Below are 71,740 nucleotides of genomic sequence, written 5' to 3'. Positions count from 1 at the left end.
CACTTCTGATGGTATATGTTGTAAGAATGAGTCTGTATCTGTCAGTGCCAAATTAAGATGGAATAAGAATAAAGCTGATGCTCAGAGAAGGGGGAATGAGTTAGAGGTAGTATTGACTATTGAAAATCCGTCCTGAGATCAGACCCACAAATGCATTTTGTTATTTTATTTCCATACTGATAAAACCTTCTTTTTATGGTTATAGTTCAAATTAGTTTTTTTCAATTTCAATTGAAATAACAGGTGTAAAAAAACACAAAAGTACCCCATTTCCCCTTGCAAATGTATTGTTCTGAAGCTAGAATGATGTTGAAATACTGGAGGTCAACCTAAAATGATACTATTTTACTGATGCCTTCATTTTTAGTATATTTTCCTTAGATTTTACAAGAGGTAAAATCATCTACTATAGATGTGTAACCTTTTGAGGTTGCTTGTAGTCTTCATGTCTGGTGTGTGGCTGGGACAGTGGAACACAATGGAAAGACTGAAAATGATACAATTCCAAAAATCTGTTTTTACAGTGTGAAGCCTAGCCTCCGAATAAAATCCCAATACTATCACGCAAAAAATTACTAGGTTTGCACCAAGTATGAATAGGTTGGAAAACTAAAAAGGCCTATGAGGCCCTATAAGAACCACCTTATTAGTGTTTAATAAAGGTAAAGGTAAAGTACGACAGAAATAAAATGCAGGAAATCATTGAAAGTCTGTCTTTCAGGAACAGAGCCTTTCTCCCTAAAGATCCTTTCTCAGTCTCACGGACACATTTTATCTGTATATTATGAACCTTCAAGATTTGAGCTTACTATAATAATTTAAAGGAAGTGCAGAAAAGTCTTTATAGCCGGCTCCCTCATACACTGTTGGTCATATACTTAAGCCAAGTTGTGTAAACCATCAAACTAAACATTCTCAATGATGTAGACCAGTTGGCACTAAACTTAAAGCACATATTATGAATCACTAACTAGCACATGCCATTTTCATCTTGCTCACGGGTCGGTGTTATGCTTCCAATGCATCTCTAGATATAAATATCAAGCTGTTCCAGTCCAACTGTAAGAGAGCCCTCCCTTATGTCGCCATACATTAAAATATATGAGAATATAAGATGTGTTGAGGAAAAAGTATCAAAGGATTGAGAAACCCACATAAATTTTAAAAAGAATTAAGAGAAGACCAGGCTATATTTAATATCATCAAAGATAATTCTAGTTCATTTTCATTATTTTTTCACGTGGCTTTTCTTTCTTTTCCCCTTGACTGATTCTCTCCTAACTAGTTTTAATCAATTTTATAGAATAATCTGCGTATAAGGCACACATTTTAGTCCAGTTCAGTTTTACAAATTTATAAAGCTAGATAACCACCTACACAATCAAATATGGAATATTCCCTTCACCTACACATTTATTGCACGACCTTTGCCAATGGATTCCCCACTTCAACCCCAGAAAGGTTTAATGCATTCTGTCTTTATATAATTTCAAATTTTATTTACATGAAAGCATACAATATTTATTTAGTATCTGCCATCTTTACTCTAGTATATGACAAAAATTCACGTTTTTTTTTTTTGTACAAAGGAATGACAATCCTTCAATTGTAAAAACTAAAGAACATGCCACCCAACTAATCACATGCCTTAGGGTATATTTCTGAAAAATAAGATACATATTTTAAAAGCAACTTTATTAAAACTCAGGGCTATTAAAGTATATATACAAATACAACACTAAAAAACAAAGTTACGTTTCCAAGCTGGGCTCAGTGGCTCATGCCTGTAATCCCAGCACTTTTTGAGGCCGAGGCGGGCGGATCACGAGTTCAGGAGATTGAGACCATCCTGGCTAACACGGTGAAACCCCACCTCTACTAAAAATACAAAAAATTAGCCGGGCTTGTAGCCTGCGCCTGCAGTCCCAGCTACTCGGGAGGCTGAGGCAGGATAATGGCGTGAACCCGGGAGTCGGAGCTTGCAGTGAGCTGAGACCATGCCACTGCATTCCAGCCTGGGCAACAGAGCGAGACTCGGTCTCAAAAAAAAAAAAGCTTCTGCAAAGCAGAGGAAGCAATCAGTAGAATGAAAAAACAGGCCGGGCGCGGTGGCTCATGCCTGTACACCCAGCACTTTGGGAGGCTGAGGCGCGCCTATCATGAGGCCAGGAGATCAAGACCATCCTGGCTAACATGGTGAAACCCCGTCTCTACTAAAAATACAAAAAAAGTGTCCGGGCGTGGTGGCAGGCACCTGTAGTCCCAGCCACTCGGGAGGCCGAGGCAGGAAAATGGCGTGAACCCGGGAGGCAAAGCTTGCAGTGAGAGGAGATCATGCCACTGCACTCCAACCTGGGTGACACACCGAGACTCTGTCTAAAAAAAATTAAATTAAATTAAAATTTAATAAAAATGAAACAACCCGGATAATGGAAGCAAGTATTTACAAACCATGCATCAGGCAAGGGGTTCATACACAAAACATATAAAGAACACAACTACTCAAAAGCAAGCATACAACTGATCTTTTTAAAAAAATCTACCCCAAACCTTTGTCCCCCACCATTATTCCCCTACCTTCTTTTCCCGACGGCCTTTGGCCCCCTCCCTCCTCTCACCACCCTTTTTCTTACACCATCTGCCCCCAAACTTCTTCACCATTTTTTGCCCACCCTCATTTCAAAGAGCCACTTCTACTCTCCTGCTCAACACCGTTTTCCCCATGCATCTACCCAAACCCTTTCCCCAGTTTCTTCCCACCGTCTTTTCCCCTTATCCCTGGCCAGCCTCTTTTTCCCCGTCCCGCTCTCATCACCCTTTTTTGCTTCTTTATCTAAGCAAAAACATTTTCCCCCTGTCTTCCCAAAACCTTCTCTCCACTCCTGCTGCTCACTACCCTCTTTCCCCGCTTCATCCAACCAAAAACTGTTTTCTTCATCGTCTTTCCCCCCATTCCTCCTTGCCATTCTCTTTCCCTTCTCCATCTACCCAAAAACATTTCCCCCGTCTTTTCACAAGCCTTCTCCCCGTGCCTATTCACCTCTTTCCCCCTCCATCTAAACACCCAAACTTTCCCCACCACCTTTTCAAAGTCTCCCCCCTTTACCACTAGTGCTCTTTTTTTCCCTATCCTGCTTGCCACCGTCTTTTTTCCCCTCCATCTACCCCAAACTATTTTTCTGTTGTTTTCCCAGCCCCCATCCCTGCTACCTCTCACCACCCTCTTTCCTCCTCCTCGTCACCCTCTTTCCCCCCTCCATCTATCGAAACACTTTTCACCCACTGTCTTTTCTTTGTTCACCATCTTTCTTTTCTGCCACTGTCTTTTCACAAAACCTTGTCTTCCTCCTGCTGGCTACCCTCTTTTTCCTTCTCCCACTTGCTACCCTCTTTTGCTCAACCCAAAAACTTTTCTCCCCCACTGCATTTTCTCCCCACTGTCTTTTCACAAAACCTTCTCTCCCTAATGCTCCCCCCGTTTTCCCCCATCGCCTCCCTCTTTCCTCCGCTCACTTGCCACCCTCTTTTCCCCATCCATGTACCCTTAAACTTTTTACCCACCGTCTTTCTGCAAAACCTTCCTTCCCTCCCACTCCCCACCATGTTATTACACCTTCATCTACCCAAAAACTTTTTTCCCCACCATCTTTTCCCCACCATCTTTTTGCAACTCCTTCTCTGGCTAAGCTATCCTTTTTTCCCTTCGGCCCTAACTACCCTCTTTACTCCCCTCTACCTATCCCAAAAGTGTTTTCCTTCTCCTACCGCTTCAGCCGCGCTGCTATCTCTCCATCACTGCCAACAACCGCAGTGAGGCGAGCCGCGCTCCCACGGCTACAGCCTCCAGCATATGGCCACCGAATCCTGATTCCTAGTCCTCTCCGTTGGGCAGCGAGCAACTCGACACGAAGATACGGAAACCTGAAAAAACGTGATCGCACTTCAGCATCATTTATATACTGCGGTAATGCCCACGGAGGTTCCTGGACTGCATGCCTTGATTGGATGAGAAAAAAACCTCCAGGCTTACTCTGATTGGACTTTATGATCATGTTCTGATTGGATGAGAGCAAGTCTTAACACAACCAATCACAGCATGAAAATAAAGTCCAATCAGAGTAGGCCTAGAGGTTTTTTTCTCGTCCAATCAGAACATGTAGTCCAGGAACTGCATTTGCATAACCTCATATATAAAGCATGGTGAGGTGGCGTCAGGTCATTTCAGGCTCTTCTGTGTTGAGCGGAGGAGCTGCTCTGTGCCCAGCTTAGAGGACTGGAAGAGGCCGCAACCTTCCGCCTGCTGGATGGAGGGTGGAGGATGGATGGAGCCTGGAGCCTGGGTCACTACCTCCGTGCGGTTGGTGGTGGCGACAGAGCAGCAGGAGAGCGGTCGGCAGCAGGAGCTTCTCCTGCCAGGCTGGAGGACTAGAAGGAAGAGGCACTGCCACATGCTGGAGACTGGAACCTGTGCCACCATGGCTCGCCTCGCTGTGGTTGGTGGTGAGGTCAGAGACTGCAGCTCAGCCACAGTGGTAGAAAAGTGATGGGGTAGGTGAGTTTTTCGGGCCTGCCTTGTGTGCCTCTGGGGGCAAGGGTTGGGTGTCCTATTGGGGTTCACTGCTGGAGACTACCATGCCTGTGGCAGTGGGTCTGGTTGGGGACACTCTCCAGGGTTGCATTGCTGGTGGTGGGGCAGGTTGCCTGGCTATCTGGGGCTATACTGCCTGTGGTGGCAGGGCTGGTGGGGGGAGGCAGATTGTGTACACTAGCTTGTATTGCTGGTGGCTGGGGAAGGATTAGGGGTGCTATTTTCTGCTGCGCTGCCCGCAGCAGGGAGTGGGTTGGGTGGAGTTATCCGGGGCTACAATGCTGGCGGGGAGGGGTGGTTTAGGGGCGTTGTTGGGTGCTACACTGTCTGTGACTGGAGGGGTGCACCATTAGGAGCTGAACTGCCTGTGGCTGGGTCAGATTTTGGACACTATTGGGTGGTATGCTCCCTGAGGTGTGGGGGGAGTGCTTTTGTGGGGGGGTATTGGGGTTACATTGCCTGAAACTGTAGGGTGTGTTGGATGTGTTATCCGGGGGCTACACTGCTAGTGGCAGGGGGCAGATTAGGGGTGCCATGGGGGCTACACTGCCAGTGGCATTGGCGAACTGATGAGGTGGCAGCGGCAGTGACAGCAGTGGCCTCCTTCTTCTCGTAGCTTCCAAGTAAGGTATCGTTTTCCTCTTCTCGGACTCCAGATTCTAGAAGGCGATTTTCTCCCGCTCGAGCTGGATTGCATGGTAGGGCCTCCACACCCACTGTGGTTTCCCAGCCTGCCCTCATGCTTTGTGTTGTGAAGACCACCTGGGACTACAGGGCAGGGAGTAGTAGGCACCATGGCGGAAGTGGGAGACAGGGCACTGTGGGTGGAGGTGTCAGGAATGGGGACCAGCCCTTTGGTGGGGAGGGCTGGCTGGGTCTGAGTTTCTCCTACGCAGGCTCCCAGAGGAGGGCAGCCTTGGTGGGCCCAGCAATTCCTGGCCAGCTGGACTTGGCCAGGGGCCGGTTTCGGTGAAGGCACTCACTCCCACCCCAGGCCCCAGTTCCTGGCCAGCTTTTGCCAGAAGGAGAGGTTGGACTTTGGAAGGTGGGTGTGAGTGCCTTCAATGAAACTGATCCCTGACACCCAGTCACCAGCATAATGAGGTGAGGCTCTAATGGTTCCAATCCCTGAGTCCCGTTTTGGGCTTTTCTGGCTTTGCTTGCCCAGCTGCTCCAAGCCACTCTGAAGGAGGAGAAGGAGTCGCCGCCTGTGGTACGGTCGAGCAGATGACGTGGCTCTGCAGTTTGCCTCATGCAGTTAGTGGTGGAGATGGAGACCACAGCTCGAATGGAGCAGTAGGAGGGCACCCACGGGGGCCTGCTGGTAGCAGCCTGGTAGGGTGGGCTGGTATGATGAGGGGGACTGGTTGTATTGGCATTGGCGCTAGTGGTGGTAGCAGTAGGAAGTCTGGGGGCCGGGAAGGGGGAGTAGGAGCACTGCAGGGCCCATCCCGTTCTGGGGTGGGGAGGAACCTGTGGGTGCTGTAACGAAGGTCGCGGTGGCAGTGGTGGTGGTACACCTAGGGCGAAAAGGAGTCCTCCCCCTTCTCCTGCAATCTCTGGAGTGTGCCCTCCTCCTGCTGGTGCCTGAGCTAGGCATGAGTGGCAGCATTATCTCATTCTTAACAAAATTTAGTGACTATTTGTGTATCCTTTTGCTTGTTTTTTGTTGTGATACTCTTGCAGTTACTCAAATTTTATGAATCGAGGAGGGGATAAAAAGTATTATATGATAGGCCTTCTAATTCCCACACGTGTTCTTCTTCCTTTCTTCCATTGTGTATTTTCTGCTCATTTTCTTCTTCCTCTTCATTTTCTTTTGCTACTGCTTCTATTTCATGTTTGTATTCTTGTTTCTCCTCCTGCTTTTGTATTCTTATGCCAAGCAATGGCCTTAACCAGCCAAAACTGAGTTAAAAATAAAATACTTGTCACTGTTGTGTTTTTTAAATAACTGATCCCTTACTATGTTTTAGAGATGAGGAAAAAAAATCAGTTGTATAATTAGTTACTTGAATAGCTATGCTTTCATAATTGTGTTAACCCATTTATGCCTAGTGTTCCATGCTAAGCATGTGGAATTACTTATATCCTACTGTTAAATGTCATCGAAAAGGTCTGATTTTTCACTTATGCAAAAATTCAAAAAATTGCAACCTCTGGCATAAATGGACTAATGCGTTGTGTTATTCAAGGAATCAAAAAATGAAGCATCACATAAAATATTGGTAACAGCCATTTCATCTCTCTCACATTTTTTTCTGGAGCTATGCAAGAGTCACAGGCGTAATAAGTTCTAATTTATGAGATGATTAAGTGAACCATATTCCCTTCATTTTTTTTTCTGCCACCATTTTCAAGAGTATTGTCATCTGCATGAGCAAAGGGTTCATCACCACATCTTTGCAAGAGGAAAAAGAAGAGGGGAGAATCATGTGTATAATGTTGTAAGGCAAACATTCACAACCAAAAACAAGGTTTTATTAACTTTCACCTTTAAAGACCTGCAGTGTTTAGCCCTCTTTGATTCCTAGTATTATTACCTTTGGTATGAACTCTTTCATTAAACTGATCACTCTAGAAGTTTATGCATTTTGTATGATTTTTCAAGCCAACAGAAATATGTAATGCCTATAATTCTGACACTTTAGTTATTTTTAAGGCTATGAGCATGTAAGATACTGTTGGTATATGGAAGAATATGTATAAATACCACTAGGTAGCTTATTTTGAAGAGATAGTATCTAAGTTTTTGTCCAGAGTAGATTGGTTGCAGTTTCTTAGGTGTGTTTCTTAATATGTTGCCTCAATGTTATAAAGCATGTAGAAATTTGAATACAGTTTAACTTCATATAGTCCTTTGTTTATAGATTTAATATTTCTAAAGACTAAAGACATCACAGCTCCCTTTAAAATTCATTAATATTAATAACATTTTAGAAATATAGGGTTAGAATCCAACAAATTCAGAGGAAAATTGTTAAATTATATACCTGTAGAGCAGGAATGAAACCCAGGTTCTAAGCTCTAAGGGGGCCATGAGGTACCATACAGGTTCTTCAGTGACTGGGCATAGATTCAGCAAAATTACAGGATGGTTAAGAGAGTGAGCTGTGGAGCCCACCTCTATGTAACATGAATTTTTAAACTGCATGGTGCCTCACTTTATCCATCTTTACAGTGGGTACTGCAGTAAGTTTTTCTGCTCAGTTGTCTGTCATGTTCCCACTGTTCCCTAGTCTGTCTTGTTGCCACTCAGTGCCCACATGACAGGACCTAAGGTAATTTCTGACAGCATGGGACTCCTTGAAGAAAAACAGAAGGTCTACAAAACCCATTTTAGGAGAAACCTCTGTTGTCCTCATGGAACCCCAAGAACTTCAGGCAGACAGGTCTCTCTCAAAATCTAAGGCTCTCCTCTGTTTTGCTTTGTGTTATCTGACCTTTTAGGCTTGGGTGGGCACCAGAAATCAGTCAGGGAGAGAGATCTAAAGAAAGTTGTGGATATGAAGATGTATTTATAGTAAGAAAAGTTATGAAGGAAAGAAATGTTATATGAGAGAGGATCTTGTATGGCAAATTTTTGTCCTAAAGTAGAATGACTAATTATGAAAGAGGGAAATACAGGAAAAGGCAGAAAGTTCATGTCATAGATGGTCTGTGGAAGTTGTGTTAGGGTTCATAAAATGAGAAAGAAAAACTTATACAACTGCTAGATCTTTTCCTGTCTAGAAGTGTTGTGTATGTGATGTATATATAAAGGAGCCCTAATTACTTGGCTTAGAAGAAAAGGAAGGCTCTTAAATATTTTGTCAGAAAAATAGAATCTCTATTGCCTTTTATTTCACATGAATTTAGTAATCTTTGGGAAATAAAGACAGTGTTAAAATAATTTTGTAGTAGAGACAGCATTTCTCCGTATTGGTCAGGCTGGTCTTGAACTCCCGACCTCAGGTGATCCACCCGCCTCGGCCTCCCAAAGTGGTGGGATTACAGGCATGAGCCACCGCACCCGGCCTCCAAATAGGTTAAATTATTTTATAAATTAGCTGTTGTTTGTTTTGCCTACTTTCAGACTTGTGTATTTTTTTTAAGTATAAAGATTTTCAATTGTTATATTAATATAAAAGCTTAGAAAAATAGCCCAAATATGAATTTTTTTTTGACAGTCTCTCTCTGTTGCCCAGGCTGGAGTGCAGTGGCACAATCTCAGCTCACTGCAACCTCCACTTCCCAGGTTCAAGCAATTCTCGTGCTCAGCCTCCCAAGTGGCTGGGATTACAGGCATATGCCACCATGCCTGGCTAATTTTTGTATTTTTAGTAGAGACGGAGTTTCATCATATGGGCCAGGCTGATCTCAAACTCCTGGCCTCAAGTGATCTGCCCTCCTTGGCCTCCCAAGGTGTTGGGATTACAGGCATGAGCCATCACACTTGGCCGACTGTATTCTTTATGAATTTTTTTACATCAAAAAGCTCATTTGTAGTATCCATTTTCTGTATGTATTCATGCTACAACATTTATTTTGTTTTATTTTAACTTTTTAAAAATAGAGATGGGGTCTGATTTTTTTGCCCAGCCTGGTCTTGAATTCTGGGCTCAAGTAATCCTCCCACCATGGCCTCCCAAAGTGCTGGGATTACAGGCATGAGCCACCATGCCCGGCCTATAAAATGTATTGTAAAGGAAAAGGCATATTTTTATTAAGCTGATAATCTTTACATAAATACTGAAGCATGGCATATTTCTTTATTGTACTTGGGCTATTTTGTGTTGCATTAAGAATTTTTTGTTTGTTTTTTCTTCTTACTATGCTTGTTTCTGGAATATTCCTTTCCTCTCTTATCTTCCAAACTCTACTACATCTAACTTTATCCTATTTTTCAAGGGTTTGATCACATATTACATCATCCAGGAAGTGTCTCTCCTATTCCCTCTTCTCCAAAATGTATATTTTTTTTTTCTGGAAACTCTTGATCCTTTGCCTCTAGACCACAAGCCCTTTGTAGGCATGTCTGTATCTGAGTTTTTAAATTTTGTTTTTCTCTTTTCTCACTCCCAGAATAACACCCTGTGCCAAGGAGTAGTAGACACTTGTTGAATGCATAAAAGAGCTTAGCAGCTAGAGTTAGTGTGGATGCTGTAGAAGGTGTCTGATACACATATGGCAGTTTGATGCTGAATAGTTTTTGGAAATTAAAAAACAGGTAGAAATTTCACCAATGTCAGTGACTAACATAGCTGTAATTAGTAAATTATCAAAATATTTCTTTTTTTTTTCTTTTTTACAGACAGAGTCTCTCTCTGTTGCCCAGGCTGGAGTGTGGTGGTGTGATCATAGTTCAATGCAGCGTCTGAGTCCTGGGCTCACACGGTCCTCCTGAGTAGCTGGGACTACAGGTGTGTGCCACCACACCTGGTCAATTTCTTTTATTTTGTAGAAACAGGGTCTCATTATGTTACCCAGGCTGACCTCAAATTGCTGGGCTCAAGTGATCCTCCCACCTTGGCCTCCTGAAGTGCTGGGATTATAGGTGTGGGCCACTGAGCCCAGTTAAAAGCATTTCTTTAAAAAAGAAAAAAAAAATTCTGTTTGTTGCGATTTGGGGGATGAAGAGAAAGTAAATATGGGATTGGTTCATCCTAGACAGCACTCATGGATCTAGATAATATTAGAATGAAATAATGTTTTAATTTACATATGCAGGGAATTTTGGAGTAGTTTCAATCCTAGGAAAAAACTGGGACTTAGAAATATGGGAAGGTTGGCTGGCACAGTGGCTCATGCCTGTAATCCCAGCACTTAGGGAGGCCAAGGCAGGCGGATCACGAGGTCAAGAGATCGAGACCATTCTGGCCAACATGGTGAAACCCCGTCTCTACTAAAAATACAAAAAAAAAAAAAAAAAGCTAGCTGTGCATGGTGGCACGAGCCTATAGTCCCAGCTACTGGGGAGGATGAGGCAGAAGAATCGCTTAAACCCGGGAGGTAGAGGTTGCAGTGAACAGAGATTGTGCCACTGCATTCCAGCCTGGTGACAGAGCGAGACTGTATCTCAAAAAAAAAAAAAAAAAAGAAATATGGAACAGTTGGTTGATTATAATAGAATTTAGGACTCCCTTTGAAAGAATAGTAACAACTAGTTTTATGTAAAAAAATTAAATTCTTAAGTAGATTGGTCAGGAGTAAAGGAAAAGTCAAGATTCCCAACTTATTTGGATTTCTTTCCCCCATTACAGTGTATTCGAGGAACAAAATTTGGGCTGTTTGGCTGTTTTTATTCTTTGTTATACACAAATAAACTGATATCAAAACCAAATATATTGAGGTTACATTTTTCTTTTCTTTCTTTCTTTTTTTTTGAGACGGAATCTCGCTCTCACCCAGGCTGGAGTGCAGTGGCATGGTCTTGGCTCACTGCAAGCACCACCTCCCAGGTTCACGCCATTCTCCTGCCTCATCCTCCAGAGTAGCTGGGACTACAGGTGCCCGCAACCATGCCCGGCTATTTTTTTATATTTTTAGTAGAGACAGGGTTTCACCGTGTTAGCCAGGATGGTCTCGATCTGCTGATCTCGTGATCTGCCTGCCTCGGCCTCCCAGAGTGCTGGGATTACAGGAGTGAGCCACCGCACCCGGTGAAGCTTCCATTTTTCTAGGAAAATTTGACTCAGATTTATGAGAGTCGCCTTTATGCTCATAGATTGCCCCTTTACCCCATACTTGGTTGAACTGACAGACATTCTTCTTGCCATTATCACTGTCATACACTGTTCACATTCAGAGTAATTTGTTTTGGCAATTCATTTCACTTGGCAATAACATGGAGATTTATGTAATTTTGAAAATGTTTAAGTAGTCATCATCATGACTTTGAGTTTCTGTTCAAAGATGTTTAACTTTGCGTTACTTTTAATATTTTTAAATTCATTTTTGATTACAATAACTTTTATGTATTTGGAGGTATTTGGAATGAAATCAAAACTTGTGCTATCTAGGAGTTATAACCTAAAATATGCAGAACGTATATATACCTGATGTAGGAGTATATACATTCTGTTGGGGGAGAAAGAAGTTACTTTATATTCACACAAAATCATTTTAATGCATGAAGGAGGATATGCTTTTTTAAAATCTTGTCTTTCACTAATTATAAGTAATACATTATTTTTTATATATACTGAAATTGAAAGAACCACTTCCTGGACATAATCTACTGAGTTTGTTGCATATTCTTCCAGTTTTTTTTCTGTGTTTGTATAATTTTCTATATTATGGGATCATAACATACTATTATTTTCTATACTACTTTTGCAAGTTTGTCTATTTCAGAGTTACCTCTATCAATCATTAACAGCAACTTAATATCCCATTTCTAGTAGATGAAAATACCATAATTTGCCAGGCACGGTGACTCACACCTGTTGTCCCAGTACTTTGGGAGGCCGAGGTGGCTGGGTCACCGGAGGTCAGGAAGGAATTGAAGACCAGCCTGGCCAACATGGTACAACCCCATCTCTACTAAAAATACAAAAATTAGCCAGGCATGGTGGCATGTGCCTGTAATCCCAGCTACTTGGGAGGCTGAGGCAGGAGAATCACTTGAAACTGGGAGATGGAGGTTGCAGTGTGCCATGCCACTGGACTCCAGCCTGGGTGACAGAGTGAGACTCTGTTTCAAACAAAAAAGAGAAAATACCATAATTTGCTTAATCAACTTATGGTCACTGGATTTTTTTTTTTGCCAGAAAAACAAAGCTGTAAACAACTGTGTGTGTGTGTGTGTGTATGAATATTTATGCACATGTACATATGTACATGTATTTTGTGTACTTGTACAAGCAGCTTTGTAGGATAGATTCCTAGAAGTGGAGTTGCTGAAATCAAAAGATGTGAATAATGTAGATATGGATAGATATTTGTACATTTTCCTTCCAAAAGGTTGTTGTACCAATTTGTAAAGCTACCAATAGTATTCACGTATGCCCCATACCCTGGCCAATACTAAATATTACAGTTTAAAACATTTTGACAATTTAGGAACTGAAAAAATGTGATTCTGATTGGTCTTTTATCAATCACTATTGAGGCTGAACATTTTTTAATATGGAGAGAGTTGTATTCCTTTCTTTCTTTCTTTCTTTCTTTTTTTTTTTTTTTTTGAGACAGAGTATTGGTCTTGTTGCCCAGGCTAGAGTACATGGAGTGCAATGGCTTGATCTCAGCTCACCGCAACTTCTGCGTCCTGGGTTCAAGCAATTCTCCTGCCTCATCCTCCCTAGTAGCTGGGACTGTAGTCATGCACCACCACTCCCGGCTAATTTTATATTTTTAGTAGAGATGGGCTTTCTCCATGTTGGCCAGGCTGGTCTTGAACTCTCGACCTCAGGTGATCTGCCTGCGTTGGCCTCCGAAAGTGTTGGGATTACAGACATGAGCCACCACACCTGGCCTTTTTTTTGTTTTTTTTTTTTTTTAGACAGAGACTTGCTTTTGTTGCCCAGGCTGGAGTGCAATGGCACGATCTCGGCTCACTGCAACCTCCCCCTCCCATGTTCAAGCAATTCTCCTGCCTCAGCCTCCCAAGTAGCTGGGATTACAGGAATCTGCCACCACGCCCAGCTAATTCATGTATTTAGTAGAGACGGGATTTCACCATGTTAGTCAGGCTGGTCTTGTACTCCTGACCTCAGTTGATCCACCCACCTCAGCCTCCCGAAGTGCTGGGATTACAGGTGTGCGTCACTGCGCCTGGCCATATGTCTTTTATAAATTGCCTACTTTTGTTCTTTGTTTATTTTCTGGTGGGGTTACTGGTCTTTAACAGGTTAAAAGTTCACTACATATTCACTTTTTTCTTTCTTTCTTTTTTTTTTTTTTTTTTTTGAGACACAGTTTTGCTCTTGTTGCCCAGGCTGGAGTGCAATGGTGTGATTTCAGCTCACCTCAACCTCCGCCTCCTGGGTTCAAGTGATTCTCCTGTCTCAGCCTCCTGAGCAGCTGGGATTACAGACCTGAGCCACCATGCCTGGCTAATTTTGTATTTTTATGAGACATGGGGTTTCTCCATTTTGGTCAGGCTGGTCTGAAACTCCCGACTTCAGGTGATCCGCCCGCCTGGGCCTCCCAAAGTGTTGGGATTACAGGCGTGAGCCAACGCGACTGGCCTTATTCACTTTTTTCGTATGTGTGCACATATCCCCCTAGCTATTCTTTTTTAATGTTATGTAGTCAGATAAATCCAAACCCAGCACTGTGCTGCTGTAGGACCTTGGGCACATTATTTAACCTCCGTACACCTTAATTTCCTTATTTGTACAATGGAGATAATGTAAATAGCATTAGGCATAGTGGCTGGCAGAAAGTAAGTAAATAATGAATGTTAGCTGTGACTCTTCTTAATTTATTGATGTGACTTTTGTGTTTTGTGCTCTACTTAAGACTTTCCTTGCTCCAAAATGTAAAATATTCACCTAGCTACTAAACTAGAAAAACAAAGTGAGGAACATTATATGCCTCTATGTGTCTTTGCTTTAAAGATGAAAAACAATGTATACATTTTTGCTTGTATATCACAGGATATATGATACTTGGAAACATTGGTTGTCATAGTAAGAAGAATGAGTGAGAGGAAGACTTTTTAACTGCATGCCTTTTTGTATTTTTAAAACAAAGAAGTCCCCAGATTGTATTTAATACTTCGATGGTTTCTTTTTTGTCTTTTCCTTCTCTTTTTAAAACTTCTAATTCTGTGATCCATCTGGAATTTATTTCTGGTATAAGAAGTGAGACATATTTTGGGGAATAAAATTGTGTGTGAATTCTACCTCAACTAGCTAGTTGTGTCAGCACCATTTAGTGAATAATCTGTTTTTTTGCCCCACTATTAGAATTGCAGCTTTTGTCATTTACTAAATGTGTTTGGGACTATTTCTGATTGGTCTTGTTATTTTGGTCTCTTGTGTATTACCATACACTTTAAATTATTATCATTTTATAATTTTAATACAGATGGGATTAGTTACCTGTTCGTTACTCTTTTTTTTCAGACTTTGACAATTCTGGTCTATGTGTTCTTCTAGATGAACTTTAGAATCATTCTGTGACATTCAAAAAGAAATCATAGAGATTTTTATTGAATACTGAATATTGATTGGGAATACTGAAATTGTAGGTGAAGTTTGGGGAAATTGACATCTTTATGTACTTTCTGTCCTGTGTTCTAATAGATTTTTATGTGTCTCAGTAGATTTTCAAACTTTGCTTCAAATAAGTCCTGTACAAATAAGTCTTGTGTATTTCTTGTTTATTTATTTTAAAAAACATTAGACCCATGAATGGGAGTTTGTTTGTTTATTTTATTCAACAAATATTATAGAGAATCAAACAGGTAGTTTTTATTCTAGTGAGAGAAGACAGAATGTACTCAAATAAAATGAAGTACGTAATCCATATCAGATTATGATAAACCTATAAAGGAACCAAAAGGGTGATGCCATTGAGAGTAACTAATGGGAGCTTACCTTATATGTAGGGTGGTTGGAAAGACTCTTCTGAGATGACATTTGAACTGAGATCTTAAGTTTGAGGAGGAGCTAGCCACCTGAATGAGCCAGGAGCAGCGTTCCTGGCAGAGAGTAAAGAAGGACAAAGGCCAAGCTAGGAAGGACCTGACAGAGAAGGGCTCCTGAAGAAACTGAAAGGAAACTCATGTTGCTGGGGCCTAGTGAGCAATCTGGAAAGTAAGCAGGCCAAATCAAGTAGGGCCTTGGGTCATCGTAAGTAGTTTAGAATTTATATGCAGTGCGTAGGAAATCCTTGGGGAATCTGAAGCAGGAGAGTGACGTGTTCTGATTTAAGGTTTAAAAAGAATACTTGGCTTTTTGAGTTGAGAAAGTATTGAAGTGGGAAGCCCAGTTAGGAGTTTTTGCAGCAAGAGGTAAGGAAGGTGGTAGTTAGATGGAGAGGCCAGGGAAGCTTCAGAGTCTGTGTGTGTGTGTGTGTGTGTGTGTGTGTGTGTGTGTGTGTGTGTGTGTGTGTGTGTGTGTGTGTGTGTGCGTGTGTAAGGAACAGCTAAACAACTTGCTGTTGGAGTGGGCGCTACTGAGAGCTAAGTCCTGCTAGCTGCTGCAGAGGCCGTGTACAGCAGAACAGAGCTGATCTTTGCCTTCACAGGCGTTTGATAGTTCTGTTTGTTTCTAAGGTGTGTACCAACATAAAGTAGGCTAAGAGCATTTGACTTTAACATTAATGGAGCTCGGGGGTGTTGAGGGGGATGCAGCAAAAAACAGAGTCTGTTAATAACCCTTGTTTTATATTGCTTAATATCCTGTAGTCTCTGTTAGTGGGTCAAAGGGGAGGAAGCAGCAGATGATCTTTAAGGTATCTGTCTTTGAGTTAGAAAAACATAGCTTGAGGAAGTTATGTAGCTTCCCTATAGCCTTAGAGCTAATAGTGGAACCAGACTTTTAGGTGAGCTCATGCACACAGTAAGTCTTAGCACACTGCCTTATCTAGAGCTCAATAAATGGTAACTCTTTTAGTAATATCCACTTAGATATTGTTATATCTATTAATTCAGGCCAAATATCTACATTAAAATTTTTCTTATCTCAATTTCTTTGTTCTTCTTTTGTGTTAATCAAGGAGGGAATTGGCATGTAGTCATCCATTTTGCTTGTGAAATATATTTGTTCTTTTTTTGTTTGTTTGTGTGTTTTGAGATGAAATCTTGCTCTGTCATCCAGCCTGTAGAGCAGGGGTGCATTTTCGGCTCTCTGCAACCTCTGCCTCCCAGGTTCACATGATTCTTGTGCTTCAGCTTCCTGAGTAGCTGGGATTACAGGTGTGCACCACCACGCCTGGCTAATTTTTTGTATTTTTTTTTGTTTTTTGAGATGGAGTCTCACCCTGCCACCCAGGCTGGAATGCAGTGGTGTGATCTCTGCTCACTGCAACCTGGGTCCAAGCGAATCTCCTGCCTCAGCCTCCCAAATAGCTGGGATTACAGGTGCACACCACTATGACTGGCTAATTTTTGTATTTTTAGTAGAGATGGGGTTTCACATGTTGGTCAAGCTGGTCTTGAACTCTTGACCTCGTGATCCTCCCGCCTCAGCCTCCCAAAGTGCTGGGATGATAGGTGTGAGCCACCATGCCCAGCCATATTTTTTGTATTTTTAATAGAGACAAGGTTTCACCAGGTTGGCCAGACTGGTCTTGAACTCCTGACCACAAGTGATCCACCTTCTTCTGCTTCCCAAAGTGCTGGGATTAGAGACGTGAGTCACCGCACTTGGCTGGTTTTGAAATATATTTTTCTTAGAAGTTGAGTGAGTGTTGTTCAGTTCAGAGAACTAGTTCAATGTAGTGCCAACATACCACAGAGTTCTCAGTTGAATATTGTTACATTGTACTGCTGTCTTGGGACAGCACTTTATGTAGAGGTAAAGTAGCATCATTCTTCTTTCATTTAAGAATTATGTATTTATTATTATTTTTTGAGATAGAGTCTTGTTCTGTTGCTCAGGCTGGAGTGCAGCGGCACGATCTTGTCTCACTGCAACCTCTACCTCCTGAGTTCCAGTGATTCTCATGCTCAGCCTCCTGAGTGGCTGGGATTACAGACATGTGCCACCACGCCCAGTTAGTTTTTGTATTTTTAGCGTAGACGGGGTTTCGTCTTTTTGTCCAAGCTGGTCTCAAACTCCTGGCTTCTAGTGATCCACTTGCCTCGGCCTCCCAAAGTGCTGGGATTGCAGGCATGAGCCACTGTGCCTGGCCAGAATTACTTACTGAATATGTGTACCCATAGATTTATCAAATAATTATATCCTTATTAAAATTTTTCTTTCAATATCATATTTTATAAGAGGTAGGATAGGTTAACTAAAAAGCTTTTTCTTTAGCATTCATTTGTTTCTCTCTCTTTAAGTAAGATGTCATGATGTCAAAAGAGGCTGCAAATAAAATACCTTGTCAGTGACATTCCCCCAGATTAGATCTTAAACAAAAGGCTGAGAAGCAGTAGCTCTTTTTCCCCCCAAAGGGAAGAATGCTTTAGTTTATTTTACAGAAGAAAATTCATTGCAGTATAGCACCACTCTGGTCTTGTACAAATTACAGAATTCACTTAGATAATTTCTAGTCTTTCCTCTCCTGGATGGTGGACTCTGTAATACGTTTAGGAGGTCGGCTTTCTTTAAATTATCCCCAGGTTGGAGGATTTTAGGTGTCAGGATGCCCAGGGTGGTGGTCCTTCTTAGCCTTGTCTTAACTAACATACTTTTAGAATTGGTCTAGAGCTGGACAGCTTTGTGGGAACTGGAGTGACCTAATTTGCTTCAGTTTAATAACTAATATTTTAGCATTTAAATGTCATAGAGGCATTGCCCTATCCCATACTTTTGCATCAGGAGGTTTTATTATTTTATCAGTTAAAAATTGCATATTTTGTAGGATCCTTTTTCTGCTTTGGTGAAATGTAGGCTTCACCTCTATTGTGACGCTTGGTGGATTCATTCTTCCTCATCTGAAGTGGCATCTGCGGTCCTGTCACAGTGAAGTATATTTTTAGCATTTTTTTTTCTTTGAGATGGAGTCTCACTCTGTTGTCAAGCTGGAGTGCAGTGGCATGACGCCAGCTCACTACAACCTCCGCTTCCCAGATTCAAGCGATTCCCCTGCCTCAGCCTCCTGAGTATCTGCGACTACAGGTGTGTGCCACCATGTTGGCCTAATTTTTTTTTTTTTTTTGTATTTTAGTAGAGATAGAATTTCACCATGTTGGCCAGGATGGTCTTGATTTCATGACCTTGTGATCCATCAGCCTTGGCCTCCCAAAGTGCTGGGATAACAGGCGTGAGCCACTGTGCCCGGCCTTTTTTAGCTTTTTTTCCAAGGTAGCCTAGGCCACCTTGAACACCGTTGCGTAACACATTTTGGTTATGCAAAGGTTGTGGGCCAAAAGCCAGGAGTTCCTGCTGAGAGGAAAAATTGCTTGTTTTTTGGCAGGATAGTATTTGAAATTTTGTTGTTGCAAGATTTTCCTGTTGAGTAAATACGTGTGTGTTTATTTAACATGAGAAGATTTAAAAAGGAACTTAAATAGATCAATTTCATTTTGCAATATTGTATTACCTGTTGGCAATATGTAAGAGGCTAGTTCTGGGTTTATCTGTATAATTCAGTTAGAAGTGCTATTGTCTTTTATGACAGTGATGTATAATTATTACTATATTATTCTCATCCTAAGACATTATATGTCGATATGTAAGAGATGAGGAAGTTGCTCATAAAATCTTGATCGGATTTCTTAAACAATTCATAGAATTTTTTTAGTTCATGAGTCAACCATGTAACTACCCTGAGTTAATGAGTTTTGGTGCTAAGAACTGAAATTATAATTTGATACTGCCACTTAAGGTGCTCCCTTCCCCTTCAGTCTGAACTTTAGATTCCTTCATTTCAGTGGGTTTCAAATGTAAAGTATTCTGCCGAGGTATCTTAGTGAGCCAGGACTGGAGAAGGGTGGAGGGAGGGATGGGGAAAGGCAGGGGGAGCCTGAAAAGATGAATCCTAGGTCTCCCATTCTCACTAGATCAGAATGTTTCTCCATTGTAGCTTTTGTACATTTAGCTTTCATTTAAGACTTCTGAGGAAAACATTCTGGTTAAAAAACAAGATCTGAGCACTGTTGCCGTGTATCTCGTGGATAAGTTTTGAGGAAGGAAGTTGTAGTGGTCTCCAGGCTGCAGTTCATGTGAGGACAGGCAGGGCTTGCTTTGACCTGTAAATTTGTATGCCGGTAGGGGCTAATTTCCTGATTTTGCTAGGATTTTTTTTTTTTTTCCTTCTGTATTGGGCGAATAGTACTTTTAAATAAAACTGACTTTTTTGTTTTTTTTTTGAGATAATAAAGTTAAACTTCATTAAAGTCATACCACAAAACTAGGACAACAGGAAGGATTACTGAGATGAGGGAAAAAATGGAGAAGTCACTTAACTTGTGACTTTGAGTGACATTGTTTGTAATTGTTGAACTCAGGATTCACCACAGCTGAAAGTTAAACAATGTGCATTAAAAAATTGTACCTCATGGGTTTCTAATCATTTAGGCCACTGTTAGAAAAAAATGGGATGACCCTGAGTTAAAATCTTTTTTTATTTGCCTCTGCATTCCATTTATAGCTTTATTTATTTGGGATGTCTAAGTTGGGAGGAGAGAGCAGAGATAGATCACTTAAAGCATGTTTTAGGACAGCAGATCAGAATTAGTTGGAAAACTTTTACAAAATGCATGAACGTTCATATAGTGAAATACTCTTGTTTTTGGACAGAGTTTCATTCATGTTGCCCAGGCTGGACTGCAATGGCATGATCTCAGCTCACCGCAACCTCTGCCTCCCGGGTTCAAGCGATTCTCCTTCCTCAGCCTCTCGAGTAACTGGGATTGCAGGCATGTGCCACCATGCATGGCTAATTTTTGTATTTTTAGTAGAGACGGGGTTTCAGCATATTGGTCAGGCTGGTCTCGAACTCTCGACCTCAGGTGATCCACCTGCCTCAGCCTCCCAAGTAGCTGGGACTACAGGCACATGCCACCATGCCCCGCTAATTTGTGTAATTTTAGTAGAGACAGAGTTTCACCATATTGGTCAGGCTGGTCTCGAACTCCTGATCTCGGGTGCCTCCCAAAGTGCTGGGATGACAGGCATGAGCCACCATCCCCGGCCCCAAATACATATTTCACAATATCACAGAGACAGTGGTATAGTGCGTGGACTTTAGAACCAGACTGGTTTGTGACCTCTGGCAAATTGATCTCTCTCCATTTCTTCATCTACAAAAACAGTGATAATAATAGTTTCTTCTTGTTGTACAGTTGTGAGGATTAAGTGAATTAAAAGAAAGGTGCCTGGCACACATTATTGTTAATATCAGATATTACCTCCTAGGAGGCCCACAGGTTAGGTGACTGACCCATCTGGAGGCCCTGGGCTTATGAGGGTGGTATTAGGATGTCAACATTTGAATCCAGGTCTTTTAACCTTTTTGGTCATTCTTTGTACCATGTCATAGCTGCCTCTGGTCACTTCTTGTGGGACTGTCTTTAGTTACCTTTATAGCAGCCACAACATGGGTGCAATGCTGGCCTAAAATAATTATTTGTTGAATGAATAAGTGTTATTTTTTATTAGGAAGTCTCCAAAGGGCATGTTTGCTTAAGTTGTAGGGACAGAGGTTTTCACCTATTTTTCTTTCCTGCCACCTGTATCCCCTCAAGATTTGTTGCTCTGTGCCTTCGCCTAAGTGTTTTCTGATCCTTAGAGAAGCCCTTGGGGTGCGGAGGCTCACGCCAGTAATCCTAACACTTTGGGAGGCTGAGGTGGGTGGATCACCTGTGGTCGGGAGTTCAAGACCAGCCTGGGCAACATGGTGAAACCTGTCTCTACTAAAAATACAAAAATTAGCCAGGCATAGTGGCAGCTGCCTGTGATCCCAGCTACTGGGGAGGCTGAGGCAGGAGAATCGCTTGAACCTGCTGGAGGTTATGGTGAGGCTGGAGGTTATGGTGAGGCTGGAGGTTGTGGTGAGCCAAGATCACACCACTGCACTCCAGCCTGGGTGACAGAGACTGTGTCTCAAAAAAAAAAAAAAGAAAGAAAGAAAGAAAGAGAAGCCCTTGGTGGGCTGGGCACGGTGGCTCACGCCTGTAATCCCAGCACTTTTGGAGGCTGAGGCAGGTGGATCACTTGAGGTCAGGAGTTTGAGACCAGTCTGGCCAACATTGTGAAACCCCGTATCTATTACAAATACAAAAATTAGCTGGGCATGGTGGTGCGTGCCTGTAATCGCAGCTACTCAGGAGGCTGAGCCGGAGAATCACTTGAACCTGGGAGGCAGAGGATGCAGTGGGCCAAGATCATGCCAGTGTACTCCAGCATGGGCTACAGAGTGAGACTCTGTCTCAAAAAAAAAAAAAAAAAAAGAAGCCCTTGGAGGCCTTGGTTGATTTAATTTTTTGCCTCCTGAGCCCTGGGAGGGGCTTCCCTTGACTGTAATTTCTTCTTGTCCATAACTATAACTTCTTGTCAGCCTGCTTCCATTGACTGTAATTTCTTCTTGTCAATAACTGTAAATAGTTTGAGATTTGATAAATTAGACTGCTACATGTGTATGGATGAGATTATTGGGGTCATAGATGAATGATGGTTTATTACTCATAGCAACAGCAGTAGCCAGAATATCAGCATTTTTTCCTTTTACCTTTTTTTTTTTTTGAGACAGAGTTTCACTTTGTCAACCCAGGCTGGAGTGCAATGTTGAGATCTCAGCTCACTGCAACTTTCACCTTCCAGGTTCCAGCAATTCTCCTCCCTCAGCCTCCCAAGTAGCTAGTATTACAGGCGCCTGCCACCACACCTGGCTACTTTTTGTAGTTTTAGTAAAGGCGGAGTTTTACCATGTTGGCCAGGCTGGTCTTGAACTCCTGACTTCAGGTGATCCAACTGCCTCGGCCTCCCAAAGTGCTGGGATTACAGGTGTGAGCCATCATGCCCGGCTGGAGACATTATTTTTATTATACTGGATGGTAAGCATGTATTCACTTTGCTATGAATGTAGATACTATCTGCCTTCCAAACTTCATTATACCAATATCTTCAAGGAGGTGCCCTGAACAGGTTAGTGCCTTGTCCCCATGACATGTGTAACTCTGAGAGATCCATGCAGAATTGTCCTTTTACTGTTCTCTGCTGCTCTTCTCTACTCTTAGGCTGGCTTGTGTTTGGCAGATAAGTGAACAAGGCACTGAAGATAAGGGAGATACATTGGGCAGTTCCTACCTTCTAGTGTAGGAGAGACAGTCTGGTAGAGGACACAGACATACCACAAATATTTGTAACACAGCAAGTCCTGAGTAGTAAGACATGTGAACCCCTCTAGTACTGCTCTCACCATGAACACTGTTTCTTTTTCTTTCTTTTTTTTTTTTTTATGTGAGACAGAGTCTCACTCTGTTGCCCAAGTTGGAGTGCAGTGGCACAATCTCAGCTCACTGCAACCTCCACCTCTCGGGTTCAAGCAGACCTCCTGCCTCAGCCTCCTGAGTAGCTGGCATTACAGGCATGAGCCACCAAGCCCGGCTAATTTTTGTACTTTTATTAGAGACAGGGTTTCACCATGTTGGCCAGGCTGGTCTTGAACTCTTGGCCTCAAGTGATCCACCCATCTCAGCTTCCCAAAGTGCTGGGATTACAGGTGTGAGCCTCCACACCCCACCCAATTTCTTCTTACTAGATGTCTCAGGCTTTGATACTGTTGACTGATCCTTCTTTTTTGAAACTTTTAACCTTCCTTGTCACTGTGACCCATTTCTTCCAGGTTTTCCTCTAATCTCTGCCTACTTTTTGGCTTCTTTCCTTATTTGCTTTTTTATTTTTATTTTTTCCTGAGACAGAGTCTTGCTCTGTCACCAGGCTAGAGTGCAGTGGCATGATCTCAGCTCACTGCAACCTCTGCCTCCCGGGTTCAAGTGATTCTCCTGCCTCAGCCTCCTGAGTAGCTGGGACTACAGGCGTGTGCCACCATGCCCAGCTAATTTTTGTACTTTTTAGTAGAGACGAGGTTTCACCATGTTGGCCAGGCAGGTCTCGATCTCCCGACCTTGTGATTCACCCGCCTTGGCCTCTCAAAGTGCTGGGATTACAGGCGTGAGCCACTGCGCCCGGCCCCTGGATAATTTTTGTGTTTTTATAGTAGAGATGGGGTTTCTCCACATTGGCCAGGCTGGTCTCAAACTCCTGACCTCAAGTGATCTGCCCGGCCTCCCAAAGTGCTGGGATTACAGCTGTGAGCCACCATTTCCAGCCCTAGCTTGCCTCAAGATGGTAGTGGGCCTCGGGGTTCCAGCTTTAACCCTCTGCTGTTTGGGTAGTATGTTTGACTTACTTTCCCCTATGGCTTACAATTGGCCATTGTTAATGTCCTTTATCTTTTGCAGTTCTGTTCACTGGACATCTTTACTTGGATTTATTCATTATTAGGTGCTTGGGATATTGTGGGTACACAAAGCCATTCATATAGTCTGAAACTTAAAGTCTCATGCAGGTGGCAGGCATTAATCAAATGATCACATAGAAGAGGTGTTTGATCTGCTAAAGGAGGTCAGGGAAATATTTCCTGAGACAATGACATTTGGACCAATGTCTGAATGATGATGTTAAGTTGGGATTAGAGGTTGAGAGGAGAATCCCTGTCAGGGAGAACAGCCTGTCCAAAGGCCCTGTGGCAGAAAGGAGCATGGCGAGTATGAGGAACTGTAAGGCCAGAGTGTGGCTGGAGTGAGGGAGAATGAGACTTGAGAGATGGACTTGAGAGACGGACTCGAGAGAGGGGCCAGACCATACAGGGCCTTTTAAGTGTGAGAAATACACTTACCTTTCCAAACCCAAAGAGTGGGCTTAGAGGCACGAAGAACAGCGAAAGTAGACTTTTAATAGGGGTCTTACAAGATTGGGTGTCTGATATAATTTGTCTCCTAGCATCCAAGTCCCTCCTCCAGTTCCTCATTGGTCGAGTACTATGAGGTTACAATCTTTCCAGATGTCGCCTAAGTTTCATTACCCCCCTTATAAGGTTATATACCCTGTCCCCTTCCCTGCTTTAATTTTCGATTCCCAATAAAGAAACTTTCTTCCCTTTTATGGGCTGACCCCTCCTCTACATTCTGTTCGTTTATCGTGACCTTCTAGGTGCGTGAGCTGTGCGGTTACGTTTGCAGGCCGGCTGCCAGTACTTAGATTTATTATGTCTTGAAAATGGACCATTTGAAGTATTTTCTCACATAAGTATGTAGAGTTTTGTCTGTACCTTAACAAATGGGAAACTACTGAAGCTTAAACCAGGGGAATGTGTTGTCCTACTTGTTTAAACACAACAATGGCCGGGTGTGATGGCTCACTCCTGTAATCCCAGCATTTCGGAAGGCTGAGGTGGAAAGATCTCTTGAGCCCAGGAGTTCAAGGCCACCCTGGGCAACAGTGCGAAAACCAGAAAAAAATAAACATAGCAATGCCATGTAGAATAAAAACTCCCTGGTTTTTGGGGAAGAAATCCAAAATATTTAAGTGTGTGGAATTTTGATCACAGTATAAAATATAATAGGGCACGCTATGCAAATATCACAATCTGTGGCTTTGAATTATCGCTTTCCCTTCACTCTTTGGTTATTCTCGAAGGGCCTCCCTGCTTCCTATCATCGGTCCAAACCGGGCAGTTTCCCTGAAGGTTTCTGGCGCTCCGGCGCACTTTATAGTCGTCAGCGTTACGTGTTGAGGAAAATGGGGCGGGGTTAGAAAGGAGCTCCGAGTGATTGCATGTTTTGCTACCATATGTTAATTACCGTGATTGCCTAAAGTATCTTCGAAATTTTGAGGTTACTTTAAATGCTTTTTTCAAACTTTGGTAGTGGAAAGATCGTTTTTGGAAAAAACACATAGTAATATTTTCCAGAAGAAAATGTGCTCACGAAATACTCACCATCAGCAAAATATGTGTGAGTTTCTTTCGCATCTGGAAGGCACATAAACAGCCCTTAAGACTATACTTTCAGGGATCGTTTTTATAGTATATTATTGTAGAAGTTTTTTTGAGCATGTGAAGCGTTGGTCAAACCGCGAAGAGGTAGATGTTGTGTCGTTTTCCAAAAAATCACTATCTGGTGGCGTTTTATTGTAGTTGTTATTTGCTATTGATGGTCGTTCTTCTCTCCGTTTGGGGAAGGTGAGAGGGAAAGAACGTGGTGTGAGTGGTTCTGGTGTTTTTTTCAGGTATTAGTAGCAGATGATTGGCTAATGATTGACTGTAAGGTTATGCCAGATGTGTTTTTTCGGTGTTTTGAGAAATGTGTATGTTTTAACTTAAGATTGTGCGAAGTGCTTTTTTTGTATTTTGAGAGATGCGGGATTGAGAGATGTGAGATATGTGAATTTTTGTTTTTGAGCCGGGGCTTTTTTTCTGTGGTCCTGGAGTGCAATGGCAGGATTTCGGCTTATTGCAGCCTCTGCCACTTAAGCAGTCCTCATGCTTCAGTTTCTCAAGTAGCTGGGACTACAGGTACGCAGCCAGGCCCCGCTAGTTTTTGTATATTTAGTAGAGAGGAGATTTCGCCTTGTTGGCCAGGTTGGTCTCGAGCTCTTGGCCTCAAGTGATCTACCTGCCTCGGCTTCCCAAAGAGCTGGCATTACAGGCGTGAGCCACTGCGCCTCCAGACTTGGGGGATTTCAATTTTCGTATTTCTTGGTGATTTTTGGTCTTCTGGAGGACTAAATTTTTTTCTTGGTAGGTAAGTCATGTTTTCCTTTTCTATTTATTTTCCTGGTCATGTTACTACTTTGGCCTTTTTTTTCAGTCCCTTTTAATTATTCACAGACTCATTGTTTGATAGTACTGGAAATTGGTCTGTTTTGTGTATTTTGTTTTCCCTTGTCGAATTAGTCTTTACACTTTAGTAAGATCTTTTAGGTGAGGACTCGTATTCCAGCGAGCTCTTTTTATGTTATACCCTTCCTCCCAACACACACATTATCTTTAGTCCCTCCGCCACCCTTTCCCATGATTGAGAACCATTTTAATCCATTTTATAATATGCCAGTGTGGTGAACTAAATGCTTCAATGCAACTTTCTATAAATATTTTTGATGAATAAACACTGAGTTTGCCTTCCACTATATCTATGTGCGACTAATGAAGACCTTCTTTTGTACTTTTTTTAAAAAAGCTCACAGCAATATATGAAGGTACACTATAAAAATATTTAATTCCCCCACCCCCCACCCAGTTCCATCTCAGGAAATTTTCTGATATTTGCATTGATTCTGATATTTCCTTTGCAGGAACTTATGTTGATGCAGTAAACTCCTTGGGGCCAAACAGCACTTTTTGTTGCAGCGTTATTGGGCCTTAGGAAATTCGTTGATGTTCTGGTGGATTATGGATCAGATCCAAATCAGTAAGTACAATAATATTGATGTCTAGAAAATAGGGGTTGTGCTGTTAAGATGAGTTTGTTTAGAAACTAATTAGAAAAACGTTTGGCCGGGTGCAGTGTCTCACACCTATAATCCCAGCACTTTGGGAGGCCAAGGCGGGCGGATCACGAGGTCAGGAGTTAGAGACTCGCCTGACCAACATGGTGAAACCCTGCCTCTACTGAAAATACAAAAAATTAGCCGGGCGTGGTGGCACATGCCTGTAATCCCAGCTACTTGGGAAGCTGAGAGAGGAGAATTATTTGAACCTGGGAGGTGGAGGTTGCAATGAGTCGAGATCACGCCATTGTACCCCAGCCTGGGCAACAAGAGCGAGACTCAGTCTCAAAATAAAAAAATAAAAAAAAAGGTGATTTTGCCTGACTCTTATGGCTGTGGTTTAAAAGAATCAAAATTTAGGCCGGGCATGGTGGCTCACGCCTGTAATCCCCGCACTTTGGGAGGCCGAGGTGGGAAGAGCAAAACTCCGTCAAAAAAAAAAAAAAAAGGAAAAAAACCCCACTAAACACGAAAAGAATCGGAGTTTAATAGTTGGTCTAATTTTTTTTTTTATTTTATTTTTTTTTTCAGACAGAGTCTAGCTCTGTCACCCAGGCTGGAGTGCAGTGGTGTGACCTCGGCTCACTGCAAGCTCTGCCTCCCGAGTTCATGCCATTCTCCTGCCTCAGCCTCCTGAGTAGCTGGGACTACAGTCACCTGCCACCATGCCGGGCTAATTTTTTGTATTTTTAGTAGAGACGGGGTTTCATGATGCTAGCCAGGATGGTCTCAATCTCCTGACCTCATGATCTGCCCGCCTCAGCCTCCCAAAGTGCTGGGATTACAGGCATGAGCCACCGCGCCCAGCCAATAGTTGGTCTAAATTTTAATATGGAACAGTAACACAATGAATCAGTGACAGGCGAACGTCTACTTTTTTTTTTTCCTGACACACGGTCTGGCTCTGTCACCCAGGCAGGATCTTGGCTCAATGCAGCCTCTGCCACCCTGCTTCAAGCAATTCTCCTGCCTCAGCCTCCCTAGTAGCTGGGATTACAAGTGGGCACCACCAGGCCTGGCTAATTTTTTGTATTTTTAGTAGAGACAGGGTTTTGCCATGTTGGCCAGGCTGGTCTCGAACTCCTGGCCTCCATTGACCTTGGCCTCCCACAGTGCTGGGATTACAGGTGTGAGCCACTATACTTGGCTGAACATCTCTTTTTGTGAAGCACTTCGGCTTTTGCTAGGGCCTTCTCAAATATTAGCTTATTTGACACCTTCTTGACAGAGAAGGGAGAGTCGGTGGTGGATATTTTTCAGTTCCCATTAAACAGAACCAGAAACTGGGGTTTTGGGCACTTAAGTGATTCAAGCTGATTTTCACAGGAATGCCAGAATATGAACAATCATAAAAGTCTTTCCCATCTTACTTAAGGAGGCTCTGTTTAATGTACTTACTTAAATTATTAATATTGGAAGCTTTTGTACTTTTTTTTTTTCTTGTGATGGAGTCTTGCTCTGTCACCCAGGCTGGAGTGCAGTGGCACTACTACGGCTAACTGCAACCTCCGCCTCCCGTGTTCAAGCGATTCTTCTGCCTCAGCCTTCCAAGTAGCTGGGATTACAGGCACGTGCCACCACACACAGCTAATTTTTGTATTTTTTTTTTTTTTTGAGACAGAGTCTCACTCTGTTGCCCAGGCTGGAGTGCAGTGGCGCAATCTCGGCTCATTGCAATCTGCGCCTCCCGGGTTCAAGTGATTCTCCTGCCTCAGTCTCCCTAGTAGCTGGGACTACAAGCACGTGCCACCACACCCAGCTAATTTTTTATATTTTTAGTAGAGAAGGGGTTTCACCGTGTTAGCTAGGATGGTCTCCATCTCCTGACCTTATGATCTGCCTGCCTTAGCCTCCCAAAGTGCTGGGATAACAGGCATGAGCCACTGCACCCGGCCTAATTTTTGTATTCTTAGTAGAGGCAGGGTTTCACTATGTTGGTCAGGCTGGTCTCGAACTCTTGACCTCATGGTCCGCCCGCCTCAGTCTGCCAAAGTGCTGGGATTACAGATGTGAGCCACCGTGCTGAGCAGCTTTTGTATTTTATGTATGTGTGTTGTGGAGGGATTGGTTATAAGATTGCTTAGGGGAAGAAAACTTGGAAGCTTAGAAAAGTATAAAGAAAAAAGCCAATCAGTATGAGAATTAAGTAACCAGAGGTAACTTAAAACAATGAACATTTTGTTGTGTTTCCTTCCAGAATTTTTCTAGACTCACACACGCTCTACTGGCTCTACCGTATTTTTTAATTTCAAAGCCCGGAAAGAAAGGGGTCAGCCAGATGCAGTAGCTCACACCTGTAATCCCAGCAATTTGGGAGGTGAGGTGGGAGGATTGCTTGAGCCCAGGAGTTTGAGACTAGCCTGGGCAACAGAGACCCTGTCTATACCAAAAAAAAAAAAAAAAAAGGTGGCATGGGGGCTGGCTCACCTGATGTTTGCATATACCCATGTTGTAGGGAGGCCATATTGGGACAGTCTGCAGTTCTTCAGCAAAAATGCAACATTTTCTTTTTTCTTCAGTTTTTCCCTCACTGCAACCTCCGCCTCCCAGGTGCAAGTGATTCTCCGGCCTCATCCTCCCGAGTAGCTGGGATTACAGGTGCCCACCACCACAGCTGGCTAATTTTGTATTTTTAGTAGAGATGCGGTTTCACCTTGTTGGCCAGGCTGATCTCAAACTCCTGACCTCAGGTGATCCACCAGCCTCCGCCTTCCAAAGTGCTGAGATTACAGGCATGAGCCACCATGCCTGGCCATTTCCCACTTCTTTCCATTACTGGAACAAGGTGTATAAACATCGCCTTGAGTGATATAGTCATGACCATCATCACTTTCATATTCTGTATGACAGTATAATTCCATTCAGTAAACATAAACCATTTTTTTAAAGCCTGTATAAAAAATACAGATAAAAATTGAAACATTTTATAGTCATCTGCATTTACAACTGCTTTGTCCAGGCTTAAAGCTGATTTCTTTAAAGATCAAACCATTCAAACCTTTAACTTTTAAGATCAGGGAATTGAGACTAGCCCATAATATGGTACATAGTATTAATGACACAGCTGAGATCAGGAAGGAGCCCAGCTTCTGAAGACCTCAGAGTTTAAAGAAGTTCCCTTTTTCAAGTGTCCAGGAAGGACACTTGTAATGCCAGACAATGTCAGGAAGGAAGTGGAAAGGGACAAGAACAAGAGAGGATGGCAAACCCCTATGGCTTTGTATTTTGTGGTTGGGAACATTTTCATGTGACTTAAAAAATATCTGATGATTGGCTGCATAGAGGTACCAGGAATAAAAGTTTTTAAAAAATTTTTATCTGATCAAGGTGAAGGGGAATTTCTGGGAGGAGGCTTTATTCCTTTTTTTGTTTTTGATGAAGTCTCGCTCTGTTTTCCAGGTGGAGTGCAGTGGTTCGATTTTGACTCACTGCAACCTCTGCTTCCTGGGTTCAAGAGATTCTCCTGCCTCACCCTCCCGAGTACCTGGTACTACAGGCATTCACCGCCACCGCACCTGACTAATTTTTGTATTTTTAGTTTTGCCATGTTGTCCAGGCTGGTCTTGAATTCCTGACCTCAGGTGATCCATCTGCCTCAGCCTCTCAAAGTGCTGGGATTTTAGGTGTGAGCCACCACACCCAGCCAGGAGGCTTCTTTTTTTTTTTTGAGATGGAGTCTCACCCTGTCACCCAGGCTGGAGTGCAGTGGTACAGTCTTGGCTCACTGCAGCCTCTGCCTACTGGGTTCTAGCAATTCTCCTGCCTCAGCCTTCCAGGTAGCTGGGATTACAGGCACACACCACTATGCCCAGCTAATTTGTGTATTTTTAGTAGAGACGGGGTTTCACCATGTTGGCTAGGCTGGTCTCGAACTCCTGACCCCAGATGATCCACCTGCCTTGGCCTCCCGATGTGCTAAGATTACAGGCGTGAGCCACCGCACCCAGACAGGAGGCTTTATTCCTATACGCTCAGTGGAAACGCTGTGATGGACTGGACCTATTGAAGTCACAAATCAGATGCCTACTGGACCAAGTAACTGGGTTTAGGTTTTCTCTGAGGAGGGTCAGGGATCTATTGCTGTTGGGCAGGAAAGGGGGCCAGGAAAGGGAGCCAGGAAAGCCAGATCTTCTGAATTTCCAAGAGCCAGAAATCCCAGTTTTTAATTTGAAATCTCCCAAATGTTGCCAGGCGCAGTGGCTCAGGCCTGTAATCCCAGCACTTTGGAAGTCCAGGGTGGGTGGATCATGAGGTCAGGAGATCGAGACCATCCTTGTCAACATGGTGAAACGCCGTCTCTACTAAAAATACACACACAAAAAAAATTAGCCAGCCGTGGTGGTGGGCGCCTGTAGTCCCAGCTACTCAGGAGGCTCAGGCAGGAGAATCTCTTCAACCCAGGAGGTGGAGGTTGCAGTGAGCCGAGATTGCGCCACTGCACTCCAGCCTGGGTGACAGACAGAGACTATCTCTCAAAATAAATAAACAAATAAATGAAATCTCCCAAACGTTAAATATTGCCAACTATTTCAATTTCTTTGAACACTGTGTGTACCAAATAAAATAAACTTCTGAGTTGGCTAGGCAGAGACTCCAGTTTTTAGGCTTTACAATAAATAAATATGATAGTACACATTTTGATACCAGGTGGACCTGGATTCTCTTGTAAGCTTAGCTGGGTATAAATCATTATTCCTTTCCTCCTTAGCATTCATGACAAATGAGAAATAATATCATCTCTCACCTAACCCAGCTTTCTTACTGTTTGTGGGAGGAATGATTAGAAGATGGTAAGACAGGCTGGGCACAGTGGCTCATGCCTGTAATCCCAGCACTTTGGGAGGCTGAGGCGGGCAGATCACCTGAGGTCAGGAATTTGAGACCAGCCTGGCCAACATGATGAAACCTCGTCTCTACTAAAAACACAAAAGTTACCTGAGCATGGTGGCAGGTGCCTGTAATTCCAGCTACTCAGGAGGCTGAGGCAGGAGAATCTCTTGAACAGGAAGAGGCGGAGGTTGCAGTGAGCCAAGATTGCGCCATTGCACTGCAGCCTGGGGGACAAGAGCGAGACTTCATCTCAAAAAAAGAAACCCCCCTACCCCCAAAAAAAACAAGATGGTAAGACATTATACAAAGCTGTTTTTGCAGCAAGGAGGATATTGTGGTTCCCATGATGCAGTGTGCTGGACTGCTTCTCTGCCCAACAGTGGGAGAGAGCCTACAGTGAGAACCAATGGGATCAGTGGTTCCTATATGCCTGGGTGCAGGCCAGCCTCATTAGTATCACCAGGGGAATTTGAAAAACAAAACAAAACCAAACCACATTCCTGGGTCCTGTGCTTGCAGATTTTGTTTCAGTCAGTGTAAGGTGTAGTCTGGGAATCTGTGCTTTTGACAGATATCCCAGTGGATTATTAACTAAATTATGATACACCCATTCATTGGCATACTATGTAGCTGTTAACAAGAATGGAGATGGCTTGTAGTTTCTCACTTGATCTTAGCCAAAAGGCCAAGAAGCGATGGCTTGTAGTTTCTCATATGGAAATTTCTCCAAGATAGATTCTTAAATGAAAATATGTAGGCTGGGTGCAGTGGGTCACTCTTGTAATCCCAGCACTTTGGGAGGCTGAGGTGGGTAGATCACCTGAGGTCAGGAGTTCGAGACCAGCCTGGTCAACATGGTGAAACCCTGTCTCCACTAAAAATACAAAAATTAACTGGGCATGGGTGGTGGGCACCTATAATCCCAGCTACTCAGGAGGCTGAGGCAGATGAACCACTTGAGCCCGGGAGGTGGAGGTTGCAGTGAGCTGAGATCACGCCATTGTACTCTAGCCTGGGTGACAAGAGCAAAACTCTGTCTCAAAAAAAAAAAAAAAAGAAAAGAAAAGAAAAGAAAATATTTAGATACAGAAGAGTTTGTATAGTGTATTCAGAGTCTCACTCTGTCTTCCAGGCTGGAGTGCAGTGGCATGATCTCGGCTCACTGCAAGCTCTGCCTCCCAGGTTTTATGCCATTACGCCATTCTCAGGCCTCTGCCTCCCCAGTAGCTGGGACTACAGGTATGCACCACCTACACCCGGCTAATTTTTTTGTATTTTTAGTGGACACAGGGTTTCACCGCGTTAGCCAGGATGGCCTCGATCTCCTGACCTCGTGATCCGCCCGCCTCGGCCTCCCAAAGTGCTGGGATTACAGGTGTGAGCCACCACACTCGGCCTGTATAGTGTATTCTTCTTTATACTTGTATATACATAAAACATTTCCAGAAGGATACAAAAACTTGTAATAGTAATTGCATCTTGGTAAGAGAACTGGGTGTCTGGAGTTGGATGACTTTTTTCTTATCTTCTCTTCATCATCCTTTTCTTTTCTTTCTCCCCCTCCCCCTCCCCTTCCCTCCCCCTTCTCCTCTTCTTCTTCTTCTCCTTCTTCTCTTTCTTCTCCTTCTCCTTCTTCTCCTCCTCCTTCTCCTCCTTCTTTTCCTTCTCCTTCTTCTTCTTCTTCTTTTTTTTCCCTTCCTCCTCCTCCTATTTGTGTTTCTTTTTCAGCTAAAGAGAGAAAGTTCCCTGGTGATTCTGATGTGTAGCCAGGTTAGGAAACTAAGGCTATACATCATATCCTCACCATATTCTGGACACATTAAAGGCTGTCCGTTCATGCCTCAGACAGTTGACTGGCTTAGTTGAAATTTTTCTGAGGTGAAATTTTTCTGAGGTGTAGATCCTTGACTGCATTGCTGATGCCAAGGTATTGTGCTCTACCACAGGATTTTTTGGGGGGGCTGTGGGGAGACATTCTCAAACGAGAGAGGTGGCGCCTTGTTAGGCTGTGCTTGACTAGCCTGATCCCAGGACACTGCAGATGTGAAGACATTGTTTCCAGGCAGCCAATATCAGGGTGCTGGGGAAAGAAAATTGGATTTGGAACCAGATCTATGCCTGGGAATGAACCTCAGCTTTGCCGTTTTGTTTTTTCATCTGTAAATTGGGAAACGATACTTCCTTGAAGGGTTGAGTGCAAAAGGGAAAAAAAAGGGATTGTGTGTGTGTGTGTGTGTGTGTGCAGAAAGTTCCTGTGGGCACAGACAGGGGCCTCACAAATGATGTTGTTATATTCCTCATCACCAAGGTTGCCTTGTAGAATGGGAGCCCTGTGTTGCACACTGAGCCCCGCTCCATGGAATGCAGGAGCATTGCCATGGACATCCATTGTACCCATCTCCCTCCCCAGCCGCTGCTTTGATGGGAGCACCCCGTCCATGCAGCAGCATTTTCAGGCAATCAGTGGATCCTTAGCAAACTGCTGGATGCAGGAGGTGACCTGCGACTCCACGATGAGAGGGGTCAAAACCCGAAGACTTGGGCTTTGACAGCAGGAAAGGAGCGTAGCACCCAGATAAGGGTGGGTCCCACTCTGTAGCCATGCCCACTAGAAGAGCACTGGGCTGAGAGTCAGGCTCTCAGTGGTCAGCACAGAGCGTACAGTGGCCTTAGTGTTGGTACTGGAGTCTCAGCCTTGGATCGAAGCATATTAGCCAGCTGCGAAACTTCCGGCAGGTCTAGTGAACCTTCCTACTCATCCATTCGATGGGAAAGGCGAACAATTGTAATTTTGTCTGACCCATTTAACTAGCACTTACCATGACTCAGATGTTGTTTTAAATGTTTTTTATATATTAACTCAATCTTCACAACAACCTCTCAGGTAAGTACTATTATTTTCCTTATTGTACAGGTGGGGAAACTGAGGCCCACTGACATTAAGTAACTTTGCTTGGCAGGTGGGAATTTTTTTCTTTTGGGAAGGAGTCTTGCCCAGGCTGGAGTGTAGCGGCGTGAGCTCAGCTCACTGCAACCTCCCACTCCTGGGTTCAAGCAATTCTCCTGCCTCAGCCTCCTGAGTAGCTCGGATTACAGGCATGCACCACCACACTCAGCTAACTTTTGTATTTTCAGTAAAGACGGGGTTTCTCCATGTTGGCCAGGCTGGTCTCGAACTCCTGACTCAGGTGATTCGCCCACCTTGGCCTCCCAAAGTGCTGGAATTACAGGCATGAGCCACCGTACCCAGCTGGTGTGATGTGTTTTAATGAAAACTAAATAACATAAATGTAAAACTCAGAGGGCAGGTACAGTGTCAGGCCCCTCTGTGTGCAGTCTCCTTCCTGGGGCTCCTGCTTATTAAAGCTGTTGGGCCTTGGACCAGCAAATTTTACTCCTCTCGGCCTTGGTTTCCTCATCTGTTGAAGGAGGGAGTTGGAGGAAATTGTTGCCCTAAATCCTCTCCCTGAAAACATTCCATACCTTTAGAAAATCACCTGGGCCCTTTCCTTTTGAGAGGTTTTTCTGTTGGGGGCTCTCAGCTCCTTGGACCACTTATCTTCATACCCAAGCTTCCATTCCATTGAAAACTGGTGCACCCGCACTGGGCATCTCTGCAATGTTTTGCAGATAGTAGAGTTCATGCAGCGCTGTGCCTCACACATGCAGGCCATCATCCAGGGCTTCTCTTATGACCTCCTGAAGAAGATAGACTCCCCGCAGCGGCTTGTCTACAGCCCGCCCTGGTGTGGTGGCCTCGTGCAGGGGTGAGTACTCCCTTGAGCAGAGTGGGATAGTCTCCATCACCCAGCCTTCCTTGTGGGAGCCCTGCAGCATGGGTTGCCTCAGCTCCTCCACATCAGTGCCCTCTGGCATGTGGCCCATCCAAACGGGTGTGCTTGGAAAGAAAAGGCTTGGCCCTGTTGAAGGAAGGCCAGAGGATCACCTTTGCCCCTCTCTCCCCTCTCCCTGAGAAGGTGTGAGAGGAATGAGTGTGGGCTCCGGTGGAAACCATCCTGTGGTTAGCAGAAGGGGGGAACATCTCAGGTCTGAGAAGCCCAGCAGAAAATCCTTACTCAGCCGGACACCTGGCTGGCTTTTTTGTCATCTCCTGAACCATAGAAAGAGTGTTCCTTTATTACTAAGGTTGCAAAAGACCACAAATGCTTAACTTACGGTTTCTTGGGCTATTTTCAGCTGATATGAGAGACTTGCTGCCAGCTGGTTGGGCAGCCCCCTCTTCTCCCATCACAGCTGCAGGAGGTGGGCTCCATGCTTCTCTCCATGCTCAGGATTAAGCTTGAAAGGGAGGAGTGTCATTTTAACTTCTCTGGGATTTGTTGACTTAGGGTGTGTATGTAGAGAATCCTTCCCATTTGGCTTTCCTCTGATGGCGTCTCTTTCTGTAAGCAGGGTAGCTGGGCTCACCACACTTTTGCAGGCTTCCTTGTCCTGTCATTCATGCACTTTGAGTCCTGGCTTTCCTCTGATGATTGGATGCTGCTGGCTTCTCAGGCGAGATGAGTTCATGATCCCGTTAACTCCTAACTGCTGTGCTGCCTGCCACTCTGGCCAGTTTTGGCTCTTTACTCAGCATCCAGAATGACCTTTTAAAAATGGAAATCAGGTGGCTGGGTACAGTGGCTCACACCTGTAATCACTTTTGGAGGTTGAGGTGGGTGGATCACCTGAGGTCAGGAGTTCGAGACCAGCCTGGCCAACATGGTGAAACCCCCGTCTCTACTAAAAATACAAAAATTAGCTGGGTGTGGTGGCATGCACCTGTAATCCCAGCTACTCAGGAGGCTGAGGCAGGCGAATCACTTGAACCCAGGAGGCGGAGGTTGCAGTGAGCCGAGATTGCACCACTGCACTCCAGCCTGGGTGACAGAGCAACACGCCATCTCAAAAAAAAAAAAAAATTAGCCAAGTGTGTTGGTGTGCTCCTCATAGTTCCAGCTACTCTGGAGGCTGAGGTGAGAGGATCACTTGAATCTGGGAGGTGGAGGTTACAGCAAGCCAAGATCGTGGAACTGCACTCCAGACTGGGTGACAGAGTGAGATCTTGTCTCAAAAAATAAAAATTAAGTAATCAAATAAAAATAAAATAATGGAAATCAGGTTGTACCACTCTGCTAAAACTCCTTAAGGACCTTCCCCATGGCTATTAGAATAGGTTTAGAAATCCCTTATCTGGCCTTGGAGGCCCTGCCTCATCCAAGCCCTCCCCCTTCATCTCCTGCCTCTGCCCCTGGAGCTTGTATGGAGACCCCTCCTTCAGAGTTTAGAGAATTGTCATAGTTTGCAGTTATTTTATTTGTATATGTTCTTCTCCAGTTTTCCAATTAAATTGTGAATTCCAAGAGCACAGGGGCTGTGTCTGTCCTATTCTTTGCTACTAACCCTTAGCTGCTTGGTGCATGGTAGGGCTCTGTACAAGGAGAGGAGGCTCATGAGTGAGCCTGAAAGGAAAACCCAAGTGTAAGTGTGGATGAGCTTTTACAATCTTAGTTACTCATCTAGATACAGCATCTAGTTTAGAATTAGAGGAAACATTCTTACGGGGTTAATGGAATGCTTACATGGAAATACACTCCTCTTCCCCCACTTTTTTTTTTTTTTTTTTTTGAAACTGAGTCTTCTCTGTCGCCCAGGCAGGAGTCCGTGCAATCTCGGCTCACCACAACCTCTGTCTCCTGGGTTCAAGCAATTCTCCTGCCTCAGCCTCCTTAGTAGCTGGGATTAATATAAAATTAGCACACCTGGCTAATTTTATATTTTTAGTAGAGATGGGGTTTCACCATGGCCAGGCTGGTCTGGAATTCCTGACCTCAGGTGATCCACCTGCCTCTGCCTCCTGAAATGCTGGGATTACAGGCGTGAGCCACCGTGCCTGCCCCCCCCCCTTCTCTTAATGTAAAAAACCACACAAATTCTTGAAATTAGAGTTAGCCTCTGAGATTTGTGAGTGGTGCCATGTCAGATAAGATTCCTCACACGTGTGTTTGCACAGAGCTTGGACTGGAGAAAGAAGAAAAGCACTGAGTTGAGGACCAATGGCTGCAGATGACTAGAGTTAGTTTTTTTCTCCCCTTAACCCAGCCGAGTTTAGTTATATAGACATGTGCTGAGAAATTTAGGTAAGAGAGCAGGAAATGTTGGTCTGAACTGCAGTTGTTGTCCAGGTCACTGTTTGAGAACGCTCGGCTCTTTTGCTTAGAAAGAACTCTCCCCTCCAAAGAGCCACGTACTGCCCAGAGGCCCCAGAGTGGAAGGCAGGAGGCCTCATCACTGGTAACGCCCAGTTCCACTGCTGCTGGAGGCTGACACCCTCACTGTCAGCACAAGGTCTGTTCCCCTGGGCAAGAAACGGTCCACTGTCTCCTAGATCTTTTGAGGCCTAAGCACATAAGCCTTATTTTAAGAAGAGACTGATGATTTGGTGTTGAAAAGTGGCCTTTTTCTTATGGTCTGTTTACTCAAGTGAGAGTGACCATATAGCTTATTATCTGTTGGCTGTTTCGAGAGTGAAAAGGAAACTATCAATAATGGTGCTAAGATACCAGGTGTAAATTGGGATGCTCAGTTTATCTCAGTCTAAACTTCAGAGTCTTCTCCTCAATAGCATAGCAGCTTAAGGCAGAGATGGGACAGCTTGGCACTGATGAGTTGCTGAGGAAATAGAAAAGAAGTAAAGCACTTACATCTGTTCTCTAATAGTGGCATGTGGGGCCTCACAGACCTGAGGTAGGGCTGGCCCTGAATATGCACCATCTCTTAGCTCCTTTGCCATTTGCCAAGAAAAGGAAAGTGCCTCTGGTGGTGGTAGGATGTTTTTTCCTTCAGTCTGAGCTGAAAGTACCCAACTGGCAAGCATTAACTGAGCATCTACTGCATGGCACCATGCCAGGTTCTGGGAGCCAAAGAAATACGAGGCATCACCCCTTCTTCCAAGACACCTTCAGTGAAGGGGGACCCTGATGCGCAGGTGGTAGTTTGAGTGTGGAATGTGGGAAGAACAGTGGCTGGAATGAGCAACATCAGTGTCTGGTCACTGCTGCATTTTATGACCTCAGGCCAGCAAGTTTCCTTTTCCTGGGCTTCATTTTTTTGCCTATATAATGAAAAAACTGGACAAGATGTGCTTATGATTATTTCCAACTCTGACCATCTGTATTTGTTATCTATTGCTGCATAATGAATCACCCCCCAAACTTAGCAGCCTCAAACAATAACATTTTTATCTCACACAATTTCTGTGGGTCAGGAATCAGGGAATGGTTTAACTAGGTTGTTCTGGCTCAGAGTTTCTAATGAAGTTGCAGTTAAGATGTTAGGGCTGTATTCATCTGAAGGCTTGACTGAAGATGGACAATTCAGTTCCAAGATGGCTCGTTTACATGGCTGACAAATTGGTGCTGGGCATTGAGCCTCCCCCTAGGGCTGCTTGAATGTCCTTGTATCATGGCAGCTGGCAGAGTAAATGATCCAAGAGAGATCAGGGCCGAAGCCTTGGTAGATTTAGCCTCAAAGTGACAGATTATCACTGTTTTGCACTGTTAACAGTCAAAAATGAGTTAACAGGTCAGCCCCATGTGACGTGTGAGGGGCTACACAAGGTTATGCATACCGGTAAGTGAGAATCATAGAGGCCCTCTCAGAGGCTGGCTATTACATCATCTCTAGTTTTGTAACAAAAAGTCTAGCAGTAAAGACAAAATCAACTACACCTTCTGAAAACTTGGTTCAGCATTATTATTCTGGATATGAGTGGTTAATTCTGAGTTTTTTTCCTCTTTTAAATATTTCTAGAAACCCTAATGGCTCTCCTAACTGACTGCTTAAAGCTGGAGTCATTTCTGCTCAAAATATCTACAGCTTTGTTTTTGGGAAGGTAAGAGGTTGCCACTGACAGCCAGTGTTTGCAGGACTAACTGGAGAATCATCGGGCCCATCTCCCACCTTTGTCCAACTCCTGCCTCCTTATCCTCACCAAAGTGTTGTTCTTTTCTTTTTTGCCCCTATTGAGGGAAAGGTATCTCTTAGTGTTCCTGTCTTACTAACAAATTTGTGAAAACCCCAGAGAATTCACTTGGATGACCCTGGGCTACACTTGAGTTTAGAAAATGATCTTTTAATTAATTAATTTTTAGTTTTTAATTTTTAATTATTATTTTTTTGAGACAGAGTCTGGCTCTGTTGCCCAGGCTGGAGTGCAGTGGCGCGATCTAGGCTCACTGCTGCGACGTCTGCCTACTGGGTTCAAGCAATTCTGATGCCTCAGCCTTCCAAGTAGCTGGGATCACAGGTGTGTGCCACCATGCCTGGTTACTTGTATTTTTAGTAGAGATGGGATTTTGCCATGTTGCCCAGGCTGGTCTCTATCTTCTGGACTCAATCAGTCCATCTGCCTTGACTTCTCAAAGTGCTGGGATTACAGTCTTGAGCCAACTCACCCAGCCCTACCCTCCGTTCTGTTTGTTGTGCTGAGGCAGCCTGGTGGGTAGGGAGAGGAGGAATATCAGATTTGGCCAGACACAATCCTGGGTGCTGTGGGGGCCACAATGGGCTTCTCAGTCCCAGCGATGGCACTGGAGGCATCTGACTTCTTTCCATGAGCCTCAGTTTCTTCAGGGAAAAGAACAAAAGGGAAATAATAAAACCTTGAAAGGTTTTTAGAAAGATTAAAGATAATATAAAGAGTTGTGGTGAGGCCTGGTGGCTCACGCCTATAATCTTAGCACTTTCGGAGACCAAGGTGGGTGGATAACTTGAGTCCAGGACTTTGACACCAGCCAACATGGCAAAAGCCCGTCTCTATTAAAAAAAAAAAAAAAATTAGCCAGGTGTGGTGGTGCATGCTTGTAATCCCGGCTACTTGGGAGGGTGGGGTGGGAGGATTGCTTGAGCCCGGGAGGTCCAGGCTGCAGTGAGCCAAGATCATGTCATATGCTCCAGCCTGAGTGACAGTGATACCCTGTCTCAAAAAAAAAAAAAAGAAAAAGGCCCAGTGCATAGGGGTATTCAGAAAGTTGATAAATAGCAGCTATCATTCTTTTAGCTGGCTGATAAGATTCTGGATGTATTCTGCTTTTCCTCCCTTCTCCCCATAATTTGAGGCTATGCCTTGGTTTCAGTTTTATCTTACTGGGGTGACACAGATGGCCTATCTAGGATCTCTTCCGGTCGTTGGAGAAAAGGAAGTGATTCGAGCTGCTGATGAGCCCACCTTCTCTTTCTTCAGCAGCCCCTACATGGTCATGACCAAGTAAGCGGGGGCTGGCCAGTTTGAGGTCTGATTCAGTTTCAGGGGAAGAGAGGGCTGCATGTGACTTCCTTAAGTGTGGGGAGTTTCTACTCAAACACAGGGAACACCTAAGAACATCTGTCTAAATCAGGGTTTCTCAGCCAGAACACTATTACCATTTTTGGCCAGATGATCCTTTGTTGTTGGGAGTAGTCCTGTGCATTGTAGAATGTTTAGAAGTCCCTGGTCTCTACCCACTAGTGCCAGTTGCAGTCCCTTACAGCCCCCACAGCTGTGACAACCAAACTGTCTTACAGACATTGCCATAGGTCTCTGGGGGAGAACCACTGCTCTGAAAGATTACTCATTACAATACTTTAATGTCTCTGCTCGCTAAAGAATTAGAGGCAGCTTGGTAGTGACTATCTTGCCTCTGATACAGGTCAAGGTTAATGAGGCCCCTATAGAAGCTGTTTTATTGCTGCTGCCTTTGCCCAAGTCTTCACCATCTCTCACCTGGAGTGGTCTCCTAACTGGCTTCCCATTCTCTGGACCACCCCTCCCCTACCCATTCCCCACATTGCCAGTACCATTGTGTTTTTGAATACAAACCTGATCAAGTCACTCTCTCCCTTGCATTCAGTGACTTCCCACCACCTATACCTAAGTTCTCCAGGGTGCTTTGGTACCTGGGGGTGGGTAGTGGGAGAGAGGACCCAGTAGTGCCCAGTGGGCATTGCAGGTTCTGTGTGGAGACCAATTCTCTGGTCCTTGCTTAGGAAAGCTCATTCATTGAAGGAGTAAGTGGCTGCTCACTCCTTTCTGCTGAAACTCTTTCCTGTCCTTGTAGCCTAGTGTGGAATGGGAGCAGGGTCACAGTGAAAGAGCTGAATCTCCCCACCCTCCCACACTGCAGCAAGCTGCAGCTGGCCGACTTATTAATTGCCGAGCAGGAACACAGCAGGTGAGAAGGAAGCCCAAGGCCCCTTATAGGTCCAGGTCTCTTTACAGACTCAGGTTCTGGGCTATTCAGCTCTGTGCCTGGGATAGGGAGCTCCAGCTTCTCTCAGTCTCAGCATTTCCTGACTGTTGAAATTGATTGACTTGACTTCGAAGGGCTGCCAAGAAAGAGGAAGAGAAGTTAACGAGTAGCCTGAGCAGTGGGGACAGTGGTGGTGAGGGGCTCTGTCAGCTGTCAGCCACCCTGTAACCCATGTCTCTGAATGCTGCAGCCTCCAGCCAGGCCCTTCTGGTTCTGGTGCTACAATCCCTGAATCCACCCACTTTGGGCCCTGTGCCCATCAGGATGGTGTGTGGCTATCCTGTTTTCATAGAGCATGGCTTGCTTAAGATCCAGATGTCTGAGGACATGTCTGTGCCATTGAGGACAGGCTCATGGATCTCCAGACCTTAGGGTTCCTATGGCTCCAGAGTTAAGTCCTTCTGCTCTTGCTAGGACAGGCTCTTGATTCATTCAGCGGACCCAGAGTTAGGTCCTTCTGTTCTTGCTAGGACAGGTTCTTGATTCATTCATTCAGTGGACCCAGGCTCATCGAGCTCTCTCCTAAGAAGGCTCCTCAACTTCTGCAGGAGGCATGTAGAGAGGCCACATTCTTCTTTTCGTGGAAGTTGGCTTGAAGGGACCAAAGGAAGCTGAAAGAAGGAGCCTGGGCAACATAGACTTTGACATGAGACTGAGTTGGACGTGCAACCTTGGGTGAATTCCTGACATATTTCTTCCTCTTTTTTTGGCGGGGGTTAGGATTGAGTCTCGCTCTGTCGCCCAGGCAGGAGTGCAGTGGCACCATCTAGGCTCACTGCAACCTCCACTTCCTGGGCTCAAGCAATTCCCGGACCTCAGCCTCCTGAGTAGCGGGGACTACTGGTGTGCACCACTACACCTGGTTAACTTTTGTATTTTCAGTACAGACAGGGTTCATCATCTTGGCCAGGCTGGCCTCAAACTCCTGATTTCAAGTGATCTGCCCACCTTGGCCTCCCAAAGTGCTGGGATTACAGACATGAGCCACTGCACCAGGCCCTGACATTTCCTTGATGTTGGTCTCCTCATCTATAAAATGAGTATAATGATACATTTCTTGCAGGTGGTTGTTAGGTATGATGTATGCAAAGAATACAGGAGCTCTTGGCCACATTGTCATTGTTGTCATTGATGGCTGTAAGCTCTCAAGGTCTCATCAGTTAGGGCCACAGATTCCAACAGAAACCCTCACCAACACCTCATCCTGTTTTCTTAGAAAACATTGTATACAAAAGGCCAGGTACAGTGGCTCACACCTGTAATCCCAGCATTTTGGGAGGCCAAGGCGGGTGGATCACCTGAGGTCAGGAATTCAAGACCAGCCTGGCCAACATGGTGAAACCCCGTCTCTACTAGAAATACAAAAATTAGCCACAAGTGGTGGTGGGCATCTGTAATCCCAGCTACTTGGAAGGCTGAGGCAGTAGAATCGCTTGAACCCAGGAGGCGGAGGTTGCAGTGAGCCGAGAGATCACCCCGCTGCACTCCAGACTGGGCAATAGAGTGAGACTCTGTGTCAAAAAAAGAAAAGAAAAGAAAAGAAAACATCGCATACAAATGATATTTGTTTAGAATGTGTTCAAAAGGCCTACGCTCATTTTTTCATCATGTCCTCCTCTCCACTGCCTTATCTGAAGCTTCTTTTCTTTTGCAGCAAGCTGCGGCACCCCTACTTGCTACAGTTGATGGCTGTGTGTCTCTCGCAGGACCTAGAGAAAACCCGCTTTGTGTACGAGCGCATCACTATCGGCACATTGTTCAGTGTCCTTCATGAACGAGTAAACTGCTGTTTCCATGGATTTTCCATTGCTGCCCTCCCGGTTTCTTCCCTCCTCACCCTCTTGCCCCAGCTGTGGTGATCCCATTTCTGCATGCATGGAAGATAAATATCTGTATTCTTTTGCTTTATAGGGGCTGTTTAACATGCTATTTAAGGCTGATAAGCACATGGTCAGAATTGGTACGGTTTTATTATTGTCAGTTCTGCTTTTTTTTTTTTGAGACAGAGTCCCTCTGTTGCCTAGGCTGGAGTGCAGTGGCGTGATCTTGGCTCACTGCAACCTCTACCTCCTGGATTCAGTGGTTCTCCTGCCTCAGCCTCCCAAGTAGCTGGAACTACAGGCGCCTGCCACTAGGCCTGGCTAATTTTTGTATTTTTAGTAGAGACGGGGTTTCACCATGTTGGCCAGGCTGTTCTCAAACTCCTGACCTCAGATGCTCCACCCACCTTGGCCTCCCAGAGTGCTGGGATTACAGGCGTGAGCCACTGCACCTGGCCTGTCCTGCTTTTTTTGAGACAGGGTCTTGCTCTATTGCCCAGGCTGGAGTACAGTAGTGAGATCATAGCTCACTGTAACCTCCAACTCCTGGGCTCAAATGATACTCCTGCATCAGCCTCCAATGTAGCTGGAACTACAGGTGCATGCCACCGTGCCCAGCTAATTTTTTTTTTTTTTTTTTTTTTGAGACAGAGTCTCCTTCTGTCCCCCAGGCTGGAATACAGTGGCACGATCTCTGCTCACTGCAACTTCTGCCTCCCTGGTTCAAGCGATTCTCATGCCTCAGCCTCCCAAGTAGTTTGGATTACAGGTACCCCCCCCACCACACCCAGCTAATTTTTGTATTTTTAGTAGAGACGGGGTTTCACCACGTTGGCCAGGCTCACCTCAAACTCCTGACGTCAGGCAATTCACCTGTGTCAGCCTCCTAAAGTGCTGGGATTTCAGGCTTGAGCCACTGCACCCAGCCCCCACCCAGCTAATTTTTAAAATTTTAATAGAATCATGGTCCCACTATGTTGCCCAGGCTGGTCTTGAACTCCTGGCTTCAAGCGATCCTCCTGCCTTAGCTTCCCAAAGTGTTGGGATTATAGGTACGAGCCACTTTAGCCAGCCTAGTCCTGCTTCTTGATCAGACATCTAAGAGCTCAATGGACCCAGAAAACACAGACACCTTTGACTAACTATAATCTAACAGCCACTGGCTTTATTTTCCTACATTTTCATTTGTGCTCTCTCCCAGTTTTTTCTGTAGAGGCCTGTATCACTCCCCTCTCACCTCTCAAATTTCCTTGGTGTTGGGAGACATCTTTCCTGGCTTTTATAGAGTCCCTGGAAAGGGTGCTTTGGCCTGAGATGTAGGTTTAGAGAGCTCTTGGAGTATTTAGGTTTTTTTCCTCCATGACTTTGTTCTAAATACTCTGGATAGAAGTAAGGAGACTCCAAGAAGGGCTCTTCCCCCAAATGGCTTGCCATTCCTTCTGCCTGAGGACCTCCTATTCTGTTTATTTCTGTTTTTCCCCCTTGACTGAGGGTATTACCTTAAAGACCATTTCTCTGGGGGAGAGACCCATGAAGACTTTAGTCAGCCAGGTGCATTGATGTGAGTGAATTTCTGTCCCCTTAGGAGACACTTTCTGTCTCATCTGACTGGGGTAGGACTGAATTGGTTATCTGCATTCTTCAGGGTCCTTTGAGCTTCCAGGTTCTCCCCAGCAGCTTGGGCTTGGACAGGGAGGTGACAGGGCAGGTTTACTGGTGGTATGGGGGGACCTCCTCTGTCAGTTTTCCCCAGGCCAATCCTGGATGCACATACCAGACTTTGAGAACTTTCTTTTCATTTTTTGTGGTATGAAGCAGCTCAGCTGAGGGAAAGGAATCCAGGTTTGGATCCAGGGGACCTGAGTCATTGGGACCTCAGGGCATTCACTTAGCCTCACTGAGCTTTAGGTTCTCCATCTGTAAAATGGGGATCCTTGGTAACCATGAGGATCATATGGAAAGACTGGAAATCACAAAATGCTCTACAGTGTCAGGGCCCCAGTCCTTTTTGTTTTCTTGGCATTTTATCTCTTGCTTGCAGCAGTCCCAGTTCCCAGTGCTGCACATGGAAGTGATTGTGCACCTGCTGCTCCAGATATCTGATGCCCTGAGATACCTGCATTTCCAGGTGTTTATCCACTGCCCCCTCAGCTTCTATGCTGTCCATATCATCTCCCCAGGTGAAGCGAGGCTGACCAACCTGGAGTACATGTTGGAAAGGTGGGCATAACATGGAGTGGGACTTTCTCCTGAAGTTGACCTCCCTTGGGGACCTTTCCTGTAGAGACAGAATCTGATCTGGGTGGGACTCCTCATTGGTGAGATGAACCTGTCCATCAGTTGCTGAACCTGTCCCAAATGTCTTACCCTATTTGCCAAGGCTAGAGGAATTTGGAGACATTTTAACAAACATTTAACAAGTAAGAGCTCGTATTAGCCAATGTGCATAAATGCTATAATTATCCACTCCAAAATTTTCAGTGGATTTTTCTTTTTTTTTGACGGAGTCTTGCCCTCTTGCCCAGGCTGGAATGCAGTGGCACAATCTCGGCTCACTGCAACCTCTGCCTCCTGGGTTCAAGTGATTCTCTTGCCTCAGCCTCCTGAGTAGCTGGGATTACAGGTGCTCACCACCATGCCTGGCTAATTTTTGTGTTTTTAGTAGAGATGCAGTTTCACCATGTTGGCCAGGCTGGTCTCAAACTCCCGACCTCAGGTGATCCGCCCACTTCAGCCTCCCAAAGTGCTAGGATTACAGGTGTGATCCACTGCGCCTGGCCCTTTGAGCAGGTTTTAACACAACAAGGTGTATTTCTCACTCACATTGCAATCCAGTCTGTGTTGGAGGCAGGGACAGAGTTCCCTGTCAAACCAATTTGTAGCTTCACCACCTTTCAGGCCTTGATCCCCCACTGCATTCTTTGCACTGCCAGTCAGCAAGCAAGAAAGAACATGGAGGGGACACAGTGGGGTTTGGGGCCAGTCTGAAATGGGTATGGTACTGCCTCCCACATTGCAGTGGCCAGAGCCCAGTTACCTTCTACTGGAGGGAAGCTGAGCTGTGCCTTACCTGTGCATCGTGGAAGGAGAGAAAGTGATGGGTGCTGATGAGCCTAATGGTCTGTCACACCTCCTACATCTGGGCCAGGCACTGGCCTGGATAGATATGGAGGGCATTATCTGCCCTCAAGGGGCTCAGCACAGTGAGAGAGGCAGTCAAAATTCAGGAGTTGGTAAGAGGGCTTTGTTTCTTGTTGGCAAGAGTCAAAGTCTTCCTGAGAGCCCCCAAGCTTTGAGAGGCAGAGGCTCTCCCCTGCGCTTCCTTACTGCCATCCACAGCTCTGAGCCTTTGGGCCAGTATTGGTTCTGCTCTTCTGTGAGGCCTCAGCCACTGGGCAGACCCCTTGCCTAGACCCACCTACTTCCTCTTACCCTTGTCTGCCACCTACCCATCACTGATGCTTTGTTTCTGGTCTCTCACCAGATCTTTGTTTGTCACATACTCTGTAACTTCTCTCAAAGATGAAAAGCTCCATGAGGCAGGGATTTCTGTTTTATTTACTGCTATATCTCAAATGCCCAGAACAGGCCTTTGCGTATGTGCACTCAGCATATGTTTTTTGAACAAATAAAAAGCCTCTCACTTCCCCAGACCTGGAGTGCCTTTTGTCCCTCTGCATGGAGAGGAGGCAGAGGTCAGGTTGTGCTTGGCCTTGTGGGCCCTGGTGAGGAGTTTGAATTTTATCTTAAGAACACTGGGATGCTGTGTTCTTAGGATAGGCATTTTGGAACAGTATAGGGTCATGGATGATTTGTAGGTTAAGATCCTTCCTCTAGGCCGGGCATGGTGGCTCATGCCTGTAATTCCAGCACTTTAGGAGGCTGAGGCATGCGGATCACCTGAAGTTGGGAGTTCGAGACCAGCCTGACCAACATGGAGAAACCCCATCTCTACTAAAAATACAAAATTAGCCAGGCGTGGTGGTGCATGCCTGTAATCCCAGCACTTTGGGAGGCCCAGACAGGCGGATCACGAGGTCAGGAAATCGAGACCATCCTGGCTAACACGGTGAAACCCCGTCTCTACTAAAAATACAAAAAATTAGCCGGGCGTGGTGGCAGGCGCCTGTAGTCCCGGCTACTCGGGAGGCTGAGGCAGGAGAATGGCATGAACCCAGGAGGTGGAGCTTGCAGTGAGCCAAGATCACGCCACTGCACTCCAGCCTGGGCGACAGAGCGAGACTACGTCTCAAGAAAAAAAGCAGGGGAGCCGTTGGGGTATGACTGGAGCCATGGCATTTTTCTAGATGGGAACAGGCAGAGGCCAGATAACTGTCACTAGTTGAACTGCTCAGCTTCACATCTGGTCCGTTTTTAATCTGAGTTAAAAGCTTTCATGGTCTCCTTATTGCCTGCAAGATTAAGTCCAGACCCCTTTTCAGGGAGCAGAAGCCTCCCCAAGTGAGGCTCCACTCGTAGTGTCAATCTCCTAACTGCCCTGCTCCCTCCTGACCATTTGAAGGCACTTTTACTACACTGCTTTCTGCATCTGGAATACCTGGCACACGCCAATTTAGCCTTTTAAACTCACTTCAGACACAGTCTCCCAACACTCTCTGTGAAGTCTATACTGATGCTCTCGTATCCTGAGGCACTTTGCATATTCCTCTTCTCACATGTGTCACGCAAATGTACCACAGTCATTTCTATACAAGTGTGTCTGCACCACCAGATGGGGAGTTCATCACCAGCTCTGGGCCTGCCACTTACGGTAAGTGCTCAGTAAATATTTTTTATTTTTTTGAGACAAGATCTTGCTCTATCACCCAGGCTGGAGTGCAGTGGCATGATCTCGGCTCACTGCAACCTCCCAGCATCAAGAGATCTTCCTACCTCAGCTTCCTGAGTAGCTGAGACTACAGGCACATGCCACCACATCCAGCTAATTTTTTTTTTTTTTTTTGAGATGGAGTCTCGCTCTGTCACCCAGGCTGGAGTGCAGTGGCACAATCTCAGCTCACTACAAGCTCCGCCTCCTGGGTTCTCGCCGTTCTCCTGCCTCAGCCTCCCAAGTAGCCAGGACTACAGGCACCCGCCACCACACCCGGCTAATTTTTTGTATTTTTAGTAGAGATGGGGTTTCACCATGTTAGCCAGGATGATCTCGAACTCCTGACCTTGTGATCCACCTGCCTCAGCCTCCCAAAGTGCTGGGAATACAGGCGTGAGCCACTGCACCCAGCCAATTTTTGTACTTTTTATAGAGATAAGGTCACGTCATGTTGCCCAGGCTGGACTTGAACTCGTGGACTCATGCGATCTGCCCGACTTGGCCTCCCAAAGTGCTTGGATTACAAGTGTGAGCCACCACACCCAGCTTTCTTTTCTGTGGGTGGGGGACACAGGATCTGCCTCTTTTGCCCAGGCGATAGTACAGTGGCTCACTACAATCTCAATCTCCCGGGCTCAGGCAGTACTCCTGCCTTGGCCTCCCAAAGTACTGGGATTACAGGCATGAGCCACTACAGCTGGCCGGTAAATGTTTATTAAATGATTGGATGATCTAGTTGAAGGAAAAACTTGAAATGGTTCAGAGAAGGGTTGACCTCTCTGGCTATGTGTTCAGGAGCAGTGGAAGCTAGAGGATGTGCACTTTTGTCAGTGATGGATCGCCATCTGCTGTTGAGAGAAAGGTACCGCAGTTTCTTCTCCTTTTGCTCACCGATAGAAATGTGAATCCTAGCCTGAAATGGAGCTTTGGAGATGGCCCAGCCCAATGCTGTCCTTATATAGTTGAGGAAACTGAGGCACCCAGGAGTGAAGCAATGGTGTGAAGTTACCCAATTGATTGGTTAGAGACACAGTTGGGGCTAAACCAGATGGTAGAAGATGTCTCCAGGATATAGGGGCAGGATGGATAGGAGGTTGACAGGAACACCAGCCAGGAGACCACGAGACAGGGCCTAGTGGTGACCATGAAGCCAAAATGGGAGGGAATAACGTGAAATGCATGGAGTTGCTGGGGTCAACAACTGGCCAAGTGAGGGGGTAGGAGGTAACCAAGGGTCTGTGAATGTCTGGGAATGACCTCAGGATGGAACTTCAGGTAGAAGTATCGGAAATGTTAGTCAGCAAGCCATTGCAGGTGTAACAACATACCCTTCTTTGAAAACTGATAACATGAGTTGATTATTCACCAACCCAAAATAGCCTTCAGTCCCACATTTATTTTTGGTAACACTCTACTAGGGCATATCAGTTTGTTGAATGTCATTGTCAAGGATAGCATTCCATCTCTTGGCACAAGTCAGTGCTGAGTTTACCCTGAGGACTCTTGCTGGGCCAGAAGACATTTAGGATGCTCTGACTTAGCTCTTAAGGAGTCTGGTTGGGGAGAGTTATTTAAGCATATGAGTGAACCCTTGAGTGCTAAACTGAGAGGACATATTCCCAAAAGGGCAGGAGTTCAGAAAAGAAATAATCATGAGGAGTTGGGGAAGTCCCAGATGGCTTTGATAAAGCATATGGGGGTTCAGAGGGCTCTTGAAAGAGTTTACGTTCATTTATTCAACAGCAAGCATCAAGGCCCTGGTGTAAGCCCAGAAGTACAGTGATATAAAGGCAAGTGAGTTGCCTACTCTCATGGAGCTGACTCTCTAGAATGGAGGGGAGACAGATAATAAACTAAATGAACACAAATTCAGATAATAAGTGCTCTGAAACCAATAAAACAGGACTACTTTAGATTAGGCAGTCAGGGAGGGCCTCCTTGAGGAAGTGACTTTCAGACAAATATCTCAGTGACAAAAAGTAGCTAGTCATTCTAGGGTCTGTGGGCAGGGCATGCCTGCCAGAAGCTGCCAGTGCAAAGACTTGAAGAACATGAGGTATGTTGGAGGATCTGAAAGAAGGGCCCTGTGACTTGAGTGGAGTAGGGGAGCAGTAGAGTTGCCAGATGAAGTGGTGGAGAGGGCCCGGGTGGAATAGTAAGGAATTGCAGGTGTTGGAACAGCTCTGAAGCAGTGTGGACTAGCTCATTGTCTAGCTAGGTTTCCAGGAACTCAAAGGGGTTGTCAGCCTTCAGAGGCAAAGTTTTCACAAATGTAGTATGTTGATTAAAAGACCCATGAGCCTGGCCAACATGGCAAAACCTCATCTCTACTAAAATACAAAAATTAGCTGGGCCTGGTGACACACACCTGTAATCCTAGCTACTTGGGAGGCTGAGGCAGGAGAATCGCTTGAACCCGGGAGGTGGCAGAGGTTGCAGTGAGCTGAGATCACGCTGCTGCTCTGCAGCCTGGGTGACAGGGCAAGACTCTGAATGAATGAATGAATGAATGAATGAATGAATGAATGAATAAAAGACCCTTTAAGGCATGAGCCCTGACTTGTGAGTTTCCTTCCGTAGCAAGGACAGAGGTGTACAGAGGGACCTGACTCGAGTGCCCCTTCCTACGCAGCTATACAACGGGGCCGCACCAGAAGTGATCTTACAGAAGGCAGTCACAGTGAAATCAGACATCTACAGCTTTTCTATGATCATGCAGGAGATTTTAACAGGTAGATCAAGATCATTAATGGTTGACCAAAGTCCCTATTCTTAGGTTGCATTTTTCTCCCCCCACAGGAGTTACTGACTTTTATGAAAATAGAAGACTTATTAAAAAGAGACTTCTTGGCTGGGAGCAGTGGCTCACGCCTGTAATCCCAGCACTTTGGGAGGCTGAGGTGGGTGGATCACCTGAAGTCAGGAGTTCAAGACCAGCCTGGCCAAAATGGTGAAACCCTGTCTCTACTAAAAATACAAAAATTAGCTGGGTGTGGTGGCACGTGCCTGTAGTCCCAGCTACTTGGGAGGCTGAGGCAGGAGAATCGCTTGGACCCAGGAGGGCGAGGTTGCAGTGAGCTGAGATAGCGCCACTGCACTCCAGCCTGGGTGACAGAGTGAGACTCTGTCTCAAAAGAAAAAAAAAAAAAGACTCAGCAAAGCCCATCCATCTGCTTGTCAGTGATGATGCATTTAATCCAAACTAAAAAAAAAAAAATTATTATTTTTATTATTTTTATTTTTTATTTTTTTGAGACAGAGTCTTGCTCTGACACCCAGGCTGGAGTGCAGTGGCTCGATCTCAGTTTACTGCAACCTCTGCCTCCCAGGTCCAAGCAATTCTTCTGCCTCAGCCTCCCGAGTAGCTGGGACTACAGGTGCACAACACCACGCCCAACTAATTTTTGTATTTTTAGTAGAGACTGGGTTTCACCATGTTGGCCAGGCTGGTCTCAATCACTTGACCTTGTGATCCACCCACCTTGGCCTCCCGAAGTGCTGGGATTACAGGTGTGAGCCACCACGCCCGGCCGAAGCAAACTTTTTAAACTGAATATTGGTATCAGTACTTATGATCTATGTGCGGTATCCCTTGAGAACTTGTAAATTAGGGGGAAAGACTAGCCTCTGAGAAGTAAACTATGAAACACACCCTGTGTCCATTAGATGTATAAACAGTGTCACTTGAAAGAAATGGATGTACTTCCAAATCCACTGCTCTGATGTGGAGAAAGTAGTCACATATCTGAAGATGGAAGGAATCCTTCAAGAGAAAGACATACACACACACAAACACACACACACACACACACACAGTAAAATCACATTCATTAAAGGCTGCTTTTTTTTTTTTTTTTTTGACAAAGTCTCACTCTGTTGCCCAGGCTGAAGTGCAGTGGTGGGATCTTGGCTCACTGCAACTTCTGCCTCCCGGGTTCAAGCGATTCTCCTGCCTCAGCCTCCCAAGTAACTGGGACTACAGGCGTGTGCCACCATGCCCGGCTAATTTTTTCTATTTTTAGTACAGATGGGGTTTCACTGTGTTAGCCAGGATGGTCTGGATCTCCTGACCTCGTGATCCACCCACCTCAGCCTCCTAAAGTGCTGGGATTACAGGCGTGAGCCAACGCACAAGACTTTTTTTTTTTTTTTTTTTTTTAAGATGGAGTCTTACTCTGTTGCCCAGGCTTGAGTGCAGTGGCGCGATCTTGGCTCACTGCAGCCTCTGCCTCCTGGGTTCAAGTGATTCTCCTGCCTCGGCCTCTCAAAGTAGCTGAGATTACATGTGCTCGCCACCACACCCAGCTAATTTTTGTATTTTTAGTAGAGATGGGATTTCACTGTGTTGGCCAGGCTGGTTTCAACTTCTGACCTCAGGTGATCCATCCACCTCGGCCTCCCAAAGTGTTAGGATTACAGGCGTGAGCCACCGCGCCCAGCCAAGGGCTGCTTTTTTATGGTGTTTGCAGTCCCAGAGGCAAAATGACAATATACGTGAGATGAATATTGGGCTCCCCTGCCAGCGGGGAGCCCATGTGTACATGTTGCTGACACTATTGTTTCCTATCTCTGTGGCAGTGATCTCCCTGGTAAATGGGCAAAGTGGCTTCTCACTTATGAATTGGCCTTCCAGGTAGTTTTTTTTTTTTGGTTTGTTTTTTGTTTTCTGTTTTTGTTGCTAGGCTGGAGTTCAGTGGTGCAATCTCAGCTCACTACAACCTCTGCCTCCTGGGTTCAAGCGATTCTCCTGCCTCAGCCTCCTGAGTGGCTGGGATTGCAGGTGCGCGCCACCACGCCTGGCTAATTTTTGTATTTTTAGTAGAGGGGATTTCACCATGTTGGCCAGGACGGTCTCGATCTCTTGACTTTGTGATCCACCTGCCTCAGCCTCCCAAAGTGCTGGGATTACAGGTGTGAGCCACCGCACCCGACCCTTCTGGGTAGTTTTTCTAGAGAGAAATTAATATATAAGGAAATGAATTGTTTCTAAAGTACAGTGGATTAGAAAAAAAAATAAAGGAGTTAAGTGACTTGCCTAAGGTTACCCAGCTTCATCTGATTTCTTTTCTCCCCACTCCACTCTCTGGTTTCCTAATTTACTCTTTTGTATGACTTTTTCCTTACAGATGACATACCCTGGAATGGCTTAGATGACTCAGTTGTTAAAAAAGCCTTAGTCTTGGGGAATTATTTAGAAGCTGATGTCAGGCTTCCGAAACCTTACTGTGATATTGTTAAGTCAGGCATCCACGTCAAGCAGAAAGACCGAACTATGAACCTTCAAGATATCCGGTATATTCTGAAGAATGACTTAAAGGCAAGCCCTGAAGTTGTTGGGAGTTTATTTCTGCTTACCTAACTCAGGAGTGTGGGGAGTTAGAGACAAGATGAAGCTAGAGACCAAGTCGTAAGAAATTTTGGAAATCCTCGTTTTATTACACCATTTCTGTGTTCTTGAGAATAGCCTAACTGCTTAACTTGGTGAAAGCAGCATGGAATTGAGGAGGGGAGCTAGGGAGGTTCAACACATATGCATAGTAGGGGCACATTGTAGGCACTTAGTGGAGATTCAGTGAACGGTAGCTATTATTATTGCTTTTAAGGTATTGGCAATAACAATAAACTAGTTAATTAGGACTAAAGTCAGTCTACCCAACAGGAATAAGAGGGAGTTTATCAGATACATAGATGGTTTCTAAAGCACCAGTGACATTCAGGATGACTGAGACTATGTCCTTGACAGTATTTCCTGTGTTACAGGATTTTACTGGAGCCCAGAGAACTCAACCAACCGAGAGCCCCAGAGTGCAGAGATACGGACTCCATCCTGATGTCAATGTCTATCTAGGACTGACTTCAGAACACCCCAGAGAGACCCCTGACGTGGAAATCATAGAGCTAAAGGAAATGGGTATGTTACCTTAATTCACAGATTGTGTTACTTTGACACAAATGTGTTCTGAGAGTCACATGAGCTGCAACTAATTGAGTCCTCTAAACTGTAGATGTAACTTGTTTGTTTTGTGAGATAAAGTCTAGCTCTATTTCCCAGACTGGAGTACAGTGGCATGATCTCAGCTCACTGCAACCTCCACTTCCTGGGTTCAAGCGATTCTCATGCCTCAGCCTCCTGAGTAGCTGGGAATACAGGCATGTGCCACCATGCTGGGCTAATTTTTTTTTTTTGAGATGGAATCTTGCTCTGTTGCCCAGACTGGAGTGCAATGGTGTGGTCTTGGCTCATTGCAACCTCTGCCTCCCGGGTTCAAGCAATTCTCCTGCCTCAGCCTCCTGAGTAGCTGGGATGACAGGTGCATGCCACCACGCCCGGCTAAATTTTGTATTTTTAGTAGAGACGGGGTTTCTCCATGTTGGCCAGGCTGGTCTCAAACTCCTGACCTCAGGTGACCTGCCTCAGCCTCCCAAAGTGCTAGGATTACAGATGTGAGCCACTGCGCCCGGCCTAATTTTTGTATTTTTAGTAGGGACGGGGTTTTGCCATATTGGCCAGGCTGGTCTTGAACTCCTGGCCTCAAGTGATCTGCTTGTCTTGGCCTCCCAAAGTGCTAGGATTACAAGCATGAGCCACTGTGCCTGGCCACTGTAGTTACAGCTTATACTGGGAAAAGATGAATGCCTTAGGAAAAAAATCAAGATCCTTAAAATTATTAAGGTAAACTTTTGGGGATCCATATATATACCTAGCGTGGATCTAGAACTAAGTCATAATAATTGAGTTTATTTCTAGCGTGATTACTCTTAAGAATTTATCTAATTGTTTCACAAATAAAAACACTCATTATGGAGAATTTGGAATAGTTTAAAGAAGAAAATTACCATTTTTTTTAAGAGAGAGGATCTTACTCTGTTGCCCAGACTGGAGTATGAGGCACAATTATACCTTACTGCAGCCTCCAATTCCTGGGCTCAAGGCTCTCGAGTACACAGGACTACAGGTACATGCCACCATATCCTGCTAATTTTTTTTAAGTTTTTTTTTCTTTTTCTTTTTTTTTTTTTTCATGAGACATGGTTTTACTCTGTTTCTGAGGCTGGAGTGCAGTGGTGCAATCATAGCTCACTGCAGCCTCAATCTCCCAGGCTCAAGTAATCCTCCTGCCTTGGCCTCCCAAGTAGCTGGGGCTACAAGTGTGTACTACCACACCTAGCTAATTCTTTTAATTTTTTGTTGTTGTTGTTGAGATGGAGTCTCACTCTGTCACCAGGCTGGAGTGCAGTGGCACGATCTCGGCTCATTGCAACCTCCGCCTCCCTGGTTTAAGCAATTCTCCTGACTCAGCCTCCCAAGTAGCTGGGATTACAGACACACACAACCATGCCCAGCTAATTGTTTGTATTTTTAGTAGAGACGGGGTTTCACCATGTTGGCCAGGATGGTCTCGACCTCCTGACCTCGTGATCCACCCGCCTCAGCCTCCCAAAGTGCTGGGATTACAGGCGTGAGCCACTGTGCCCAGCCTTATTTTTAAAATCTTTGGTAGAGACAAGGTCTCACGATGTTGCCCAGGCTGGTCTTGAACTCCTGAACTCAAGCAATCCTCCCACCTGGTCCTCCCAAAGTGCTGGGATTGCAGTCATGAGCCACCACACCTGGCCTAAAAAAGTTTTTGTTTTTTTTTTTTTTTTTAAGAGATGACGTCTCATTATGTTGCTCAGGTTGGTCTTGAACTCCTGGCCTCAAGCAGTCCTCCCACTTTAGCCTCCCAAAGCACTTGGATTACAGGTATAAGCCACTTTGTCCAACCAGTTTTACTACATTTTAGTACATTTGAAAACCTTAGAATTTAGAACTGGAAAGGACCTTGCAGTCATCAGGCTTAATGCCTTCATATTACAGATGAGAAAACTAAGGTTCAGAGAAGTTGTAACCTGCTCAGGATCACAGAGAACTTGTTATAGAACTGGAACCCAGGCCTTCCAATTCCAGCCAAATGACCATTCACTCTGACTCTCCTTCAGCAGTGCTGGAGGCCTCCAGAGTGGCCCTGTAACCTCATTACTTTGACAGCTTCATCCCATTCTCTGTAAGCTGTACACCTGTAAACCAGGGGTGGTGGGTGGCCAATCCTAGCATAATTTTTTTAGTTTTTTCATTACTCCCATAATGTAATGGCTCCTTGGGTGGTATCTAGGCTCCTTTTTTTTTTTGAGACAGTTTCACTCTTTTTGCCCAGACTGGAGGGCAATGGTAAAATCTCGGCTTGCTGCAACCTCTGTCTCCCAGGTTCAAGCGATTCTCCTGCCTCAGCCTCCCAAGTAGCTGAGACTACAGGCATGTACCACCATGCCTGGCTAATTTTTTGTATTTAGTAGAGATGGGGTTTCACCATGTTGGTCAGGCTGGTCTCGAACTCCTGACCTCAAGTGATCCACCCGCCCTGGCCTCCCAAAGTGTTGGGATTACAGACGTGAACCACTACGCCCGGCCCTAGGCTACTTTTATCAGATGCTCACCAAGAGCATAACTTTAACTGAGAAATAGTCAAACTCTTGTGTGTGAAAAGAAGGCTATGAATGTGGTCCTTAAGATTCAGGGGAGCTGGGCATGGTGGCTCACACCTGTAATCCCAGCACTTTGGGAGAGTGAGACGGGAGGATTAAAGCCAGGAGTTTGAGAGCAACCCGGGCAACATAGCAAGACCCCATCTCTATAAAACAAAAGAAAACAAGATTCAGGGGCCTGTAATTTGCATGTGCTGACAGTTATGCATGTTTGGACACACAATAAAGCTTAGAATATTTCCTCCATGGCTAGACCCCCGCCCTGACAACAATTTCTGCCTCATTCCATGTCAAAATAGGAGCTTTCCCCTAGGGCACACATACTCCCTCACCCTTTGTGAGCGTATCCTCTAGTCTTCCACAACTGGGAAGGGGGTGGGAAAATAAAAAGCTTTTTTTTTTTTTTTTTGACAGTCTTTGCCTCTTGAACAAGCCAAGGCTGCTTAGCTGCCAAATATGTTCATTTTAATGAGTTGCATTTTGCTGTTTTTTTCAATAGGCAGTCAACCTCTTTCACCAAGGGTTCACTCTTTATTCACTGAGGAGACACTAGATCCTCAGGCCCCAGATGCATGTCTGATGGCCAGGGAGACTCAGAATCAAGATGCTCCTTGCCCTGCTCCATTTATGGCAGAAGAGGCCAGCAGCCCCAGCACAGATCAGCCAAGCCTCTGCAGTTTCAAAATCAACGAGATCTACTCAGGCTGCTTGATTTTGGAAGATGACATAGAAGAGCCTCCAGGAGCTGCTTCATCTTTGGAGGCAGACGGACCTAACCAGGTAGGTGAACTGAAATCCATGGAAGAAGAGCTGGATAAGATGGAGAGAGAGGCGTGTTGTTTTTGCAGTGAGGATGAGAGCTCTTCAAAAGCTGAGACAGAGTACTCTTTTGAGGACTGGGACTGGCAAAACGGTTCACTCAGTTCACTCAGCCTTCCTGAGTCAACCATAGAAGCCAAGAGCAATTTGAACAACATGTCCATGACTGAGGAGTATCTCATCAGTAAGTGTGTGCTGGATCTGAAGATTATGCAGACAATAATGCATGAGAATGATGATAGGCTGAGGATTATCGAGCAGATATTAGATGAAGTTGAGATGAAACAGAAGGAGCAGGAAGAGCGCATGTCTTTATGGGCCACTTCAAGAGAGTTTACAAATGCCTACAAGTTACCTCTGGCCGTGGGCCCTCCATCTTTAAACTATATTCCTCCTGTCCTACAGCTTTCAGGGGGTCAGCAGCCAGACACCAGTGGCAACTACCCAACCCTACCAAGATTTCCAAGAATGGTAAGAGACTTTCAAGGGGGACATTTTGGCAAAAGATCCAGGAAAAGAAATTGTTGTGGCTGGAAACTTTCACCCAAGTCTCCAAAGTAAACACTGGGGATCAGTCAGAGATGAGCCATTAGGTAACCTAAGTGGGAGGAAGGGGAAGCCTAAGCAGGACCCCAGGGCTGGGTTTGACGTTGCCCCTAACCTATGTGGAGGGACTGACATATATATGCAACCGACTCATAGCAAGGTGCTCTTAGCTTTGGGAAATCAGTCCTCCATGGTGGAATTCCAAGGTAGATACTCTCTGTCTCCCAGTTCAGACCCAACACACAGGCCATGTCCTTCTCTGTAAATTCGTATGTATCAAACTGAACCATATTAAATTGCTGTTTTATTAGTTAAAATGGTCAAGTATTGGCAATTTTGCATGGCTCAACTTACTGAATAAAGTATCTTGGATAGGTATTAATCTCCATTCTAAGCTGCTATTCATTCATTCACTCATTCAGCAAACATATATAGAGCCAGAGGCTATCTAGACTCCGGGTTTTTTTTGTTGTCGTTGTTTGTTTTTTTGAGACAGAGTTTTGCTCTTGTTGCCCAGGCTGGAGTGCAATGGTGTGATCTTTGGCTCACCACAACCTCCACCTCTGGGGTTCAAGTGATTCTCCTGCCTCAGCCTCCCAAGTAGGTAGGATTACAGTCATGTGCCACCACGCTTGGCTAATTTTGTATTTTTAATAGAGATGGGGTTTCTTCATGTTGGTCACCACTGGTCTCCAACTCCTGACCTCAGGTGATCTGCCCACCTTGGCCTCCCAAAGTGTTGGGATTACAAGCATGAGCCACCTCGCCTGGCCTAGACTCTGGGTTCTGATGATGAATAAGCCACAAACTCTGCCCATAAGTAGCTCAGATAACAGCTGGGGACTGAGGGACCTGGTGGGTCAAAGAAAACCCCTCAGAGGAGGTGAGCAGACACCATGGGAGCTGGCTAGGAGGTATAGCTTTCAGAGAGGTTCTTCCGTGAGTTTCCTTAAGGACAGGGCTGATGGTGACCAGTACATAGAAGGAACTCAATAAATGGTCAGTGAAGGAATGAGGGGATGAATGAATTAATGAATTTGAACAAGTTCACACTCAAAAGAGCTGGCTGCCTCTTGAATTTTAGAATTTTAGAGTTGGGAGATCCCTTAGACATGGATTAGCCCTGTCAATTTACAGAGTGTGAAGCTCAAGCCCCGCGATGTAAACTTCCTGAGGCCCAGCGATGTCAAGATGCGGGTGGGGTGGGAGAGGTCTGCCTCATTGGAAGGCGGATGTTATTACTGATATTATTTAGAATAGCTGGCCCATGGTGATAAAAAGCAGGCCAACTTTTACTGGGTTTTGTTACTGTTTTAAAATTCTCTGCTTAACAGTTATTCTCTTTTCTATTTTTTAGTTTATTTTATTTATTTTGAGTTAGGGTCTCACTCTGTTGCCCAGGCCGGAGTACAGTGGCAGGATCTCTGCTCACTGCAAACTCTGCCTCCCAGGTTCAAGCGATTCTCCTGCCTCAGCCTCCCGAGTAGCTGGGACTACAGTCATGTGCCACCATGCCTGGCTAATTTTTTGTATTTTTAGTAGAGACAGGGTTTCACCATGTTGGCCCGGCTGGTCTTGAACTCCTGACCATAGGTGATCCACCTGCCTCCGCTTCCCAAAGTGCTAGGATTACAGGCGTGAGCCACCGTGCCTGGCCATATCGGCCTTTTATTGCCTATACAGGGCGGATAGCTCTCCCTGCCACCCTTCAACTTGCTGTGCTACAACCAAGGGCCAAGTTGGTTAGGGGCAGGTCTCCTGACTCCTGGTCTGTTGTTCTTTCATTGTACAATACTGAATCTTAGTGAGGCTTCAGTCCTCACTTAGAACATTTGGAAAAGCATTGGCATTTATTTTTGCTGGAGTGAAGTGGCACTATCATGGCTCACTGCAGCCTCAATCTTCTGGACTCAAGCGATCCTCCTGCCACAGACCCCTGAGTAGGTGGGACTACAGGCTGGGACTGCAGGCTGTACCAGCACACCCGGCTAATTTTGTGAATTGTAGAGATGGGGTCTCAGCACGCCCGGCTGGTATTTATTTCTTTATCTTTTTTTTTTTCCATAGAGATGGGGTTTCACTATGTTGCCCGGGCTGCTCTCAAACTCTTGAGCTCAAGCAATCCACCCGCCTTGGCCTCCCAAAGTGTTGGGATTACAGGCAAGAGCCACCATGCCCAGCTGTCATTTGTTTTTATATAAAGAGAAGACACAGCCATGTGCAGTGGTTTATACCTGTAATTCCAGCACTTTGGGAGGCCAAGGCAGGTTAATCACTTGAGCCCAGGAGTTCGAGACCAGCCTGGGCAACATAGCGAAACCCTGTTCCTACAAAAGATATCAAAATTAGCTGGGCATGGTGGTATGTGCCTGTAGTCCCAGCTACTTGGGAGGCTGAAGTGGGAGGATCACCGGAGCTCAGGAAGTTGAGATTACAGTGAGGTGAAATCATGTGATGGCACTCTAGCACAGGCAACAGAGTGAGACCCTGTCTCAAAAACAAACAAAAAAGCACAAAGAATTTACTTATATCCTAATATTTCTGTTTCCACAGAAAATTTGAGTTTGCTAGAAAACTGTTAGAAATCACTTTTTTTTTTTTTAATTTTTAAAGACAGAATCTTGCTCTGTCACCCAGGCTGGAGTGCAGTGGCACCATCTCAGCTCACTGCAACCTCCGCCTCCCGGGTTCAAGTGATTCTTCTGCCTCAGCCTCCCGAGTTGCTGGGATTACAAGTGTGCACCACCATGCCCGGCTAATTTTTGTATTTTTAGTAGAGATGGGGCTTTACCATATTGGCCAGGCTGGTCTCAAACTCCTGACCTTGTGATCCACCCGCCTCGGCCTCCCAAAGTGTTGGGATTACAGGTGTCCGCCACCGCACCCAGCCTGAAATAACTTTTATATATTATATTTTGTTATCTATTGCTGCATAGCAACAACAACAAAGCCCAAAACCTAATGGCTTAAAATAACAATAGTTTATTATTTCTCACAATTCTGTGGGTCAGGAGTTTGACAGGTTCACCTGAGTGGATCTTCTGTTCCACATGGCCATTGGCTAGCATCACTCACTTGTTTGCAGTCAGCTGGAGATTGGACTGGGCAAGAAGGTCCAAGAAGCCTCTACTTACATGTCTGGTACCTTGAGCTCCTCCAGGTGGCCTCTCTTTGCACTTGACTTGTCATTCAATAGATAGTCTCACCCAAGCTTCTCTACAGCATAGCAGCTGACTTTGCAAGTGAAAGCTAAAACTACCTGACCTCTTAAAACTTAGTCCTGACCCTAGGATCGTATCACTTTCACTGCTCTCTGTTGATCGAAGAAATTCACGAGGCCAGCCCAGATTCACTGGGTGGGGAAATAGATTCTAGCTCCTTATAGGAGGCGTGGCAGGGTGGACAGGAGGGAATTGATGGCTGCCACTGCTGGAAACCATCTACTAGTACATAGGATATAGAACAATGATACCATATTTATTTTTTCCTTAAAAACGTCACCCTCTTTTTCTAGCATCAGGGAAAAAGCCGTCTCCATCTAAATGCATTTTTCAGACAACTGAAGTTTATTTCTTTAATTTCTTAGGTCTTAAAATTTTAATTATATTGAATGAAAACATTACAAACTTCATGATATTCTAAATATCTATTTTGATTATATTCTAAACATATTCTAACCTTTTCTTGGTGACAGTGGTATTTTTCTGAACACCTGTTATGGTGAAGCATCATGATATAGGGCTGTCTTAAGCTTCTGCTAAGGAGTGTTTGCCCATACAAAGGCCTCTGGATCTTATACTTCAGGGAGCATGTAGTAATTTTTTGTGCCTCCTTCTCACTTTTACACATCTTGCTCCCATCTCAAACTCCATATTTGTTGCCTTAATTTGCTGTAGGCTAGGAAATATAATTAACTAAGTTTGTTAAAATTATGTTAAAATTGGGATAAGTAGAGCTGATGGTCTCTTGAATAAAGAGCATAGACTTTCATTTGTTTTACTTTTGCTGTTTCCTAAGTATTGTAACCTTTATTGTATTCTGTTTTATTTTCATAGCATCCCCAGTGGTAGGTATTATCATTCTCATTTTATGGATAAGTACAAGGTCTTATTTTATGGATAAGTACAAGATTCTCTTAGCGTCAGGGTGCAGTGTCTCACACCTGTAATCCCTGCACTTTGGGAGGTCAAGGACGGTGGATCATTTGAGGTCAGGGGTTCGTGACCAGCCTTGCCAACATGGTGAAACCGCGTCTCTACTAGAAATATAAAAAATTAGCTGAGTGGTACTGGTGTGCACCTGTAATCCCAGCTACTCAGGAGGCTGAGTCACGAGAATCTCTTGAGCCTGCGAAGCAGAGGTTGCAGTGAGCCAAGACCAGGCTACTGCACTCCAGTCTGGGCAAAAGAGTGAGGCCCTGTCTCAAAAAAAAAAAAAAAAAGAAAAGAAAAGAAAAAGATTCTCTTAGGTTAGTCGAAAAGCACTTAGACTAGAACCCAAGGGCCTTATAAACTCCTGCCACAAAGATCTGCTGTCTTCATATTCATATAGGAGGGGGAAAATGCTCAGGAAAGTGGATTTTTTTTTTTAATTTCTATCTTGTCTGCTTATTCTCCACTTGTATCCTGTCTGGGCTAGGTTCCTGGAGGCCAACATTTCTGGGTAAAGACCTCCAGATAAGCTGGGCACAGGGGCTCACGCCTATCATCCCAGCACTTTGTGAGGCCGAGGTGGGTGGATCACAAAATCAAGATATCGAGACCATCCTGGCCAACATGGTGAAACCCTGTCTCTACTAACAATACAAAAATTAGCTGGGTGTGGTGGTGTGCACCTGTAGTCCCAGCTACTCAGGAGGCTGAGGCAGGAGAATCTATTGAACCCGAGAGGCGGAGGTTGCAGTGAGCCAGGATCTTGCCACTGCACTCCAGCCTGGCAACAGAGCCAGACTCTGTCTCAAAATAAAAACAAAACAAAAAACGACCTCCAGATAAAAGATGGGTTAGCAGATAGGAAAGATGCAAAGGGAAATCCTGGTAGGTCTGGTTATTTCTATACATTTAGCAAGAATGGCTTTGAAAATAGTGTGACAGTGAAGAGAATGGGAATGCTCTCATCAAAGCTCTGAAACATGTTTATTGCTTTTTAAGCTGCTGACTCTTTCTGACCCTGGAAAACAGAACACAGATGAACAATTTCAGTGCACTCAAGGAGCCAAGGACAGTTTGGAAAGAAGCAGGATCCAAAATACCAGTAGGTGGTTCAACATTTTGTTGTTCTTAATGTCACTATGTCACACAGACTTCTGTGTGTCTCTGAGGCCACTCAGTGATCTTCTTATGTCTAGTGACAAAAGGACTGTGAGTGATGAAGAAGAGTAATGCAGATTGGCAGGTTCTCCCACTGAGTGAGTAGGAAGAGCAGTGTCATGGGAACTTGAGGAGACATCAAAGCCCAAGTGGCTGGCAGGTTAATCAGACAGAACTCATCAGTTGTTAGAAGCAAAGCATCTTGCCTTTCCACAACTGCCCAGATAGTTTTTCTTATAAAAACAAACACCAGTTATTCCACTTACCAGTGCTTCAGAAACTAAACTAATTGGAAACCAAGGTTGTTTAAAGTAAGTGTCACTGATTCCAGAGAGAGAGTTGAACAATGTCACTATGACCTTGGGGTGTGTGATTTCCAGCCAGTTGAATGAAATGAATTGACTTTAGCACAAATTACTGGAAGAAGAGTGTGTGTATGTTTGTATATATATTCATACACATATATGTATATATAATATATTCATACATATATGTATATGTATCATGCATACATAGGTATATATGTATTCATGCATATATATGCATATACACATATATTGGTGCATATGTATACATACATACATATATTCATACATACACACACACTCTGAGTTTTAAAGAACTTAAGTAAAACAGGCCGAGTGTGGTGGGTCACGCCTGTAATCCTAGCACTTTGGGAGGCCAAGGTGGGCGGATCATTTGAGGTCAGGAGTTCGAGAGCAGCCTGGCCAACATGGTGAAACCCCGTCTCTACTAAAAATACATAAATTAGCCGGGCGTGGTGGTGGGCACCTGTAATCCCAACTACTCGGGAGGTGGAAGCTCAATAATAGCTTGAACAGCCGGGCACGGTGGCTCACACTTGTAATCCCAGCGCTTTGGGAGGCCAAGGCAGGCAGATCACGAGGTCAGGAGATCGAGACCATCCTGGCTAACATGGTGACACCCCGTCTCTACTAAAAATACAAAAAATTAGCCGGGCATGGTGGCGGGCACCTATAGTCTCAGCTACTCGGGAGGCTGAGGCAGGAAAATGGCATGAACCCAGGAAGCAGAGCTTGCAGTGAGAGGAGATCGTGCCACTGCACTCCAGCCTGGGTGGCAGAGCAAGACTCCGTCTCAAAAAAAAAAGAAAAAAAAAAAAAAAAAAAGTATCGCTTCAGCCCAGGAGGCAGAAGTTGCAGTGAGCTGAGATGGCACCACTGCACTCCAGCCTTGGCAACAGAGTGAGATTCTGACTCAAAAAATAAATAAATAAATAAATAAATAAAGAACAAACTTAAGTAAAACCAATTTATTTGGTGTGTGGGAATTAGTTTTTAATTTTTAAAAAATTTATTAAATTTTTTTTAGTTTAAATTTAGGTATTATAAGTAAGGGAATTACTAAAAGGGCAATAACTTTTTTTCTTTCGTTTTTTTTTTTTTTTTTTTTTGAGATGGAGTTTCACTCTTGTTGCCCAGGCTAGATAGAGTGCAGTGGCGTGATCTCGACTCACTGCAACCTCCGCCTCCCGGGTTCAAGCCATCCTCCTGTCTCAGCCTCCTGAGTAGCTGAGATTACAGGTGCCCACCACCATGCCCAGCTAATTTTTTGTATTTTTAGTAGAGATGGGGTTTCACCTTGTTGGCCAGGCTGGTCTTGAACTCCTGACCTCAGGTGATCCACCCACCTCAGCCTCCCAAACTACTGGGATTACAGGTGTGAGTCACCATGCCCAGCCAATATACGTTTTTCAAGGCAGACTAGTATATCAGTTTTAGTTTTTTTTTTTTTTTTTTTTTTTCCTGTGGATAAAAGGTAGCACTAATCCACAACTTTGAAATCAGTTCTCCTGGGAAAAAAACACTTTATATTCCTCCCCCTAGTGGTGATTGAGACTAATGATGAGTTTGCTGTTTGTTTCATGTTGGCAAATATGTACATAAGGGAGAATGAAGGAAAATGTCCAGACATTTTATTTATTTATTTTTTATATTTTTGAAATGGAGTTTCGCCCTTGTTCCCCAGGCTGGAGTGCAATGGCGCGTTATTGGCTCACTGCAACCTCCACCTCCCAGGTTCAAGCGATTCTCCTGCCTCATCCTCCCAAGTAGCTGGGATTACAGACATGCACCACCAGGCCCGGCTAATTTTGTATTTTTAGTAGAGACGGGGTTTCTCCATATTGGTCAGGCTGGTCTCGAACTCCTGACCTCAGGTGATCCATCCGCCTCAGCCTCCCAAAGTGATGGGATTACAGGCGTGAGCCACTGTGCCCGGCCCCATCTAATTTTTTGTATTTTTAGTAGGCACAAGTTTTCGCTATGTTGGCCAGGCTGGTCTCGAACTCCTGGCCTCAAGTAATCTGCCTGCCTAACATATTCTAATATTTTTCCCAGTGTCTTTTTTTTCAATTTTTCTTTTTTTTAAAGCATACTGAAGTTTAAAATGTTTTTACTGCCATCAAATCTTTTTTCTATAATGTTTATTAACCTTTATGCCTGATTGCCCGTTCTTCCCTGATATCAGATAAATAAGTACCCACACATTTTCTTTGAGTTTTCATGCAATGAAGAGTAATTTAAAAGATAATAAACGTATCTACAATTTATTTTCAAATAGTTCAGCCAAAATGAAGTTTTATAAACATACACAGACACACACAGAAAGCAAATATGTTAAAATGTTAACTACTGGTGAATCCAGATGAAGGATAAATGAGTGTCCATTATACTGTTTCTTCAACTTTTAAGTGAATTTGAAATTTTTCAAAATAGTAAGTTGGATGGGGAAAAATTCTTTGCCATAAGCTAGAAATTAGCTAAGTTTCTAGGTGTTTTGTGACTCACCTTATCATGTGAAATATCTTTATCCTACAGTAGTCTGTGGAGTTTATAAGAAATGTTCTGCTGCATTAAAAAAAAGAAATTTAAAAATATAGTGAATAAAGGTCATCTTCCATGGCTGAATACATTACCACAAATGTAATTTACAGAATTTCATTTTTTAGCAGAAAAGTGTCTTAAAAACTCATTCATTAAAATGAGATGTGTTGAGTTGTAGTGTGACCCATTTCCATGTTATAGTTGAGAAACTGGATGTTCAGAAAAATTAAGTGACCTAGGTAGTACCTCCTGAGTTGGAATTAACCCAGGACCCCTGACTCTAGTCCTGCTTTTTTTCCTCTAAAGTGTAAACCATGACTACTACTACTAACTAATACTTCTCTTTCCGTCTCCCTCTCCCCATTCTCTCCCAACTGCCTAGCTCCAGAAGTAAGGATTTAAAAAGAACTAACATTTGTTAGATTTTTTTTTTAAATGTTAAGCCTAGGTATATCATTTATAGAAGAATTAAATAAGCTTGAAAGAAAAAATTACCTGCAGTTTTACCAGTTAAAAGTTATTAACATTTTCATGTTGACTCTTCCCTATTTGTGTGTGTATTATTTTAATTTTAATTAATTTTATTTTATGGGTTTTTTGTTTTTTTTTTTTTTGCTGCTGCTCCTTGTGGAACAGGGCTAACCCATAGGCAGTGTGTCCAGAGTCAGCCCGTACGAATATTTTAATGTTCTCACTTTGTACATTCTGTTTAACTTTACTTTTGCTTAAATATGTGCTTAGCTTTTTGTGCCAATAAGTTTATAACTGTATTGTTAGTGGCTACTTAGTATTCCACATATGAAAAAATAAAGTTCACTGATTAAAGTTATTTATATAACTTTATTTAAATATAGTTATTTATTTATTTATTTATTTCATGCCTGTAATCCCAGCAGTTTGGGAGGCCGAGGCAGGCAGATGACCAGAGGTCAGGAGTTTGAGACCAGCCTGGCCAACATCGTGAAACCCTGTCTCTACTAAAAATACGAAAATTAGCCACGCGTGGTGGCAGGCGCCTGTAATCCCAGCTACTCTCAGGAGGCTGAGGCAAGAGAATCGCATGTACCTGGGAGGCAGAGGTTGCAGTGAGCTGAGATTGCGCATTGCACTCCAGCCTGGGGGACAAGAGCAAGACTTCATCTCAAAAAATAAAAAATAAAAATAAAAATAAATAAAGGTACCCACTCCTTCTGTATCCTTGCTGACACCACGTTTATTGTTTAAAAAAAGATTGTTAATTTGATGAATGTTTTTAACTTATTATTTTTTAGTAAAATTTAACTTTTTTTATTTGTTTATTGGTTATTTTTCCTGTTTTGTAAATTGTTTTTTCATATATGTTGCCCATTTTTCTGTTGGTTTATTTTGTATTGAGTTGTTAGAGTGCATGTTTTGCAAATGGTTTTCCTATTTAATCATTTGTCATTTTAATTTGTTATTACTGTTTTGATAAGCAGAAGATTGTGTTTTTGCATGTGTTTTTTTTTTTTTTTTTTTTTTGAGATGGAGTCTTCCTCTGTCACCCAGGTTGGAGTGCAGTGGTGCCATCTCTGCTCACCGCAACCTCCGCCTCCCAGGTTCAAGCCATTCTCCTGCCTCAGCCTCCTGAGTAACTGGGATTACAGGCCTGCACCACAACACCTGGCTGATTTTTGTATTTTTAGTAGAGATGGGGTTTCACCATGTTGGCCAGGCTGGTCTTGAACTCCTCACCTCAAGTGATCTGCCTGCCTCAGCCTCCCAAAATGCTGGGATTACAGGTGTGAGCCATCGTGCCCAGCAGAAGATTGTTTTTTATTTTGTCCATCAATCTCTCTTTTTGAAAACTAATGTCTTTTATATCTTTTGCTTTTGGCCTTCCTGAACCCAAGATAATGTGAATCTTTTTTTTTTTAACTGGAGGCTTTTTGTGATTTGCTAATAAGCCTCTTATAAATGTTTGCTATTACTTGGCTTTTTTTGTGTAAGATGTGAGGTAAGAATCTAACTCTTTTTCTTCAGGATTGGTATCTTGCTGTTTCAACCCAAGATTGTAAGCTTCATGAAGGCAGATATCTTGTCTGTTTTGATCCACCACCCTATTCCTGTTATATAAGTAGGCACTTGAGGATTTGGTTTCTTATTAAATATTTAATATTTAGAAAGGAAGTCAGTGGAAAATATTCATTTGTAATATTAATTCTTTGGGCATGCATCAGAATCACCTGAGGAGCACTTTTGAAGTCTGCTGAATCAAAATGTAATCTCTTTTGCTATTTTGTATGTTTCTGTAACACAAATTTACTCATATGCATATAGTTGGAAAATGATATTAATGTATCATGAAAGTTCTGGTGGTTCACCAAAGATCTTTCTTTATGCATTAACATTTCTAAGTTCTCAGGAGTACACTGTCTCATAATGAAAGAAAAAAGCTTCACAACACATGAAGACTTAAGAATATTTGAACATTCTGCATTTAGTTTTCATTTAGTGCAAGCAGTAACTGCTTTAGTGAATTTAAGAACTGTTGTGCTTTTCACAGTGTTAGTGAAGATTCAAGCATTGAAAAGACAATGTGAAGACAAATTTTCTTGTATGTTTTTAACGTTGATAAAGGAGGGAGGGGGAGAAAAACAGGTTGATATAGATGGTTATATGCCAAATCTGACTTTTTTTAAATTTTTTTTTGAGACGGAGTCTCGCTCTGTCACCCATGCTGGAGTGCAGTAGTACAATCTCAGCTCACTGCCACCTCTCCCTCCTGGGTTCAAGCCATTCTCCTGCCTCAGCCTCCCAAGTAGCTGGGACTACAGGTGCCCACCACCACGCCCAGCTAATTTTTGAATTTTTTAGTAGAGACGGGGTTTCACCATGTTGGTCAGGCTGACCTTGTGATATGCCTGCCTTGGCATCCCAAAGTGCTGGGATTACAGGCATGAGCCACCATGCCCGGCCACTGATATTTTATTTGGATGAAACATACTGGTTTATTTTGGAAGCCAATGACCTCACGTATTTACATCTTAAGAGAGGCATCATAAACTGTAGGGCTTAAAGCTGCCAAAGATTGACTGTATGCCAGATGCAAAGGATACTAGAGCTTTAACTCTATTAAGTCTATGAGAATTGTAATTGCTTTTATTGGTGTTTTCCTTACAGAATTGTACAGGTTTTAGGGTATAGCCATAATCTTATTTTCCCAGAAGGCCTCTCAGATTCAGTGCATACTATTACAGAATATGAGGCTTTTCATCAGTGTATATTAGCTGAAATATCTGTACTACGGTGTTTTGAAGCAACTGTCCAGTTATCTCCTGTATGCATTCTTGGCTCAGAACTATTGACTTTTCACAGTTCCTTAATCATTATTTAATACATTTTAGGGTTCTGTAATCCTGTGAACCACCCTCATTGTAGGTTTCTCATAGTCTAAGTAAAATTAGTACTCTACAATTTATCTGTTTTATAATATTGCTTATATCTTTACAGCAGACTGGAAATTAATAGGGTGTGTGTGGATGTGTGTTGGAAGGTAGTGGATTTTGGGTGAAGGGGCTTTCATTCTGCTACATCTCTGCTGATTTGGAGGCACAATGGGATGTTTTTGGCTAAGGAAATGTTGTGTATGCCATAGTGTGGGCTTTATGGAAGTAGGCCCAGAGATAGTAGCAGCTGGAGTTCCTAGGTCACTTCTCTGACTTGTGTACCTCAGTTTTGGTTTGGAAAGCCTGAAAACTTTTGATAGGAACACTTGGCCATGTTATAGTTGTTAAGTTGGGTGGACACACAGGTTTTACCTGGAATACTATTTCCCAGCCAGTGGTTCAGGCCATTTGAAGAGCCATTGCAACGAAATGGCTGAGAAGTTGGTATCTTCCTTTGTCATGATTGCATTATTTACCTATAAATTCTCTATAATTTCAGTATTGTTACACTAGAGGCTGATCAACACTAACTCACCTGACTTTGTATAGGTTTTAGACTCTTCAGAATAGTACATGGTATATCTAAACTATAAAAGTGAGGTGAGAATTTGCATATATGTAAATATGAAAGTTACTACTAAAGGTTTCATTAGACACATATTACACATGGCTCTGCTGTGGTTTAAAACTGACTTTTTCATTTAAGGCAATCTGGACTCTATTAGTGAGAAATGAATTGTTTTTCTTGGTTTTATTCTCTAAAGGATCCAGCATTCGGAGGCAAACATGAAGCTCCATCCTCTCCAATTTCGGTGCAACCATGTGGAGATGAACAAAATGCTTTACCTTCAAAACTTTCAAACGAAGAGTTAATACAGAGTATGGATCGTATAGATTGAGAAATTGCAAAAGTAGATCAGCAGATCCTTAAACTGAAAAAGAAACAAGTAAAAGTCTTTGCCTAATATATTCTAAGAATGTATGTTTTTCTCCGTACAGAAGATATTTTTGAGTTTTCCATATTTTGAAACTTTACATAAAAGGAATCATGCCTTACATATTCTGACTTGCTGTTTTGTGCTACTATTGTGGTTTTCTTACATTCATTCATTTTCCTTGCTGCAGTGTCTGATTATATGATTGTAGAGAGTGAAATTTGTTTTTCCATTCTATTTTTGATTTTTTTTTTGATAATCCATACAATGGTGCTGGTTTTTGGTTCACATGTGGAGATTTTCCAGGATATGTGCCCAGGATTGGCAGTGCTTGGCCCAAGATTATGCACAGTGAACTATTTAATACATGATACGAAATTTGCTAAGAAGTAACACCATTTTACATTCCCACTGGCAGCTTATGTGGGTACTGGTTTGTGCACATTCTTGCCTTTACTTGATATCATTTTTTCAGTTGCATATAAAATAGTCTTGTGTGGTTTGGAAGGAGGCTGAGCTTATTTTCATTTGTTTATGGGTTATTTGGGTTCCTTATGTGCATTGTTCAAGTCTTTTGTCTATAGTCTCCTATTTCATGATTGAAACTTTTAGGATTTCCTGAAGTCCCTTGTCAGATATGTGTACAGAAGATTTGCCTAGTTTGAGGCCTGTCACTTCACTTTTAGCCCAGTATCCACTCTCAGTGTACACTAAGTGCATTTTTTTCCCACATTTCTAGTCTCACTCTGTCACCCAGGCTGGAGTGCAGTGGTGTGATGTTGGCTCACCGCAACCTCTGCCTCCGAGGTTCAAGCCTCCTGAGTAGCTGGGACTGTAGGTGCTTTAAGTGCTTTTAATGTATTCATAAAGTTGTACAGCTAT

At 44.1% G+C, this 71,740-nt stretch overlaps 1 protein-coding gene, 1 long non-coding RNA gene and 1 other non-coding gene across 3 annotated transcripts; all 3 read left to right on the top strand.

Moving 5' to 3' along the window:
- The first annotated feature begins 25,182 nt into the window (after positions 1-25,182).
- On the top strand, positions 25,183-30,306 carry LOC134757224 (uncharacterized). Its single transcript, XR_010130907.1, has 3 exons — positions 25,183-25,375; positions 26,488-26,603; positions 30,082-30,306. It is a non-coding gene; the product is annotated as an uncharacterized lncRNA (long non-coding RNA).
- LOC134757366 (small nucleolar RNA U3) lies at positions 25,190-25,405 on the top strand. The gene has a single exon (XR_010131215.1). It is a non-coding gene; the product is annotated as a small nucleolar RNA U3 (small nucleolar RNA).
- A 2,356-nt stretch (positions 30,307-32,662) lies between the features above and the next one.
- On the top strand, positions 32,663-70,979 carry LOC115931040 (inactive serine/threonine-protein kinase TEX14-like). Its single transcript, XM_063698388.1, is given in 13 exon segments — positions 32,663-33,439; positions 35,143-35,279; positions 39,325-39,406; positions 40,650-40,780; positions 41,610-41,723; positions 43,456-43,579; positions 45,663-45,841; positions 51,033-51,184; positions 53,579-53,769; positions 54,213-54,363; positions 57,475-58,265; positions 63,491-63,593; positions 70,688-70,979. Coding segments are annotated over 12 exon segments (2,169 nt in total). The 5' UTR covers positions 32,663-33,439; positions 35,143-35,154; the 3' UTR covers positions 70,714-70,979.
- Positions 70,980-71,740: the final 761 nt, after the last annotated feature.

This window comes from Gorilla gorilla, chromosome 16 (assembly GCF_029281585.2).
Source record: "Gorilla gorilla gorilla isolate KB3781 chromosome 16, NHGRI_mGorGor1-v2.1_pri, whole genome shotgun sequence".
Taxonomy (NCBI): domain Eukaryota; kingdom Metazoa; phylum Chordata; class Mammalia; order Primates; family Hominidae; genus Gorilla; species Gorilla gorilla.
This window is presented reverse-complemented; position numbering and strand designations above follow the sequence as displayed.